Raw genomic sequence first — 70,577 nt, forward strand, 5'->3', positions numbered from 1 at the left:
TTCTTATCATTTTTAAAGAGTATCGGAATCCATTTTCAATTCCATAGAATTTCAAAATAATTCTAAAAACACATGAAATTCAATTATACTAAACACATAGTAACAGTTTCTCAACCAGAAGTGATCAATTGTTTGCATAGAAGCATGCCTGTAGACAGTACACACAAATGTTTAGAGCACTAGAAAATAAAACAGTCCCTTCTTACCTTCAAGTGTTAAAAAAATAGACAATAGCAGAACACATCAAGTGGCATGTACATGTAAGATATTCTATGGAATTCTGCTTTCCTTATTGATGAATATCATTCTTTCCAAACAACTGCAACCACACATTTGGCAACAATAAACGTTGTATTGAGCAAGGTTGGGGAGTAACGAGTCGAGTCGAAACAATGCCACACTCAGAACTTGACTCTACTCTAAACTCGAACTCAATTGAGTTCCATCTTAAGAACTTGAGACCAAACTCATAGAATAACAGACTCAAACTCGACTCAATTATAAGTATAAATATTGAAAAAATTAACTAAAGCTCGATTAGACTCACAAGCTTATCAAACTGAGCATTTTGATACTTGGACTCGGTAATTAACTTGAGTAACTCGAATTCAAGCTCGACTTAATTAGTATCTAGTCGATTTTGAGTACGTCTTGAGTCAATCTCATGTAGCTCACGAGTTGACTCAATTACATCCATTAACTACACTGCTAGATTCCTCAAAAAAAAAAAAACTACACTGCTAGAAAAATAACAAACATTGATAAGTGAGAATGATGATGACTCACCACTCTTGACAATACATCAAAATAACCACCGGCCTGTTATTCTCAAATCAACAAGACATAAAATTCTACCGTTTAAATTCCATCAGCTAGGCAACATTGATTTTAGTCCATAAACTCAAGGTGCAACTGTCATTTAATGAGAAGTTAATGGACTATATGGAAAATGAATTAATCAATCATTCATGCAGATCTTTAAATAGATGAAGGACAAGAATATTGCAATGTTAAATTCACCAGAAAAATGCAGCATAATATATGTTCTTTTAGAAAAACATAAGGTCTCTCCACCTGCCATGCTCAAGTCGCCCATGCAAATAGTATGTTAAATAGTCCAAAACCCTCTACACCCCAGAAAATGACAAGAAGTTCATCACCTACTCAATACTAAATGATTTTAGAAATAAAAAAAATACTATCTCTAACATCTATAAATCCAGTTTAGCATCTTGTGACCACACCAGGAAGCATGCTGGACAGCAGAAATAGGAACTAACAATCTAATTATCTTGATGAAAGCTTTCAATGACCAGGCCTGTAAAGCCGATAAGTAGTCAAGCTTCAAATAGTCAAACCTAGGACACAATATGCATGTTGAAAGCATGATTACCATGCAAATTCTTTTGCATCATTTTATACACTCATAAAAAAGATATGCCGAGCCTTGATCAATGAATTTAAAAGTGAAGCAGCGATTCTCCAGTTATAAAAGCAAACATCATCACACCTATTATGGCTTGTGTACCCATCACTCTAAGTGAGAGTCCTATCCAGATGGAAAGGAGTGATGTTTGATCCTGAAAGCAAACCAATCCAGCATATGGAGACTATAAGCTGACCAGCTACATCAGCAATTTGACAACTCGGAGATGAACTGACCCTCTAATATAGAGGGAGCTAATCTAATCAGGGCTGATGTGAAATAAAACAAAAGGGTTAGTAACCAACTGGAAGGCCATCGGTTGGACAGTGTGATCCCAAGATAAAAAAACTAAACATATTCATGGGTGTATCCTCCAACGCTTTTGTGGATCAAACCTGATCTTGAAAACCAATAGAGTAGATTACAGATAGAACCCAAACGTGATATGGTCAGCCCTGCTCCCTAGCAAGCTCCAAGAAATAAGCAAAACAAAGTGTAATTCCTTTTGCAATAATGTCAAACAACTTCAGGTAGAGAATCAATTGTCTGCTCAAACAGCAAAAAATCCTCTCATTATGCAGCATGTATTCATTTGTGTGATCATCAAGTTAGTATGTCACACCAACGCCATATACAAGAGCCATTTGAAAGGCATTATGATATAAATTACACTAAATGTCACATGCATAAAAATGAGTATCACGGCTATTTCACTCTAACAGGTGTATGTGATTATAAAATATCAAGTCATGAACGTTAATGATCTATGGTGAGGAAATGGAGCCATATACACATCATACCGAATCCATTAAAAGCAGTCTTCGATACAAACAAATGTACATGCTACATAAGAGTAGTAAGTAGTAACTAGCAACTGAATTCCCAAATATGATACATGAAGTTGCATTGAACAATTAAGATGTCTAGTTAGAGCAGTTAATGAATCATTTTGAAGGAAAAGCATACAAGTGATGCTAGATTATCATATATCAACCCAATAAAGATCACACTGCTACAGTCGTCATATAACCTTAAAGGAGCAACAGTGGGGAAGAATGAGATACTAATCAGTTTACTGCAATATATATAAAAAGACAAAGGAAAGGAGGAGACATTTTATATGCACAAAAATTCCTCAAGTTAAAAGAAGTTACAGTGTTGATGATGTAAAGCTTAAAAAAGCAAGTAATACATTAACTCCTCATCTGATTTCTCACTACCATAAGAATCAAAAGCAACAAAAAATCTAATTCAACAAAGAAAAAAATAAAGTCAAAGAAGAAATCGTACGCGCACCGCGATCAAGCCTGAGTGCCAGCCAAAGCTTTCATCTGAATATGATTAGTATCAGCAACAGCACTAGTAGGCAAAGCCTCATAAGACCCGTGTCTCCTAATCCCAACATTTTTAGCTACAACACCATAAATAACCATAACAATAACCACAACAAACATCACATGAATCACAAACATCAGATCTAAAATCGCAACAGCTCGTAATTTCGACTCTTCGATATCACACTTAGTCGAACCCTCAACGCCACTCACAACATCTAGTAGCCTATGACAACCTTCAGGTATAAAAGCTTCCACATAAAGCGAAAGCCCAGTCTGAAGAACCCAAAACCCTAGCAAACAAAACGCACCGCCTAATCCAACATCAGCAATAAAAAACCTAGGTTGAAAAGCCAGAATCAAGCACAAGAACGCAATAAGAAACGAAACACGAGCAAAAATATCGTCGCATTTCGCTTCTAAATCGGAAGTCTGAACGGAAGCGGCGGAGGTGGACACGGTGTATTGCAAGAAGAAGAGCGCGGCAGCGAGCGCGAAGAAGAGATCGGAGGGGAGAGGGAGGAGAGAGGTGGATTCGGAGAGTAAAAGAGCAAGCGAAACTACAAGGAAGAGGAAAAGAAGAGCGGAGGCTTGGAGAGAGGTGAAGCGGTGAACGGGAGTACGGCCTTTTAAGAGAGGATCGGAATCGGTGGAAATTAGGGTTTGGTGAGTGAAGGAGATGAGGAGACAGGTGATGAGGAAGTAGAGGTGGAGGTGTTTTAAGCGGGAGGAGGAGGCGAGAGGGAGCGGATGGTAGGGTTTGGCTGAGTAGGATTGGGGGGATTTCAGATAGTTACGAGTTGCGGAGATAAGATGGTAGAGTCCTAGAGATATTAGTGATGTTGATGAGAACAGATTGTATGCTAGTGATGACATTTTTGTTTTCTCGAGGCGGAGGACAGGCGGTGGCGACGGTGGTGGTGGTTATGAGTTTTGACACATATCATTTGATGCAGAGATGATGATTCAGCTAGTTTGATCCGTCCAGTTCTTTTTTAGTTACTACATGAATACACCCACTCCTCTCCCATTATCACACTTTATTTGCCAAGTGTGAAATTGACCATTTGTCCTTAATATTTAAACTCTTAATCATAATTTTTTTTTGACTTACTTGCTTTAAAAAAATTATGAATTTTATCGTGTTTTGTTAAAATCTTTTAATTTTGACAAAATCGGACTCCATTTTTTAAATTTTTACTATTCAAAACGCTGAACAATAAATCATTAAAAAATGCCGATGTGGACGCCAAAACGGTGTTTATTCCGATGTCTACATAGATGTGTTTTGATGAAAAATTATTCAGTGTTCAAATTGTAGAAAAATAAAAGTTCATGTATTGAATTGTCAAAGTTAAATATGCCTATAAAAATTGCAAAACATGTTAAAATTCATTAATACCAAATATGTTATTGTTAATCCCTGAAAGTTAATTTTATTAAAAACTGCAAGGATTACTATTTAATTTATATATAATATAAGAAGCACGCAAACTTCAACGAAGTTTGCGTGTCTCGTTTCGGAAACCGGAAACTCTCAGAAACTCACAAGAAAACATTTCGGGCCGTTTCCATAAATAAAAATAAATTATATAGTTATAAAAAAAAAACCTAAAAAATTCTCAACTAATAGTTTTTTTTAAATCAATTACCTATAATTTTATGATTTAATTTATCTACAATAAAACTTATCTTCTTATTTTTATTGAATTTAATTATATTTATTTTATTTTATTAATTGGCATAAATGTATAAATAAAATTTAATATATATAATAAAATTATAAATATAGCCCTATTTTTTTTATTATTTACACGTTTTTCCCACGTTTAGTGTCCTTCATTTTAAAAATTTGCCGTTTCTCCGTGTTTGTTTCGTGCCGTTTTCCGTTTCCGTTTTCGTGCTACCTAGTGTGTAGTCTATGTTTTCTTATTTTAATATAATTTTATGGTAGTTGAAAAGAAAGATAATACAAAATTATTAAGATAAATAGTATTGTTTAAATTTGATTATACTACATTACATACAATGGTTGAATTTAAAAATACAATTTAAAATGATGAATCCATATTATATTTTTATTATTTAACTATAAAATATTCAGTATTGTGTTAAAGCATCAAGTCAAATTCACAGCTAATTGTGGAGTGATCGCTGATTCGCTGGCGAATAAACGGGCCGAGCCGAGTCCGAGTTAGACCAAGCCCGAGTTCGAGCTTGAATGGACTTAATTTCTCAAGCCCGAGCTCGAAATCGAACAATATATGAGCTACTCAAGCCCGACACGAGTAACCCAACTCGTTTACACCCCTAGTCATAAGTGCATAACTGTGTCCTAGCTCGAGCTGATGAAAAGTTAACAGCATACGGTGGCAGCAAAGATGGAAATTCCAACAGCATAGATAATCATAGCATGAGCTGAGGTTACTTTTCTCTTCTAAACATATTGTTAGCAATCAACAAGTAATATTGTATAAGAGATTGTAAAACAATAATCTCCCAATTAATTTCTCCATTTAGAGATCAATACAATCAATCATTTTTAAATTTACAGAGGCTTGGTGTTACTCATAAAACAAAACCAAAAGCCAAAAAATAGAAAACGAACAAACAAGAAAACCCGCAACCACCCTAGATACTGTAATCATATTGAATAAATTAAAAACAAAACAAAATAATGATGAGAGATAAAGATCATGAAAGCCGGAAAAAAAAAATTACATTGGAAGATCACCAAACTACATAATGAGGATGAGAACAACGATCACTACCACCAACAAAAAAATTCCTAGTAGCCACCAACACTGCAAAAAATGTCAGCAACAATACCAATGTAAGTTTCAACTGTTACCGGGAAAAAAAGACATCGCAGCATTATTCACAAAAGATAGTTAAGCTTTTAGGTAATGAAGGCCCTTTAAAATTTCTAGTAGGGAAATAGTATTCATGTTACATACACCAAATATGATCAGCTTCTTTCTTGATTTCTCCTAAATTTAAGGTGGGGAAATTATATTCATGCTATACACACCAAAAATGATTGGCTTCTTTACAGATTTCTCCTATCATTTTGTTCCTCTTTGTCCTGTCCAGCTCCTTGTTTTTCCTTAATTCAATATGCTTTGAAATACTTAAACCAAAGACGGTTCTCTCATATAATTAACTAAAGAAGGTTGTGTGTTTAATCATATACGGATCTTTGATGTATTGTTCTTTTCATTATTTGGCAGGTTCATCTTAGAATGTTGTTTCAGTTTTCATTCTTTCGGAAGGAAATATCTCTCGGCTAGACATAGTGCAGGAAAGACGCAGAAGCAATGAAACTGACATGGTACGTAAAATAGTTGACTGGCAATCAAAACTTGGAGCATATCATACTCCTGATAATATTTTCAGGCCGAAAAGTCAGGTTTAGGTCGAATTAATCAGTTAGAAAAGGCTCAGAAAAGTAGGAGAGAAATTAACGAGAGATGAAACAAGGAGATACCACATGCAGCTACTGAACTACTAATTTAAGCATGAAATAAGTATCCCACTTGCCCACAAGACATTAATCCCAAGTGACCAAAGTTATGCAGATGAATTACTCCTAAATGATATGATATCACATATTATAGTAATAATTCTGAGGAAGTTAGGAGGTGATTGAACATGCATGTTATTTCCCCCAAACAAGGTAAGAAGAATCTTCCTTTTTGATTTCTGAAGGAGTTTAGCCTGTAGCTTTCTTCTTCTTTTTTATAAAAAAGAGAATGAGATCATTATAAGCACTAATTAATATTCATTGATGTGAAAGACGGCTTGTCTAGTTATGTGGAGTCATCTAAGTAATCTTGGCTACTTACCCATGTGTTTCTTGATTTCACACTTTTTGAAGCCCTCGCTAGCTGAACTTTTGCTTGGGATGTTGCAGCAGCGGAAGACTCAATGTTAGATTGGATATCATCTGCAGTGCATTCATCACAAATGCATGAGTGATTTGCAAAGGTCCCAAACGTCTATCAGAGTTGAGCTTATGAATGTAAAATAGCACATCTTTTGAAGATTGGATAACTTACCAATAACAACCCCCTGGTCATGAACAAGAACAGCAAGATCCTTAAATATATCATTTACTTGTCCAATTTGCTCTTGGATTTCTCTAATACCCTGTTCCCTTTCATCAATTATAGCCTCATTAAACACAATTTCATTATCAAGAAGCAATACCTCCTGCCTGCATGTTTTGAGTCAAAGAAACCAATCACAAATAAATTATTCCAACCTTCCAACAAAAACAATGATAAAACTGTTGTCATCCCCACAAAGATTCATTAGGGTTAACCGGAAAACAAATTGCACGAAAAAATACATAATTATATTGAGAGCTGCAGAAGATGAAAAATAAAATGATTCAGCAGATCGTGTTAATCAACTAATTTAGGAGTTCAAAGTCAAATGGGCAATAATTGGCAACATCAACAATAAATGCAATATGTAAGTTGACAATAAAACAGATTTCTAGACAAATAATAGCTGATATCAAGTCGAATAAAACGAACACGAACCTTTTCTGTTCCATAAGAAAGGGATGTGAATCATGATCCGTTCTCGGTGCATCATATTCACCTGAGCCAGAACTGCATCCATAAACAACAAAAGCAACATAAGTGTTTAAAATAAACAAAACAATTAAATGCTAAAAAACTAAAATAAACGAGAAAAGAAAAATTACGCGACAGCAGCAGCGGGAGAAGGCGAGTAAGTGGTTTCGCGCTCAGAGGCAAGCTGTTGAACTTTCTGAAATTCTTGTAATGTAGTTTGAAAATCCCTAGCTAGCTTAGCATCTTCTATTTTCTTATTTGCCTATCGTAATACAGCATAAAATTTGTAAATTCATCACAGTTCACAACATCAACAACAAGATAAATTAACAAATTAAATTAAATCAAATCAAATTTAGGGATTTGTACTTACATTAACATTAGCTTGATGATCAGATTCACTAACAGCTTTAAGCTTAGCAGAAGTATCCTTAACTAACTGCAAAATTCGCTGTCTCGAATTATTCCTGTCAATAATTAGAAAAGATAGACATTTATCAAATCAATTCAGTTTCAAGCTAAATAACTCAATAAAAAAATTAAAACAAAAATGAAAAAACTGTACAGCTTCTGGCGGTGTTCGGGAGTGTCTTTAGCGGTGCCTATACCGTCAACGAGACGACGGAAACCAGCGACAGCCGTGTTGATCTGGAAAATACCGGCGGCAACGGATTGCGATGGGCTTCTAGACATTGCAGAAGAGGAGGGTCGCTTGCCATTTTGTAGGTCCTGGAAACTCATTTTTTAGCCGGCGATCTTGACCTTGATCCACCGGAAAATTAACCCTAACAATGTTTTTAGCGATAAGAGAAAGAAAGTCGGGACGATAGTTAAAGAAGGTGCATTAGTAAGAGTAGTGGAAGACTTAGTTCTTCTGTTGATGGATTAAGGAATTAATTAATCCAAATTCAAGTAATTAATTAATCTAATCTAAAGTGATTAATTATGAACAGCAGTAACGGTTGGAAAGGGAATGGATATAGAAAAATAAAAAGTGGGGACGCGGGAAAGCGAAATTCCTGCAATTATTAATTGTCCTAACAAATTCTTTGCTGAACGGAATATTTCTGTTTCTCATACCTGAATTCTACATATACTTAACAATTTAAGTAATCAAATACTAATATATTAAATATAGTCAACATTTAAATAAATTATTGGCCTAATTACTTTAAAAATCCCCACCTTGTAACATTTTTTCATTTATAACCTCATCTAGGAAAAAATTCATTTGTACCATTTTTTTGATTTTTCGTTTTCATCTCTACCCTAAAATTAAAAATTTTGACAATTAAATTAATTAAAGGATGAAAACATTATAAATAACTAATAATATTAATGTTTAATTAGAATATAAGCTAAATATAAAGGATCATTTTGAATATTTTTCCAAATGAAAAGAGGTCAAATTAGCTATTTAGGGTAGAGACGAAAATGAAAAATCAAAAAAAGGGTACAAATGAACTTTTTCCTACGTCAGGGTATAAACGAAAAAATATTACAAGGTGAGATTTTTTTTAAGTAATCAAGCCTAAATTATTTGTAGATGAGATCAATTACAATAGTTAATAGAAAAAGTTGGTTCAATTATAGTTAATAAATCAACTATTTCAATCGATTCACTTATATTTTAAAGATTTCAATTAATTTAGTAGGTAATTCAATTAATTCAGTTAAAAAGACAAAATAGTTCTGTTTTTATTATATTGGTCAGTGTAATCAAATCCACCATTTGTTCATCCTAATGATCTCCATCAAATCCTCCCTTAATAAATAGGGAAAAACAAAAAAAAAGCAAAGAAACAAACCGGACAATGAGAAAACATGGCATTTGCTGAGTTGTGTCTCCACATCCATTCATCAACCAACTACTACTTACATATCTACTTTTTCATCTTTTTTTTTAATAAATCTTCGAGTCGAGAAATTAGGAGACACACTCGAACATCTAGATGAACACCTTCTCACCGTATGTATCGCTTTACTCGCTGCTAACAATAATATTGAAAACAAAAATAGTCCCATTTATAACGCCAAACATGCTCAAAACAATCAGCCAACTTCGAGTATTTTCCAGGAAATTCTGTAAAATATTTGATGTACACGCACATACTCCAAAACAACTAAAATTCACATTCTTTTTGAGAGGACCCTACATTAAAATAATAATAATATATTAATCATTTGCTAAACTAGAAATCATTACAATCAGTAGGTCTTCTCTTTATAGTAGAGCATAAGCTATAATCAGTGGACACAATTTTCTGACTATATTTTCCTATTTCTCTATTATACATTCTACAATATTAAGGTGTTAAATGATCACAAGGCATTACACAATAACTTCTAAGCCTTACCATTTCCAGATGGGTTCTGCAAATCAACCATGCTAAAGCTTCTTTGCATTAATGATGTCAGACAAAAACATTGTTGCACTTCTCTTTCAGAATCCGGGGACTAGATCTTGCTCGTACTGCATAAGTGGCGGTGTCTTTATTCTGCAGGAAGGGTGAAAACTTCCTCTTGGATGAAGAAATACCACTGACACAGCGACCCTTGCGATTCGCATGCTTATGGAATCTGCAAAGTGGGAACCTGTCAGCAAGTGTTGATGGCTAGAGCAAGAATAATAAGTTTTCTTTTTTACCTTGGAGCTTGTTCTTGATTCTCATTTTTAAAACAGCCTCGTGTAGATTTCAAACCAGAATTGAATGAACGCAAAAGTCTTGCGATTTGATGTGCATAGTTTCCCTTTTTATATTCATCAACAGAACTATAGAATGGTTACTAGTTAGTTTAGAGCGGGAAAGTCATAACTGAGCGGCTGATTCTGTACACCGACTTAATACTTTATAAGGGCGGGAAGGCTAGCATGAAGTTCTACCAAGCATTGAAAGATCCAATTTAGCAGTTGTTCTTGCGGAAGCTCCAGAAGAAGTTCTGCCTGTTTTAATTGTTTGACAAAGAAAAGCACAAAGTATTAGAAACAACCATTATATTCAAAAACTCAAATAAGGTGAGGCTCGTCAGCATCTTTTATCTTCAATCAGCATATATAAAGAAAGCCATTTATAGAAAGCATCCCTTCATTTGAATATACAATTATGATCTCTGAAGCAGAGACAAGGCTTTATTCATATGACCTCAGCATTATAGCACATAGGGGTTCCATGCTACTACAACATTTCAAGTTATTAGTGAAGGGCAATTTTGGGGCTTAGGGTTTAAAAATATAACTTGCTTCGGTGTCTTTCGTTTTTCCATTTCTCAACTTTTATGGTATTTATAATGCATTGCAATAAAGCAGAATCTATTAGTTATTACTATTGCTTTATAGAAAAGAGATGAAACTAAAATAAAATCAATAAAATTTAGTATTATAGTGCAAGCACCAAAATAAATCTAGTGCAAGTACCTTTATTTGGTCTCCATCAAATACTAGAGAGTTTCGATGAACATCTGATGTCATTGAATCTATCATCAGCTTAAAAACCTTTTTACTCAGATTTGTTTTCATGCCGACCATCTTTCCTAAAGCATAGATTCTTGTAATCCCAAGATCTGCAGCCATTCTCCTTACATAAAGCTTCTTCAACAGAATTTCCATGGAGTAGGGCTCCTTTCCGAACTGCCGACGCAGATTCTCTGTAAATTGCGTCAAGCTCCATATATCTTTCTCTGCAGCTTTCTCGGCTTGACCAATAATTTCCATAGGGTTCTCCAGATAATTTATGTAATCCGACGGAAGATGAGGATTCACGTTTAAATCAATCTACCATTGAAATTAAAAACACTGATTTTACTCAAAAATGAAATGCCAGTGTATTGAACTTACAACAAACACTAGGTTATTCAATGGCAGAAGTTGATGGTTTGATGAAATTAACAGATTATTTTGGTAGTTCTCATGCTATTATTGTTTTTGTATTGTAAATATTCCACAAATGACAAACCTGTACGGAGTGATAAGCAACCGGAATTACACGGTGTTCGTCAACCTGAAAACCAAAATGCAAGAATATTAAAATTTAGAGAACTGAAACTGACTACATAAAATAGAATCTCGGGGGCTGTCACTGGCTAGCCTAATTTCTAAGTGCAAAAATGTCCAAAGATTAGGTGTCTTATCTGTCCAATTACTGAACAAAATGGACACTAGAAACGGTCGGGGGATCACTCAGTAAAAACAATACAATTATTAGACCGGAACACTAAAATGCTCTTACTTTGATAATTAATAAAGAGGATCACAAGTATTACCTTTGATAAACTCTCAAAAAGCATTTCAAAATAGAGATCAATTCCTACATTCCCAACATCCCCAGTCTGTTGCTCACCAAATATGGTCCCAAAGCCTCTTATGCCCATGTCTCTCTCTGCAAGTTGGAAGCCTTGTCCAAGTTCTTTGCATTCTTCAAGAGCTTTAAGCCTTTCCTGAAGTTGAGACATAGCAAGCTTTACTTTACAGACCAAGCAGCGCAAAAGCATATACCATCATGAAAAAATAAAAGTAAAATGCTCTCATATGAACAACATACCAATGCCTGATCAGTCAGCAATGATTTATCTGGGTAAAATAAGTGTGCATAAGCTTCCTTATCTGCCCGGCCCACTCTTCCACGTAACTATTGTCACAATATTGATGAGAAAATAAATATTGCAGTAATCACATAACTCAAAAGAAATTTAGTAGGGGATGAAAAAGATCAACTAAATTCCCATATATGATCATGATAAATGGCTAACAAATACATATATATGCATGTGTGTGCATATATAAGAGAGAAACAGGGAGAGGTGTAAAGGAAATCCAAAAAAATCAATAACCTAGGTCTTCCAGCCACAGATCAAACTTCTTATTAAAACAAACTTGAGGAGAGGTGGAAGAAAATAAACGCAGCAAAACTCAAAAGAACACCTCATATTAGCTAAGTGGGAGAGACATATTTGGGATATGAAAAACAAATATCAAAAGAGTTTCAACAAAATAACACACATTTTGTTATTAATGCCTTTTTAACTTTTTAAGATGAGAATTTCCAATATAGTTCTCCCATAATAGATTTACAGAATTATTAACTAAAAAGGATAAAGTAGAAATAGGACAACCTGATACAACTGTGCCAGGCCAAATAGCTGAACATCCTGAATTATGATGGTGTTTGCGTTTTGGATGTCAAGTCCACTTTCCACTATGTTTGTGCATATGAGAATCTTAATTTCACCTTGTGCAAATTTATCCATGGTGTCTTCAAGCTGCTTTGAGTATTGCTACAATTACAAAAACACAGAAAAATGTCAGAGACCAAAAGGTGAAGATCAATGAGAAGTATCTAAACTGCATATGGCTGAAAACAACACGAAGCTGAAGAGTGGGCATAGAACACGCGATAAGTTCATAAACAGCATTAGGAGCATATAAAACTGTAAAGCTACCGAGGCATGATGTTTATAATGAGGATTGCTTGTTCATGATGTTAATATCTTATATGAATTTCGAAGAGAAAATCAAAAGAAAATCTACATGGCTGAAAATAAATCATATGTGCAATGCAAAACCAAGGAGAAAACTTACACGAAGACTTGGTTTCATATTCGCAAAATTTCCAGTTGCTTCCCATTTCAAAATGTTAAAATGAGAATTGTGTGTCTTAGGGCCTAGTTTAATACATCGACATGTAAACAGAAGCCCAATACAACCAAAGAATTGAAGTGAAAAGATACCTTTCCATGTGCAATAGCTATGTCAACCTTTGGAAATGACTCTTGCAGAAAACTCATGACTTCTTCAAGCCCTGTGAAGCCGAAAAGACAAAAGGGAAAATTTATATCAGAAAACTGAGATACAAACCAGCTTTAGATGTAAAATGGAGGAAAAAGAACAAAAAAATATTAAGTGCTTGGTTTCAGTTTGAAAACAATCTCGTCTTTTACTTCTAACTTTAATAAACACATCTTTCTCTAGTTTGACTGGATAACAACATATCAGGTAACTCTAATTTACGAATATTCAAAAAATACATCTATTTTACAGCCTGAAAAAGAAATTATTCTGTACCAAAAGGAATATGGAAAAACATAATCAAAAGTATTGAAACGAAAAACATATACATTTCAAGATGGGAATTCCTGAAGTCCTGATATATCCATATAATGTTATTGATACTGCTAATGCTTGAATGTCGCAAATGAAAACAATAAATGGTACCTTTTATACGAGGCAAAACAAAAAATACTTGGCCACCACGATCGAGCTCATATTTGATTGCTGATAATACCTTTTCTTTGCTGTATGCTGAAAGAGCGGTTTTTATAGGAACTCTTTCAGGAGGTGGAGTTGAAATTAAACTGAAAAGGGGAAGTTTATTTTCACTTTACAAACTGCAGATCTGGTAAATCATCAGTTGCAAAGCTAAGTAAATCAGCATTTTAAATAGTTATGGATCCCCTGCAGTTTACCTCGCATCACGAAATCCAGTCAATGCTAAATAAAGCGTCCGTGGTATAGGTGTTGCAGAAAGAGTAAGGACGTCAACTGAAGTCTTGAAAGAAGCTATCTTCTCCTTCTGTTTAACTCCAAATCTCTGTAAAGGAAAGACACATAGCACAATCAAGTCAAAGCATATGGCGGACATGAATTCAACTTTCGAAATGTCTTATAATAATGAAAAGAGATTGTAAAGGGCTTCTAACTAATTTTTTTTTTTTCAGTCTCCTTCAGCCCTTTAATTATAAGAAACTGACAGGTCCTTGAGTGTTATTGCTTGCCAAAGGATACATGGTCAAATCTTATGTATTTACACTCTAGTAGGGGGGCAATATTTAAATGCACAAGCCTCATGCACTTCTTCGATCATATAGCATGTATTGAATTTCCTGTTGCATACATGAAGATATCCATATGCACCCAGTAACATATTTCTATCTTTGCTTTAAAAAAATTAATGATAGAAAGAAAGAAGAAATAAATTCATCATTTCAGAGCAAAAATAAGTTTTTATTTTCATGCACCCCTGAAGCAAATGATTTTAAGTGAAGTAAATGCAGAATTGAGGTGAATGGTTAGTAGAAAACAGCAATACAGAAATTGGTAGCTAACCTGTTCTTCATCAACCACAAGAAGACCTAGATTATTATACACAACACGACTTCCAAGGAGCGAGTGAGTCCCTACAACAATGTTCAAATCACCATTCTTTATCATGTTGAAATACATCTCTTTTTCTGCTTTGGTCTGCATATAGTAATGGGTATCAAAATTTAAAATTGCAGTACCTAAAATATTCTATCATAATTTTTCATGATAAAACATATAATGTCATTAAGTCGCAGGACTGGTGTCAAATTCTTTATCAAACTAATAAATACAATGTGAAAATATGTATATTGTTTGAATTCCCATCTTCCAGCCAACTGTTTGCTTCCAAAATATGAGTACAAAATTGACACAATGAATAACTCCAAATCAGCACCCTGGTAGGCCTAAGAGAAAGAAAAGATCCATTACCTGAAATCGGCTTAGAAGTCCAACCTTGATATGAGGATAATTGGAAAACCTCTCTGAAACAACTTCAAAATGTTGTTTGGCTAAAACAATTGTCGGTGCTAAAACCATAGCCTGCTTTCCTGTTGAGACCACACAAAAGATGGCGCGTAAAGCAACTTCTGTTTTACCAAATCCAACATCTCCACATATTAACCGATCCATAGGAGTTCCTCTCTCAGTCAAATCCCTTTCAACATCACTGAAAGCCTGGAATGAAAGTCTAATTCATGAGAGGAAGTAAAAACTAAAAGCTAAAAAGAAGCATCAGTCTGAACTCCGTATTATTTGATAAAATTAGAACAAAAATAAACAGATTATATGAATTTTGTCAGAGCTATGGCTAAAAAACAACACTCCAAATAACCATAAACATCTAGATATTTTTAAGGAACCAAATTTAAAACCCATTTTACATTGTAATAAGCAAAGTAGAGTAAGAGACCCAAAAGTTTATTGATAACTAACCTGTATCTGATCAGGGGTGGCTTTATATGGAAATTGAGAAGTAAATTCAGCAATGGCATGGCTTTTCGGGTAGGGAGGTCTTCTTTGTCGCAGCCTATGTAAATACAGTTCCATTAAGTCAACAACCATTTTCTGAATTGCAATTTTCCCTTTCGTCTTTCTCTTCTCCCATGTACTAGTATCATTCAATTTACTCAGAGCTCGAGGCCTTTTATTTTCGTTTGGCCTAGAACAACAATGACAGATGATAAACCACATATGCAAAATATATCACAATAACTTTGTACAATAGCTATAGCATTACAAAAAGACATGCAATAATGAATTTTAGCAATTCCTTAGGTTGTTCAATCAATTAAATCAAAATCCAACCTTGCCATTTTACTAAAGCCCTCCGCCCTCGTTTTTCTAGTCCATTAGAGATCTAAGAAGAAATGTACCCTCTTGTTTGGAATATCTACAAATGCAAGCATTCAACCGAAATGTATCCATTCATCATGTTTGAAAGCACATAGTTGACAGAATTCAATTCTTCCAACTTTAAAGAAACAATGCAAATCAACAAAATCCCAAGGGCCAGAGTCAAAACTACTATGATATTCCAAATTCATTAAAAGTAAAACAACAAAAAAAATTAAGATAGGAAAAAACTTACAAGCTATAACGATATAACATCCTTGAAGCCTGTTTAAGGGGAAGCTTAGCCATACCATCAGCATACTCAATAAAAACATACTCAATAGGCTCACTAGAATTCTTTGAAACATCAAATTTAATCCCAACAAATCTCCCAACTCCAACTTTCTTATGAACAACATAATCCCCAGAAATTAGCAAATAAGGATCAACCTTATAACTAAAACCCCCTTTACTATTCTCCCTCTCCCCTTTCAACTTCTGTAAGCCTCTCTGCTGCTGCTCCTTCACCAATTTTATGTACTTTTCAGCCTCCTTGGAGTCCAGTAGAGGTCTGGAGGTGGCTTCTCTTCGGCTATACTCGCGGTGAATTCTTTCGTTGAGGATGGAAATGGAGTCTTGGTGATGATCATTGGCAATGTTGCCCTTCTGGGGTTTGAAATGAGCAGGGAGAGTTGTTCTTGCGGTGGTGGGGGTAGGAATGGAAATGGAAGCTGCTGTTGCGGAAATTGAGAATGGGCGGCGCCGACGAGTGTGTTTGTGGTAATTGAAGAGAAAAGGATGTTTGAGATTGAAGAAATTAGAGAGTTTGGAGGTGGAAGTGTGGCGGTTGAGTTTGAAGACAAGAGGGGTAGATATGTCCACAGTTGCCATTATCAAGTATGAGGTAGAAGAGATGTTTTTTTCAGTTCAATTGGTGCGGCATTTTGATACAATGAGACGGTGGAAGCTGCGGTGGTGACGGTGGTGGTGGTGGTGGTGGAGGTGAAATGGGATGATAAGGTGGAGGTTTAAGAGGGGCTTAAGAGATTGGGGTTTGAGACTGAGATATAATAAAGCGTGTGGATGAATGAAGACATACGTTGCAGAGGTTAATAGTCAATGTTACTCTTCATTTTCTGTTTATTTACATTTAGGTTCCTAAATTTTGCACTATTTTCCTAAAATTAGCCCAATCTTTTTAGTTAACTAAAATGAGAAAATTAGGATAAATACTCTATTTTTAAAAATAATTTGATTTCCTACCTCAACAAGGAAAATATAGAGAAAATACCTCATCATTTTAATGTTTTTATTTTTTTACTCTAACACCTATTTATATTATAATTATACCTATCTTTTATTATTATTTTACTCTAACCATATTGTTTCCCCTCTTAAGTAACAACTGTCACTTATTTTCTTTTTTTCTCTCTCCTTTTCTCTTTCTTCTTCATTCCTTTTCTTCTCATTCTCTGTTCTTTTTTTTTCCGCCATTTTTTTCCTTCATTTTCTTCTTTTTCTTCTTCTTCTTCTTCTTCTTCTTCTTTATACCTTCTTCGTTTTTGTTCTACTTCTTCATCGTTAATTCATCATTCCGCCGTCGCTCCGCCATCATTCTGCCGCTGCTCAGCCGTTTTTCGTATTTAATTTTAGCGTTTTTCCTCGACTCGTGATGATTAATACGATTGTTTAACTTTCAGATCTAAATAAATTATTCTTGAATTTTCTCAATTTTAGATCTAAAAATCTGCATTAAAAATGTTTTTATACACAAAAATGATTTTCTGAAAAAAAAAACTGCTTCTGATTATCATATGAGTATCATCACTGCATTATCATGCAAGTATCATAACACTGCAGAAAAAATCAATTTTTTTTATTGAAAGACGTTGTCTGATTATCATGTTGTTATCACTATATTATAATAACATTATATGATTATGATAAGGTTATGATAATACAATGTACGATAATGATAAATAGATGATAATGAATTATAATGAGATTATGATAACTGAATGATAACGTACGTGAAAATATAATTATAAAAAGATTCATGATACCAGTATGATAACAAGATGATAATAAAATAATAAAGTTATGATAATAGTATGATAATATGATACATATATGTAAACAATTTACAGAAAAATTATGATAATGAGATGTAAAGATAATAGTATGATAATATGATATCTGTATGAAAAAATAATTATAAAATTATGATAACGAGATGATAATGTGAAATAATAGTATGATAATATGATACATGTATGAAAAAAATAATTACAAAAAAATATGATAACAAGATGATAAGGTGCAGATAATAGTATGATAATATGACCTTATTATATTTCATTATCATACTATTTTCTCCACATTATCATCTCGTTATCATAGTTTTTATGTAACTTTTTTTCATATAGGTATCATATTATCATACTGTTATCATAACTTTATTATCATGTCATTGTCATAACATTATTATTTAGGTACAACAATACATTATCATCTCGGTATCATATGATTATATTATGATAACGAGACGATAATACAGTGATAACAACATGATAATCAATTTTTTTGTAGAAAATCTTTCTTTATGCAGTGTTATGATAATAACATGATAATACAGTGATACTCATATGATAATCAGATACTGTTTTTTTTTTGTATATAAAAAAATCATTTTTTTCTGCAGTGTTATGATAATCATATGATAATCAGATGCTGTTTTTTGTGCAGAAAATAGTTTTTTATCATAATAACATTTTTTCATGCAGATTTTTAGATCTAAAATTGAAAACAAATTCAAGAGTAATTTATTTATATCTGAATGTTAAAAAACCGCAATAATCACCATGAATTAAAGAAAAAATAAAATATGAATGAACAATGTAGCGACGGTGGAGTAATGAAGAAACAACGGCGAAACGATGAAGAAACGGCGGCGAAGCGATGAAAAAACGACGGCGAAGCGATGAAGGAACGGTGAAGAAAGAATAATGGAGAAGAAATAAAAAAGAAGAAAAAATTGACGAAGAAAGAGAGAGAGAGAGAGAGAGAGAGAGAGAGAGTGTAATACCCCAAAATATTAAATTATTTAATTGGACCACGTGTCCAGTGTTAAGTCGCCAGAGTGGCGATATCAGAAAGATTTCCGAGAGATTAGGATAAATATTAAATTTTAGCAGGACGGACTTGAAAGGATTATTGCGAAAGATTTTATATTATATTTCAGTCCTAAAGTTGGAATTGGAATTAGAAAAGAAAAATGTCAAGAAAGTCGCCAAATAAAGTACAGGGACTAAAATGGTAATTTAACCATATAAGATCCGAAGGGATATTATTTCGCCAAAGCCCGCGAAATATTTTATAGTATATGTGGTAAAAGTTTCGGATCAATCGGAAACCTTTTAAAATTTGGACGCGGATGCGTTTGGGCTAAATTGCAACTTTTGAGAAGTTTAAGGGCTAAAATGTAAATTAGCCAATTAAGCCTCGAAAATAGAAATTAAAAGATTTTGACGGAAAATAATAATATTGAGTTAGTATTATTTATATGAATATAAATAATACGTAAGCAATCGAGTTAAAAGAATAATTTAACCATTTGGTTAAATTAGAAAGTTTAAAAGAGAAATGGTTTAAGTTAAAGAAATAAAGGATTGAAATGGCAAATTAGCCAAATATGTATATATATTGATCATTCTCATGAATGATCCAGAAGATGAGAAAGAAAAGAAGGGAGAGTAACAGAGGGAGAACGAGAGAAAATGACGATCGTTACGATCCGTCGCCGCTTCGCCGTTTCTCGTCCGTTTCCGACGTTTAATAGCTCGAATTGATCGTATTCCAGAGGCGAATCACGGTAAGCTTGTCGTTTTACCGTTTAAACGGATATATTTTAAGTTATATCGATTCAAAGTTTTAGGCCACGGAACGATTATATCGTTTTAATCGATATTAGAATTGGATTATAGGGTTTTGAGCTTAGATTAAGCGTTTTGGATGTGTTTGGAGCGTTTTTACGCTAGTAGCACGTCGGAATGGCCGCGGACGAATCCTACGCGGGCGCGTAACTATGTTACGCGGGCGCGTAACTATGTTACGCGGGCGCGTAACTATGTTACGCGGGCGCGTAACAAACTTGCGCGGGCGCGCAAGTACTTTGCGCGGGCGCGCAAGTACTTTGCGCGGGCGCGCAACAAGACTACGCGGGCGCATAGTTTATGTGAAGCACCTATACGGTATTTTCACCCCGCTATGACCCCATTTTCCGACTATAAGAGTGTCGGACATTGAAAAGGAAACATAAGCCCCAAAAACGAGAAATTTGAATATCGAACACGACGTATTCGATTAGGGTTCCGAGATATAAGAAACCTATGATTAGAAATCGATGGATAAGAGATATAATAAGTATCTCGACTAAGTATTAGAACACGATCAAAGTTAAAAGACATATATAGAATAGGATTTTGTTAACAGGAGTTTATAACTTAGGGTTTTGATACTAAGTCAACGTTTATGGATTAAACGTATAGGTAACTCGATTAAGTAACTGACGTACCGACAAACTATCAAGCCAGTTAGCGGGAATGGATACGTGATTGGACAACGCATGGAGCTTACGCATGCGGGATTATAATAATGCAGTTTTGGATAGCGGTCACTGTGAGTGGCAATTTACTTTCGCGTATTATTAGTATAAAAGTTATTTTCATATATATACGTATATTGTTTTCACGCATCGCATTATATACAATTGATTGGATGTTATATGTTTATTTAATTTCTATATGTGAGAACTAGTATGCGATCCGAGGAAACTAGCTACCTATTGGGTGTCAATAGGCTGTGTGATCACCAGTATCGAGTCAGTCTAGTATGTTTGCATTGAGAAATGACTTGACACAGCTGGGAGCTGTTGATGAATATGAAATTTACGATTGGGTTATGATTTAGATACGCAGAGTGAACTCGGCTACGGTGTAGCCTGGAAGTCCCCGTATCTAGTGGCTGGGCCACCAGCGAGTTGGACTCGCAATTGATATTTATGATTGGGTTGAACGATATATGATTATTCGAGAGATGTGTCGCATGCTAGGATATTAGTTTCGTACGGATCAAATACCTGTTTATATGTTTTTTTATTATTGTTTTCTTGAGATGCGATGTTATATTTTTATATTAATACCGTTAGTAACTTGCAAGCTCACTCAGTATTTCCCAAAATACTGACCCCCTCACAGTGTTTATTTCAGGTGATCGGAGTCGGATCAGACAGACCATCTCCTTTGTGTCGGCAGCCCTTTTGGCTTACACAAAGTACGAGTTTTATAGAGCTGCAGTAGTCAGTAGGTGTCAGTATTAGATTTACGATTCAATTTCAAACGGTATTTGAAAAGTAAACTCTGATATAATTTTATAAATGAATTGTTTAGAAAGATAGCGTTTATCCGGTTAAATTTGATACCAATTACCGTGAATGGAATTGGTGATATTTGTGATCGGAAACAGGGCGGTGCTGGATATGAGATATCGCTCGGTAAGACCCTGGTTTCTAAGAATTGTTTCGCGAATGTTTTCAGAAAAGGAATACGATATTTTAATAATTGAATTATATTATTTAAAGAAGATTTCTGATAAAGTATTATATATAATAAAACATTTTAATCGCGAAAAATTTATATTGATTTTAGGCTTACTACGGGTTCCGGAGCTACCACTCCCGTTCCCTAGCGCCGGTCGCGGCTTAATAATTTGAGTCGTGACAATTGTGGTATCAGAGCAGTTGGTCCAGTTACCTCTGCTAATATGTGTTGTGTTAGTTAACTGACCTAGGAACTACTGCAGCTATAGAGTTGAGTTCTGTCTGATCCAAGTAGTTTTCATTGTTGTTTTGCGATAAGTATAATTGATTGGTTTGTGAAGTGCTTGTTTGTTTGTTGCTACACACGTACATGAGATACACGCGCGTATTTCGTTTTCGATAAGATATGCATACGTGATATGCATATCTAGATGGAACCTCGAGGAGATGAAATTCTACGATGAGGCAGTTCATGTTTTGGTACATTTAGGCTAGATACTGTCGAGAGGATCGATTGAAACGCCAGGAGGCGGATAACGAAGAAGTATAAAGCTACAGAGGTGAGAGAACTTGCCGGATACAGAGTTTAAAGGTCTAGAGAGCTTACAAAACTCAAATTTTATAACTTTCTAAAGTTATTTTGTTTAAACCATTTTGAAAGCATAATTGTGCCTAGACCCGTGATAGTCATTGATAAATGCCACGACATTGATAGAAGTGCATCACTACATACATTGCTAATGAAAAGAACAATAAATGAATACATGCATTAATAGTACATGCATCATATGCATTATGCTCAGACGAAAAGGTGAGATGTGGCAACTCTTTGGGGATGAGAGACGTCATCACCCTAGTGCACAATTTTGCTAAGATTTAAATAAAATTTCGATTTACATTTCGAAACGAAATGTTTTATTCGAAAGAGTTTTCAAGGAGTTTTGTTTTTAAGTAAGTATACCTAGACCAGAACTCTGTGACGGAAGTAAAATGCTCGCGAGCAAGCTGCGATCAAGGCCACGAGAAGATCGAATATGTATAATTGCGAGAACATAGGAGTTATGCTTTTAGGATATGAACTTAGTTTCGAGTTAACGAGCTAGAATATAGCTAAAAATCGCAGATGTATTGGAAAGTGACACATACCAGATTAGTGGTAAGCTAGAAAGTAAGTATCTCTTTGACAGGACGTCAAAGATATTAAACTACGATATAAGGAAAGAAGTATATAAGAAGAATGAAGTTTATATACGAGAAGCGAATGGTAAGATGTATGTGAGTAGCAAACTGTAACTAATTGAACGATGAACTGGGATGTTCCTATCTTTAAACGAAGTGATTAGAGCATCATGCTACCACACCATAGAAGTAAGAAAGAGGATAGTCGAGCATAGAAATAGACTCACAGTTTACACCTTGAAGATAGAAGATTACCCTTATGAAAGGATAATGTGAATATTGCGTAATATTAGAAAGTCGTCAGGTTTAATAAGATCGTGACAACTCTTTATTGAACCGTTGGATCAAGTTGTCACTGGAACACGATGTCCCTAAGACGGTGACCTAAGTGTTAACTATTACGATCGGCTAACCGAGAACGTGAAGTAGATTTCAGAAGAATATCGATAATGGATATATGTCGATAAAGTGACGAGCCAAGTAGACGAGTGACAAGAATATGAAGTACGGAGCATGGAATTGGATCAATTAATTATAGCTAACATCAAGTCCGCATAGAATGTAGTGATTTGAGAAGCATGATAAGAAAGATCAAGAGGTAAACGACAAGAATTGCAATAAGTGAATTAGGAGTTGGACTTCCACCACAAAGTTACGATTATAAAGTGGATGAAAAGATTAGGACAAATATAAGTGTGAATGATGTGCGCGAAACACGGGATCTTAAGTTTTAAGTTCAACTAATAAGGAGTAGAGTGCATGGTGCGATTGATATGAAAGATTAATAGTAATCCCTGAATGGTTAGGATGCAATATATAGCATCGAACGTATTTGACACATAGATGAATCTTCGTGCATCGAGGTAAGTGAAAGGACGTGAAGAAGAGACTCAATAACAAACTTGAGCTACATATATTGGATCAGTCGAAATATGACATGAGAGATGAAAGTAAGATACCTATGAGAAGGTATAAGAACTCGAACAAACAAGTTAGTTACGAAAATCGATATAGAGAAAAATTTGCTTGCGTACGTTGCAAGAAACTTGATAAGAGTGATCGAGGAAAGGAAAAGAGAAAGTCACACGGAAAATTAACGAGAGGATCCACTAGATTGGACTCTATGTAGTCACGGACACATAACAATGAAAAGAAATAAAGATGACTCGAACATAGGATCGGCTTCAATGACAGTCAAGGTGTCAGTAAAAGTACGATAAGACGCAAGTAATCAAGAACGTACCATGTCGAGGAATTCAGACGAAATAGGCTACGATCACCACTCATGCTCGAGGTTGTGAATGTTAAAAGAAGAAGTACATGATGTACAAGATGCAATGAAGAAGAATGCAAGAAATGTAACAAAAGATGATCGAGACACATGATAAGAGCGTGAATACGGAACACAAGAAAGGTACCATATGGCTATAGCATTACGACTATTAATCCTATTGGTTGATTAGGAACAAGAAGTCAAGGAAGAGACATGAAGGAATATACCTACGTTATGGGTAGAAGAGTGAAGTAACGAGTGAAAATAACAAGACTATAGATAATAAGGAATAAACCTCACACTACGCTATGGAAAAGAGAAATAGTTTGGAAATTAAGAGTCAAACTAAGATACGATATTAGAAAAGAAGAATGGAATAGAATAGTGAATCGTAAAGATGAATGCTAAAAGCATCCTTAAGAGTCGTAAGACGATCAGCGTTAAGAAGACGACGAAAGAAAGAAGAACTTAGGTAAAATGAAATGAAAAAGTAAATAAGAAGTTAAGGATAAATATAACCTAAGGGCTAATACTAAGGTCAACATTTAAGTTTCAAAAGATGGACTACCATGAGGCGGATAATGACATACTCACTAAAAGAAGGAAGGATCAACTAATTAAAAGATTAGTGAGAGATATACGCGATAAGTGACGAAGGTAACAGTGACGACACCGTTAAAGGCAATATATGACGACAAAAGTTGAAAGAATCAAGGATCCTCACTGAAATGAGTAAACAAGGTACATCGAATAAATCGGGAGTAAAACTCCAATGCGGCAACAATTGTTGTCCCTCTAGTACGAAGTGTGATATAAAGAAACATAAGGTGAGACTAACAATAACAATGATCGTAAAGGGGAGTAAAGGATAGGATAACAAAGACAGTTATCCAAGATTATAAAGGATGAAAGATGAAACAGATTAATGTGAAGTAAGAGGAGATAGGAAGCTTCAAAGAATAGTACGTCATGCTTAAGAAAAGGAAATAGACCAATGGATATACAAACGAATATAGAGGTATACGAGATATTAAGACGCAAGAAGAAGGTTAAGTAAGCCCTACAAGAAAAGTGAAGACCTCATAAGGATACGTCCTGAGGACTTACCTCATGGATAACCATGATAAGTGACGTTAGCGAAAGAATCTTCCTACGAGAAATGAAGTAATGAGACAAAAGAGGATAACAGATAGTGGAATAAGCTTTTAGCACGACAACAAATAATAATCAGATGACAGCAACAGAGACTACGTAAGTAGTGAAGCACGAGTTGTTTGAGTGTCCACATCACTCAACAAGGAACGATGATAGGATTAAATATGTTGGACAAAAAGAAAAGGATCGAGAACGAAAATGCATGTGGGTACGACTAACATCGTTATAGAAAGAAGACTTGGAGATCAAGATCAAGTCGTAACCACGATCAAACAAAGCAAAAGAATCTAAGAGTACGAACTAATGGATCATCTACATCATTCGATTACGAATGAGTAATCTTAAGAGTGGAGATTATCGTTACTAGTAATCAGACATTACTAGAACAAACTAGTATTGAGTATCAGTATTAAACTGAAAATTCAATTACAAAGATAAAAGCTCATAGTATTGAATGTCAAACAAAGGACAAACACAACGATTGTGTTGTAAAATTAAGAGAAGCAATCAAAGGTAAGAAGTTATAGTACATAAGAAAATGGCTAAAAACACTATGAAAGACGGAGACGATATGAAAGGTCGTCAATGACGATTAACATTAATCTACAAAGAGTACAGAAATGGAGTAGTGAATGAAGTTCAAAAGATTAAGGGTTTAAGTTAAGTCAAGGAGTTATATGAAAATTCGAGGACGAATTTTTATAAGGGGGGAAGAATGTAATACCCCAAAATATTAAATTATTTAATTGGACCACGTGTCCAGTGTTAAGTCGCCAGAGTGGCGATATCAGAAAGATTTCCGAGAGATTAGGATAAATATTAAATTTTAGCAGGACGGACTTGAAAGGATTATTGCGAAAGATTTTATATTATATTTCAGTCCTAAAGTTGGAATTGGAATTAGAAAAGAAAAATGTCAAGAAAGTCGCCAAATAAAGTACAGGGACTAAAATGGTAATTTAACCATATAAGATCCGAAGGGATATTATTTCGCCAAAGCCCGCGAAATATTTTATAGTATATGTGGTAAAAGTTTCGGATCAATCGGAGACCTTTTAAAATTTGGACGCGGATGCGTTTGGGCTAAATTGCAACTTTTGAGAAGTTTAAGGGCTAAAATGTAAATTAGCCAATTAAGCCTCGAAAATAGAAATTAAAAGATTTTGACGGAAAATAATAATATTGAGTTAGTATTATTTATATGAATATAAATAATACGTAAGCAATCGAGTTAAAAGAATAATTTAACCATTTGGTTAAATTAGAAAGTTTAAAAGAGAAATGGTTTAAGTTAAAGAAATAAAGGATTGAAATGGCAAATTAGCCAAATATGTATATATATTGATCATTCTCATGAATGATCCAGAAGATGAGAAAGAAAAGAAGGGAGAGTAACAGAGGGAGAACGAGAGAAAATGACGATCGTTACGATCCGTCGCCGCTTCGCCGTTTCTCGTCCGTTTCCGACGTTTAATAGCTCGAATTGATCGTATTCCAGAGGCGAATCACGGTAAGCTTGTCGTTTTACCGTTTAAACGGATATATTTTAAGTTATATCGATTTAAAGTTTTAGGCCACGGAACGATTATATCGTTTTAATCGATATTAGAATTGGATTATAGGGTTTTGAGCTTAGATTAAGCGTTTTGGATGTGTTTGGAGCGTTTTTACGCTAGTAGCACGTCGGAATGGCCGCGGACGAATCCTACGCGGGCGCGTAACTATGTTACGCGGGCGCGTAACTATGTTACGCGGGCGCGTAACTATGTTACGCGGGCGCGTAACAAACTTGCGCGGGCGCGCAAGTACTTTGCGCGGGCGCGCAAGTACTTTGCGCGGGCGCGCAAGTACTTTGCGCGGGCGCGCAACAAGACTACGCGGGCGCATAGTTTATGTGAAGCACCTATACGGTATTTTCACCCCGCTATGACCCCATTTTCCGACTATAAGAGTGTCGGACATTGAAAAGGAAACATAAGCCCCAAAAACGAGAAATTTGAATATCGAACACGACGTATTCGATTAGGGTTCCGAGATATAAGAAACCTATGATTAGAAATCGATGGATAAGAGATATAATAAGTATCTCGACTAAGTATTAGAACACGATCAAAGTTAAAAGACATATATAGAATAGGATTGTGTTAACAGGAGTTTATAACTTAGGGTTTTGATACTAAGTCAACGTTTATGGATTAAACGTATAGGTAACTCGATTAAGTAACTGACGTACCGACAAACTATCAAGCCAGTTAGCGGGAATGGATACGTGATTGGACAACGCATGGAGCTTACGCATGCGGGATTATAATAATGCAGTTTTGGATAGCGGTCACTGTGAGTGGCAATTTACTTTCGCGTATTATTAGTATAAAAGTTATTTTCATATATATACGTATATTGTTTTCACGCATCGCATTATATACAATTGATTGGATGTTATATGTTTATTTAATTTCTATATGTGAGAACTAGTATGCGATCCGAGGAAACTAGCTACCTATTGGGTGTCAATAGGCTGTGTGATCACCAGTATCGAGTCAGTCTAGTATGTTTGCATTGAGAAATGACTTGACACAGCTGGGAGCTGTTGATGAATATGAAATTTACGATTGGGTTATGATTTAGATACGCAGAGTGAACTCGGCTACGGTGTAGCCTGGAAGTCCCCGTATCTAGTGGCTGGGCCACCAGCGAGTTGGACTCGCAATTGATATTTATGATTGGGTTGAACGATATATGATTATTCGAGAGATGTGTCGCATGCTAGGATATTAGTTTCGTACGGATCAAATACCTGTTTATATGTTTTTTTATTATTGTTTTCTTGAAATGCGATGTTATATTTTTATATTAATACCGTTAGTAACTTGCAAGCTCACTCAGTATTTCCCAAAATACTGACCCCCTCACAGTGTTTATTTCAGGTGATCGGAGTCGGATCAGACAGACCATCTCCTTTGTGTCGGCAGCCCTTTTGGCTTACACAAAGTACGAGTTTTATAGAGCTGCAGTAGTCAGTAGGTGTCAGTATTAGATTTACGATTCAATTTCAAACGGTATTTGAAAAGTAAACTCTGATATAATTTTATAAATGAATTGTTTAGAAAGATAGCGTTTATCCGGTTAAATTTGATACCAATTACCGTGAATGGAATTGGTGATATTTGTGATCGGAAACAGGGCGGTGCTGGATATGAGATATCGCTCGGTAAGACCCTGGTTTCTAAGAATTGTTTCGCGAATGTTTTCAGAAAAGGAATACGATATTTTAATAATTGAATTATATTATTTAAAGAAGATTTCTGATAAAGTATTATATATAATAAAACATTTTAATCGCGAAAAATTTATATTGATTTTAGGCTTACTACGGGTTCCGGAGCTACCACTCCCGTTCCCTAGCGCCGGTCGCGGCTTAATAATTTGAGTCGTGACAGAGAGAGAGAGAGAGAGAGAGAGAGAGAGAGAGAGAGAAATATTAAAAATATGACAGTTGTCATATGATAAGTAAAAATATATACTTAGAGTAAAAAGTTAGTAAAAAATAGGTATAATTATAATATAAACATGCTTTAGAGTAAAAAAATAAAAGCATTAGAATGATGAGGTATTTTCTTTATCTTCTCCTTATTGAGGTAGGAAATCAAATTATTTTAAAAACTAGAGTATTATCCTAATCTTCTCAACTAAAATTTGATTGAACTCAAACTCAACATCTCACCCAATCACTACTTAAATTGCTCCATTACCTAGTAAAATTATGAGGTGAAAGGTTTCAACTAATATAACATATATTATGCATTATCTTTTTTATTTTCTTACGAAGCGTTTGGCAGTTTCGTATAAAAGATCACTCACTACCCGTGAAAGTAGAATCCTATTAAGAAGAATGGAAGCTCAATGAAACATGTGATTTTTTTTACCTAAACCATAAAGATTATAAATCAATTGAATTGTGTGAGTTACATCATCAAAAATAGTTATTTTAATGTTATAAATTTCTATCAAAATAGATAAATACGGGTCAAAATTATTTTTAAATTGATACAAGCACCCCTTTTGAATAACTGAAAGATATTTAGAATGTTTATATTATTTCCATGAAAATAACATTGTATCTATTACATTAAATTATATTTAAAATTTTGTCAGATACTATAAATTATAATACATTGCATTAAGATAAAAGGAACATAATAAAATAATGCTTTTATTGATAATGAAAATTAACTAGAGATACACTCTTGGTTGACAACAAATGTGTATTTCTTTTCTAAAACAATGGGAAAATTAACAAATGAAGAGAAGGCAAAAGCTCCATTAACAAAATCAAATATCTCTGCTTTCAGTTGATTATATTTGCTACAAACCCAAAGACAATAATGGACAAAGCCAGCACTATTTTCCAGCAAGGGAACAACAAAAATCCTGAAGAATTGTCAACTGAATTCCTGGTATTAGGAGAATCTGAAACAATTTATTATAAGATTATACATTCAAATGGTTAATGTAAAATGAAAAAAAAACATCAAATTTATCCCTCTATTTGGATCAGTATTTCAACAAAATCATTTTTAACAATTCAACCCCTGACTTCTCCGACTTGTATCATTTCAACCCCCGGCTCACGAGTTGAAATGATACAACGCTAAACATGTAAATATTTAGTTAAGAAAAAAGCAAGAACTGAGAGGATTACTGACCAGTAATGCAAGCAATAGGATTAACATGGAGTCCACATCTGCCGGGCAATTGTTGAGCTTCGGTAGCATTAATACCAGCTTGCTCAGCTTGATCACTGCCTTGATTGCTAATCATACTACACAAGCATTTTGGCTGATTTTTGATCACATTTTCTAGAGGATCACAGCAACTCTTAGGCACATCTTTTGTTCCTTTTAAATAGTTTAAGCAAGGAACAAGTTGGTTTATGCATGAACTGTCTTGGCCATTTCCCTTTTGCACCAAAATGCTCAAAACTATAACTATTGCAAAAATCCCACAACTTTTTGCCATATCTTTGTTTTCTTTTATGTTCAAGATGCAGTTTTAGTGTTTGAAAAGTTTATATGGATTGGCTTGTGAATGTGTAGATATATAGTGACAGTGAAAAGCAGAGATGTTTGGTAATCCAACTTGTAACTTGTTGGTTGACCAATATGTTTCTAGGATAGTTATGGCTGTTGCCGTTGGATTGGTGAAGCTACTTTTAAAAGAAATTTGGAGCCTGTATAATGACCCAATAATCGAACCAAACCGAACCAACAAATGCCCATTTTTTAGTTTTTTTTTTTTTTTTGCTTTGATTAAATTTTAAGAGTAATTTATTTTTATTTCACTTTTAGTACAAACCCAACCAAAAAATAAAATTGAACTGAAAAAACAACCTATTAACATTCTTATAAAATTGATTTGGTCCAATACGATCTAAGATCAGATTAAGAACTTGAAAAAAGATATACCCTTTCAATAACAGACGACAATCGTGAAGTTTGATTGCAAACAATCATCATAGTTCTAAATCAAGAAAGTCTACTCCAATTCCTAATGCCTCTATACAAAATGTCAGCACTCAGCATGTACATTTCTTAATTTTGTTTGTCTACAGAAACAAGCTGAGAAATGGTATGTACTATTTACAAGACTATAATTCCCCTACCCACATCATGAATAAAATTGAAGTGGGGAAAGAATTGAGAACACTTGACCTACCTACCAATTATTTGCAGTTGCTACCATTAATTCGACTTGGAATCTTTCGAATCAAAACCTTCAATCCTTATAATTGGTTTCCTTTCATAATTTCCATGACGATGAACCTTTGCTCCTGAACGATGATCAATCTCTCCAACGGTATTTCCGAGTACAGAATTTTTTTCTAGGTTTTGATGAACAAACGTTACATCACAGACTAAGGGATTTTTTGTACGCAGTGGCGGTGAAAAGCTGAGTAAACCAAAGTGGCTGGTGTTAACATCCAATTGATATTCCAGATCATCCTGAACAATGCGGGAGGTGAAAATGAAAATATAAATACACATAATAAAAGGGAAGAGGGGTTAAATACAACTTCAGAAGAATTGAAGCAAAATCTACCTTTCCCAATAATGAAGGTAGAATGTTACAAATGTCGCCTTTAAAAGGACACAAGTTCCTGCAAGTAAATGAAGATTTAGATAAGTTAGTGAACAAAGCTCAATCATGAGACATACACAGACCCTATACTAAGCACATAAAGACGCTAGTTTAGACTTGATATGAGCATGAATGAATAATAACTGTTGAGGATTTTAAATAGAAAACATTCACCTTCTAGGCCGACAGCAAGATCTGTTGCACACGTCAACTAAATGAGGTTCAAGAGAAACAACTTCCAGTTCCCTAAGTTCTGGTAATGAAGCAGTCTCCTCCTGCTCATTGCATTTATAATCCGAGGAGCCACTAAAAACACTTACTGTAGAGAATTTCTCTTTCTGAGCGATTCCCGAGTTAGCTTTCATCCCAATTGACTGCTGAAATCATAAGGGGCAAGAGTTGTGCATGATTTAAGAAGCAGCAAGAATTAAGAGTTTAGTATCAAGAATGCCATGACGAGGGACTGAAAATACTCAAAATGTGCAACATAACAACAAAACCGACATGAGAAAAACAAGAGTTGAATTGCAGAATTAGCTTTCATTGCAATTAACTGCTAAAATATAGGGGTAACAAATGTGATCTTGTAAAGTAAGAACCAAGATTTGTGTATCAAGAATGCCAGTAAAAGGACATGATAAAGAAACTTCAAAATCTTAGCATTGGTACAACAAATCTGAAAATAAATTGAGCATCAAACAATAAATGACAGCACATCAAAGGATATAATTAACAATTTGTGCAAAAATTAAATTTAATTCTAATGTAAATGGCCAAATATATTAAACTGGTTCTTCGTCTTCCTCTTATGATAAGAGAGTGCCAAATAAATTTCTGCGGCATAAAAAATTGCCAGTTAGCCATTACATTATTACTCCATATGATAATCAAATTGAACTCTATTTAATTCACTTTCAAATTTAACGACATTTTGAAAGAAATAAAATAAAATCAAAAGTAACATCTACGTAATTCAATACCTAATTTCACATTCTTTAATTAAGTAGAGACAACCTATAATGAGATAATAAAAAGTAATTGAAGAAGAAATAATACAACGGAAAACAAAACATAAGCGATAATTTGATGAACGAATATGAATTTGTCTAATTAAAAAGCAGCCATTAATGAATTACAGATATGAATGAGGAATTTATTACTTTGGAAGACCACTGAGATGGAGTCGAGAGACGACCGACGCTTTTGCCTTTTTATGTTCACTTTCGTCGCCGTTTTGCTTCCGCCCACAAGCTTTGCGCGGTTTTTTTAGTTTTAACAACTCTCTCTCTGCTTTAAATTTATTTCTTGTCCAATATATCCCTCTGTTTTCTTCACTACACTGGGTAAGCTTACCCGCGAGGCCCGGCCCTTTTATCTTTATCATTTTGAGTTAATTAGGAGAATACCTAAAAAAAAGAAAAATATTAGTATTTTTTAACTATAATTTTCCAACTTTCGAGCATGTTTCATCTTTATGTTTTTACTCTCCTCTTTTATTTTTATACTCTGCCGCTTGGGATTTATACTTCTTCTTCTTCTTCTTCTTTTTCTTCTTATTGTTTCAGTTCATCCAAACAATACAGCTAATAATTCAATAAATAAATCAAATTTTTCAATTCATATCAATTAAATAGATTGATTTTCTAATTCTAACATCACTTTTTTATGAGTTTCAACTTTAATTTTCGATCCGCTAGAATTTTTAATTCGTAATGAAATCGCTTTAAATTTCACATCGAATTCAAATCCAACGATCATAAATTTATCCAAAAACAAAAAAACTGTAAATTATTAATGTACTTGGTCACATTAAAAATCTATTAAAAACGGTTTTAAACAGTTTCAAATGCAGTTTCACATGCAGTTTCAAACTGTTTCAAAAAAATTCTAAAGCACAGTTTTATTATCATTTAAAAAAAGTTTATACAATGGTTTCAAAACAGTGTACAAGCGTTTCAAACAGTTTCAAAAAATAGCTTCAAACAGTTTACAAAGGTCTCAAACAGTTTACCAGCGTTTCAAACAGTTTAAAAAAAAACAGTTTCAAACAGTTTACAAAAATTTCAAACAGTTTACAAGTGTTTCAAACAGTTTCATAAAATAAAATTTGCAACTTTGATCTAAATACAGTTTAAAACAGTTTAAAAATGTTTAAACAGTTTATAAAGGTTTCAAACAGTTAAAAATAGAACATTTTCTTATAGCTTACAAAAATTTCAAAAACAGTTTACAAAAGTTTTAAACAGTTTTCAAAGGTTTCAACCAGATTCAAATGGATTTTTAAAACAGTTTCAAACATTGCATAAAAAAATTAAATTAGTTAGTCTAAAACAGTTTACAAAGTTTTCAACAGTTTATAAAGGTTTCAAACAAACTACTTAAAACGATTTCTTAAAAACAGGTTCAAACAGTTTACAATAGTTTCAAACGTATGAACAAAAAATTAATACATAAAAAATAGAAAGAGGAAGAAAAAGATCCAGAATAAGAGGATATGACGGTGACGATGGCGTAATATTCCGTTGCTTCAAATTCTCTGAAACGAACACGATTGATTTTTTCATCTTTGATTTCTTATTTGTTTCAGATCTCTGATTGTTTGTGTTATAAATCGAATATATTAAATAAATTATAGGAAATTTAAATAGAATTTGCTAAGAAATTTAATGGAAGAAAATGAAAAGAAAAAGTTGCAGAAGAGAAGAAGAAAAAGACGAAGATGAAGGAGAAGGAGGAGGAAGAGGAAAGAGAAAAGAAAGAGAGAGAGAAAGAAAAGAAAAATGAGGTGTGCATGTGTGTATAGAAAGAAGAGTAAAAATACAAATAAATTAAATTTAGTTGGGGGTACAACTAAAAATAATAGAAAAATGAGGTAAAAAAATAAACTTTTAAAATTGAGGTATTCATTACAAATAAATTAGAAAAGGGAGTGTTTTGTGCAATTTTCTTTTCTAGTTAGCCCATTAAGGCCCAAACTAACTGAATATTTATTATTTCATAAAAAGTTTATAGATGTAAAATTATATTTTTAAATTTCTTTATTAGCTAGTATAATCATTTAAATAAATAATTTTTTTTATAAAATACATTATACATTCTATAAAAAAAAATTATATAAGTTGAAGAAAATAATATTACTATCTAGTGAAATTAACACATTTTTTATTTTTTTTTGAAATAGACTTATTTGAAAAACAAAATCCAATAAAACTTAAAACGTAAAATTTATATCGGAACGGAGTCTTAAAAGTATTTTAATAAGTTTATTTTTTTATTACAACGAATAAAAAGATTCCAAATTTAAATAATTCATTAATCAAAAAGATAAGGTGGACAATCGTCTATTTAAGTGTCGGTAATCGATTATCTATCTATCTATCTATCTATCTATCTATTTATCTATCTATCTATAACTATCTTATATGTGGGAATGGGGGGGGAGACAGGCAAAATTACGATAATAGGCTTCATTAAGGGTATAAATTAAGGGTATAATTTATAATTAAAAAAATAATATAAAAGGATTAGTATTTAGTTAAACTTGAAACACGAAAAAAAAGGAAAAAAAATTAACTGCAGTAAAATTGGTTAAAAAGATAAGCAAAATCAGCAAAACAAAATGCTTAAACATATAATACGGAAATTAAAAGGGAATATTAAGCTAATAGAACTCTTTTTCTGAAAGAAAACAGTTAATAGGACACTAATTTTTTCACAACTAATAATTGTTAATTATAAATAAAAATATGTGAATTTAAAAGGATTCTTGAGCTAACATATAGGACTGTTTTCATAAAAAGAAAAATTAATAGAGCACTCATATACATTTCTTTTTCTCTTCAATCATATTTCTGCACTAAGTGTTTAAATTTGAAGACTTTGTTAGATGGGAGTCTATTTGAAAGGCTTGATTAAATAGGACGGTAAGTGTTTTATCTTAACATAATTTTTTTTTTAAAGAAATAAGGATTAACATGTCCTCAAATTTTAAAAGGCTTAATCACTCAAAATCCCCCCATCTTTATCCCCTTTTATAAATATACACTGACGTAGAAATTTCTCCAATTATACCCTAATTTGTCTTTTTATATTTCAATTGTACCCTAAAGTATTAAATTGACCTCTTTTCACCTATAAAAAAGTTTAAAATATCTTTTATTTTTTATATTATTAATAATATTAGGGTCTAATTTAAATAGAGCCTAAAAATGGAGAATTATTTTAATTTTTTTTTCAAATATATAAATGTCGCTCACATGCGTAGCACGTGGCCGAAGGCTAACAACAATTTTCTCAAGATACAACAAAAAAAATCATCTTATTTAATATTTAATCTAATAATATCTATAATTATTTATTAAATATTAAATTTATATAACGGGTCACGTATATATTGCTCACGTGCGTAGCACGTGGCCGAACGCTAACAACAATTTTCTCAAGATACAACAAAAAAAATCATTTTATTTAATATTTAATTTAATGATATCTATAATTATTTATTAAATATTAAATTTTTATAACGGATCACGTATATATCGCTCACGTGCGTAGCACGTGGCGAAAAACTAGTACTATATATAAAAGCACGGATGGGGGGGGACATGCAAATTTACTAAATAATCCTTTTCAGTTTATTACTAAATAAAGGTTTTATAGTCATTAACTAATTAGTTATTTAATTAATCACTATTGTAATTAAAGTCCTAATTAGATTAGGTAGCTAAATTATCTCCAATTTAATTTTTAATATGTAAAAAATAGCTAAATTATCTCCAAATTAGTAGGAATACCTATCTTTTAGTTTGATTTAACTACAAAATTAAAATACTGTATTTGGTCAATATATTATTATTTAAATTTCTATATTATTATTTTTAAAGATATTATTAATAAAATTAAGTTAATTATTTAATTATGGTTATTATAAAACCAAAAAAAATAATTTAATAACCAAATATATTATAGTTACTTTTACAAAAATTCTTAACTAATTTACTATTAATTTTAAATAAAAAATTGATATAATTATAATAAATTTACTAATATGTACATTAACGAGTTACGTTACGAGCCACGTGCATAGCACAATGGATTAGAAGTGGAAACTGAAATTGATAGAATAGAACTACCAAAACTGTAATATTGTTGCAACTTTTATCAAAAAAAATTACTGTCTAGGTGAAATATTTAACAGGAGAATGATTTGGCGGGAATATTAACGACTTTTACTATTATCTCTTTCTCACGGCTTATAGGAGACGCGCCAAATAAGCTGCACTTTGCCACCTCATCTTTTTACCCGCCAAATATATCGCACACAGGATCATTACAATCCTTCTTCTTTTTCTTCCCCTTCCTTCTCCTTAAAGATTCACCATTTTTTTTATCTAATTCCCAGCTGATCATCATAAATTCCAATCTTCTCGTGAGTACATATTATTATTTATCCTTTATTTTCAAAATTTCTGCAATTGGGTCACAGAATTATATATGGTTTCTTGATTATGATACAGTGTAAATTTTGTTTGATCTTCTAATTTCCAATTTTTGTTTGGCTTTCTGAATTTTTTTAATTACTCTGATCGCTCATATCTTGACCGGAATTGGCGAAAATAGAATTCAAACTCGAGATTTTACAGTATTATTTATGGACTGATGAGCTATTTTTCTGATACATTCAAAATTAGTTTAAACAATTCTATTCACTAAACAGTTTTATATTCCAATCTTACAGATTAAGCTAATTGAATGGACAAAAATTCATCACAAGCCACTCCTGATATCAGGGTTATGAAGGTATGTATGCATTAATAATGTTGCACGGAAACTTATTCAGTCTTAGTTTCGGGGTACAAACTCCGAAACTTTATATTTATAATCTGTTTCAGTTCTATTAGTATAATTTCCGATTTTTTTTAATTGTTATTGAGATTACATTGAATTGAACAGAGAAAAATTGACGAAACAGAATCCATAGAAGATGCATTCCGTTTGTTACAATCTCCTTCTGGGTCGAATGTAACGACACCAACTCCGATGAAAAGAGCCCGGAATACAAGAACATGGCTTCAAACGGTTATTTCTCCACTTCCTTCAGATCCATCATCAGAATTGCAGGATCTGCTAGTGATTCGCGACACGAGTATAGTTAACGAGGTGATAAGAAGAGCCAATATCGTACTGTCAGCTTTATTTCCGACAAGTAGACTAGCTGAACAGCGAGTTCTTACAACTCTGCAAGATCTCAATTTGATGGAAAGTCTCTGGTCAGAGCAGAGACGGAGTGAAGCTATCAAGTTATACTACAAAGTTCTGGAATCAATTTGTCAATCAGAAACTGAAAAATCGAAACCTAGCGATTTAAGTGGATTGCTTGGTAATGAAAGGTTCCATAGATGTCTGCTTAGTTGTTCTGCAGAATTAGTATCTGCAGCGGATACCGGAAACGGTATGCTGCTTTCTATGTTGTTTGAAAGAACAGGAATAACAGCTTTTGATCTATGTAAAGTGATTCAGAGTTTGATAATCTATGAGCCATCGCTTCCTAGAGAATTGAGACGTCATCTTAATTCTCTGGAAGAACAGCTGCTAGAGATGAGAGTGTGGGAGAAAGGTTCATCATTGTATAGTTCTTTGATTGTTGCAAAACCAGATCTTTCCGAGGAGATACGTCGACTTCAGCTTCTAGGCGAACCAATTCCATCGCTTGAAGCTATTTCTTGGCGTAATCCTGTATATTCAGGAGGCTTGGTTTACTCCACTGTATTGCAGAAGCAAAGTGTTTCTCCAGGTAAACTTGTCGAGTCCTACATTTTAATTTTTTTTTTCGTTTCTAGAAAAAATTAGAAACTCTGGAAGTTCATGTTTATAACCAATCCTTGTAAAATAATATCATCTTGCTGTTTCCAGTTTCAACGTTTTCCGTTTCAGTAATTCTGTTCACGTGATAATCTTATCTTGTTTTACTATTTTGAAGCTCAGGATAGAGTATCTATGTCTTCAAGCAGCGCTTGTGCTGAACAGGATGATATGGAGATTGACCAGAATTCCAGTAATTATCCGCCAACACCAACATCAGTGTCGTCTTTAAAAAAGGCATTTACAAGGCAAGTGTTTTCGAAATTTCGGAGCATAATCGGTGTATTCAATTAGATTAATCTATCTGATGTAAATTTTGAATATGCAACTATCTGCAGCCCAGCACAATCAAAGGCGCCTGCTGAGTGTGCATGCTCAAACACATCGATCACTGTTCTTTTCCGAAAGGTACAGCATCCGAATTCACATGTACCCTAATTTACGACGGAAACACTGAAACAGGTTTGTTTTCATTTTACAGATGGAAAAGTTAGCTGCTATCAGAATACAAAATATAGCTGAAAGGCTAAACCTATCTCAACAGTTGAGGAACAAAGTATATATTCTTTTCCAACGAATCCTCAATCGAAGAACCGAACTTTTCTTTAATCGACAGACTTATCAAATACTTATCTGCTGCTTTTATGTTCTTGCAAAGGTTAGTATTAATCTTACTAGATTCATACTTATGTTCTGCTAATTTATTTTTCAATACTTATCTGTTTTTGAATTACAGATGTCCGGAATAAATCTGAGTTTGAAACAAATTCTTGACACCTATATGAAGCAATTGCAATTTAGATATCAAGTTTTATGTTCTGTATCAGGCAACCAAGAGGTAAATGTCAATTTTAGTTTCTATAAACAGCCTTTTTTTTCTTCAGGAATTCTAATCCTTTTATGCTGAAACAGAAAAACAGGGGCCAATTTCCTGAGCTTGTTACATTGTACAACAAAATTTTTCTTCCAAGTGCCAAATCTTTCTTGGATGAGATTCATAATGCAGAACCACAAACTGAAGATTCTGACATCAAGAATACTGGTATGCTTTCTGGTATGTTCGATGTTGCTGGATACGAAAACGGAAAAAATGTCGAAATATAGGACTCGTCAAGTTTCTGTGAACGTAGATTATGTTCTTGCCATTTCAATAGATTTTTTTTTTCCTGAATTAAGCTTTTGTTTTTCTTTTCTGCTTAGATGATCGAACTCCAACTTCAAATGAAATGTCTTCATTTCGAAACCTTCCTGACATGTCTCCAAGAAAAATATCTCCAACACATAATGTCTATGTCTCGCCAGTTCGATTGTCGAAGGTAAGCAACATCTCTACCTAGTTAATATCATAAAGTCTTACAATTTGCTAATTCGTGTCTTTATAGAATCTGTGTTTTTTTTTTCAACAGGATGACTTTAGTTCAAATATGAGTAGAAGCTATTATGCAATTGTTGGAAAGAGTATTTACCCTTACGAAACTCCTTCAACACAACTTGTAACCATCAATCAGCGGTTAAAAAGGTATGAATGCTTAGTAGTCAGTTTGAATTTCATTACAGCCTAGGTAGCATGGAAACGGACATTGGACATGGTCACCAAAAGACGGTGTCATTTCAAAGTGTCCTATGTTAAAAATGAAGTTTCATGTTTGAAATATCAAGTTTCCGACACGTTTCTGAAACGAGAAATGTTGGTTGAATGAAGTGTCCGTGCTACGTGAATTACAGCAGTTGACTGTTTCTTTTTTGTTTCTCAGGAATAAGAAGGTTAGGTGCAGACTCAACTTTGATAATGCAGATGTGGCTATGATTAGTGACGATGTTGTGGTCAAGAGTCTATTTACCCAATAATTGAAGTTTCTTTTTTTGGTTAACTCTAAATCTGACCAGAAAAAAGGAAGAATAAAAGCCGCTCTTCTGTTGCCTTGTGTACATTTGCTGTTAGCAGATGTCTAATCTTCAAATAAGCTTGATTTAGATTCTAACAAATGTAATTTCTTCAGCAATAAACTCTAATTATACACTCCCTTCTTCCGTCTAAATCTATATCTATACTATATATAAAAGCACGGATGGGGGGCAGACAAATTTACGTAATAATCCTTTTTAATTTATTACTAATTGGTTATTTAATGAAAGGTTTTATGGTCATTTAAAGTAGTAGTATAGTAATTTAATTTATTAAATAATTAGAGTAGTCAAATTGCTTTAGATAAGAAATTAAGAAATTTGATTTTAACTAGGAAAGTAAAAAATTGACTAAAACTTACTCTATAAATACGGGACTAGGAAAGTAAAAGATCCACTAAAACTTACTATATAAATACGGAATCACTCTAAAATGTAGCTTAATAATATTAGTCTATTAGAGTATTACAACTTCCTAAAAGCATCTCCAATGGTACTCTCTATTTTAAAGAGTATATTTTATAAAATAGAGAGCATCTTACATATAAAGAGTATATTTTTTAATTTTATTTCCAATAGACTCTCTAAATATAACGTTTTATTCAATAAGTATTAATTTATTTAATTATTATATTTATTTTTTTTATTATAATTTTTATTTCTATAATTTTTTATATTAAAATAAAATCAAAACATATATTTTTAAAAATAAAAAGATAGTCTATATATTTTGAATTTGAAATTTTATTGAAAAGATAAGAAATAGAGAGTGAATTTGACTCTCCACATGTGGAGAGCCAAACTCACTCTCTTCTTTAAATTTAAATTATGAAGAGTACATTGGACTTCAAATTTTGCATGAAACTCTCTAAATTAAAGAGTTTGATATATTTAGAGAGTGCATTGGATATGCTCTAAGTGTTTGAATTGACGCCAACTTGCAGTGTTATAGTAATATGGACATAGGAAAACAAAAGATTTGGATATATTTTATTTTGTAACATCAAACTCTCAATGCTACTTTATTTGAAAGAAGACTAAATTAATTTACAAATTTATATTTTCAAATATAATAATTACTTTCTTTATTAATTACAGAGTTGCACTATCAATTTATTTAAAATAAATTATTAATTAATTTAGTAAATAAGTTGCTATTACTACTATAATAATGTATTTATAAAAAGTACTCCATAATTTGTATCAAAAATAAAAAATAATGATTGTTTCTTGATCCCTTACAACTATATAATTTATTAAACATATATATTAAATTAAAAATATATTAATTTAATTAGTTTTTAAAATATATCAGTTGAAGTATTGTTTTTATTTCTATCAAAAATTCTAACAAATTTAATATAGTGATAAAAAAATATAGTATAAATTGATGAGTCACGTTACGAGCCACGTGCGTAGCACGTAATTCGAAACTAGTATATTTAATAACACAAATATTGAAAAATTAAATTTATCTATTTTTTTAATTAATTATTAACTTTGCCTCTTTTAGTATCTTTTGTTTTTTCATTAAACAATAAATTATAATTAATAAGGTATAGATAATAATTATTATTCAAGTAATAATTAAGTGCCTATAATATTTGGATAAAAATGTTTGAAATAGAATCTATTAATTTAAGAAGAACAGAATAACATTTGGATTTGAATATTTTAACTACACCCGGATAGCTAGTCCTGTGCCGGTAAGAAATGGCGGAGCCTCCCATTAATGTTGAGCAAAAAATGGTGCGAAAGGCAGAAGAATTCGTGGGGAAAGAGGCTTCACCTGCAGGAAAGATTAGAAAAGTGGAAGAAGAGGCCTCCGCATCCGCATCCGCCGTTGATAATCAAATTTTCTTACATGTCTTGGTGTCACTGTCAGATAGTGTGTATCGACACCATTGGTACAGTGCCGATCTCAACGAAACATCTTCTTTGTCCTCTATACCGGTAAAGATTTTGCGTGAGATATATGCCTCCCGAGGAGGGCACTTCCGTGAGGGTGGGTTCATCCATATACTATATCGGAGGGATCTTTGATATGGAGGAGAGAGATATATTTAGTTTGAAGCGGAAATCTGGCTATAAATCAGAGGTTTATCTCCTTCATACTGAGTCTCCTCTTAGTGAGTGGAGAAGAGTCTCTTCCATGATTGCCGGACGAACCTGTCATGGTGCGGTGTCAGTTAATGGAAAAGTTTATGTTTTTGGAGGTCATTATTCTAAAACTGAACCCTTACACTTGGGATCCCTTACCGAATCCTCCAAATGGAATCAACTTCATGTGTAAGTTCAGCTGGTAGTCCATGTTTCTTTGGACAACAACTTCATAATTGTACAAAATCGTTACGGCTTTTGTGCTTTCAACCCCCAGTCTCTCTCCTGGCTACTCAGCGAGGATCTTGATGTTTGCACCCCTGCTGTGTTCATGGATATTTTTACAAGATGCGTCATGATGTGCCTAATTGTTTTTATGATGAGAAAGCATTGTTTTGGGCGATTCAGTTGGACAATATGGGAAGTCCTTCCAAAAGGTCTCTGGTGGACTTTGAGACTAAGTTACCCGCTTCTGATTCCTTTTTACTTGCTTTGAGGAATGGGAATTTATGTTTGGTCCGGCATGGCACTTTAAGCACCAGGCATATGTGGCATCTAGGTCCCAGTTTTGAGCTGCAACTGCTCAAAGTGCTCCCCAATGGCACCGGTGGTTCACTGCGCGCTGAAGAAGTTTTTTTTGACACTATTACCATTGAAAATTGCATAGATCTCCTCGATGTTCTCTAGGAGTTTATTGATGCTTAATGTATTAGACTGCAAGAAGAGAAACAGACTTCTCATTTTGAGGAATTCTACTGCTTGGTGGGCACTTTTTTTATGCTTCAAAGTTTGAGTACCGCCAGACTTCTCATTTTATTGTTTTACAAGAAATCTCAAGCCTTTTTTATTAATTTATTACTCTTGATAAAAAAAAAAAGATATATGATGCTTGTTTTTTCTACCTGCTTTTTGGCAGTTTCATAGTACTTATCCATCTGCTAATGAAACAAATATTGGATTGTGTCACCAACCACTCCCACTTCTTTTCATTACTTTAATTGAACTTGAGGAACATCATTTTCAGTTCCTCAGCTTCTGCTTATCTTTTAGTTTTAGCCACAAAAATTATTAGTTTTTCTGCTTCCTATTACTGCCCACTACATAAAACCATCAAAAGGTCCTGCAAATTCTTTTTATAAGATATCATTTTAAGAAAAATAATTCAACAAACGTTCATTTTACCCTCTTAATTTGGCATAAAATATCAATTAAGAACAAGTTCATGGATTTGAACAAAAACACCCACTGATCGGTTAATTTGGCTCAAATAATTGGAGCGGTAGAAGCTAAGGCAACAATAAACTACCGGAACATTTGGAGTTTAAAAGGGATAAAACGAGACAAAACACCTGTTTTAAGGGTGTTTTTGTTCAAAGTCACCAACTTTGCCTTTTTGATCTTTTGTTCCAAGTTGAAAAGCATAATTTAAAAGCAACAACAAAATCAAAACTGAATCATTTTTCCTTTTATCCTTCTTTTTTCCTTTTAATAACAACATTATTCAAGTGAAAAACCTAAATAATTCATAATATGATTGAACATTGCAGAATGTTATCTACAGATGGGAAAATAGATCAAGGACTTTGTTTAGCAGAACATATCTATCAAAACAGCATACTGTTGTTACCTTTCATGAACACTTCTGTAATCCCCGTGCTTTAAACACGACCACGCGCCTAAGGTCAATGAGACAATGAAGTCTCTCGAAACAACTAGACATAGTAGATCATGCCCACTTCAATAAGGCTGATGTGAGGAATGTTAAGTGCCACAGAAGGGCCTCTGCAGTTCTTTCGAAGAAATGAATATCCCATATCGATAGCAAGCTTCTTCAAATACGAGGAATTTCTCCGAGCCTTGACATATGAGTGTCCCATTATATAGGCAACACCCGCATCCTTAGCCTGAACTAAATCTAGCAACTCGTCTTTAACTGCAGGATCCATCCCAGGACTTGGTGGTAACTGAAACCTCACTTGGCGCCTTCTGATCTGCGGATTATCATCTTCATAAGCAGATCGAAGACTCTGTAGGGTTATAGATTTGCTGCTTTGGATAGAGTCGATGCTAATATTGTCTTGCTCGGTTACTATTAAACTCATGCTTGATTGTACAGATCTCGTACTCATAACGGCCATTCGACCATCAAGTGATGGGGTCTCAGAGCTAGAAAACTGTGGTTCCACTGCTTCCATCTGGATGAACTCAGCTATGCTCTGTATAAGCAAATTTTCAAAATCTCCATCATCTCGCTGGATATCCTTGTATCCATACCTCACAATGCACCTATACATGCGATATGGTCTTGGGCATACACGGCCAATGAGAAAGCGTTCTTCAGGAGAAACATATGGAACAGGGACTGATTTTACACAAACGAACACTAGAACCTTGTGAAATGCAGGAAGGTTAGTTACGAAATGGGAGAAGATTGCAGGCACTCCTGTGGCCAATTCGGAGTATATAAGGCCTATACCAGGCACACGGACAATGCCAAGGCTGGGGCCCAAACCTAGTAACCATTTCAAGGAAACTTTGTTGTGCAGATCAAAGTTGTATTTTTTCCGAGTCCCATAATGCCAAATGAACATGATGAGCATAAATATGGCCGAGAGGACGAGTGGTGCCCACCCACCCTGGGGTACTTTCATTAAAGCAGCCGAAAGGTAGAGACCCTCAATGAACCAGAAAAATAGTAGGAAGGATGCAGCCAGAAATATACTTTTCTGCCAAACGAAGATTATGACAAGCGACATGAGAAATGTTGTGACGAACATAACTGTCATGCATGCAAGTCCTGAGAAAAGAAAACACTGTCACATTCAAGTAACTTACTCATGTAAATACTAGAAGTAGGGAAAACTGTAAAAAGGTAAGTGAATGTAAACAATTTAGATGTTTGCATCCCACTCTGTATTCCTTCTAAAACGACAAGTCGAAACTTTTTTTTTTTTTTTTTTTGAGGAATCGACAAGTCGAAACTTAATAAGCTGCTGTTTTCAAAAACTTATACAGCAACTTGATTATCTGTGCAATATCACATAAAGTTGAGACTTGAGAGGCAGCAAACGGAGAGATGACAAAGACCGTTATTCGCTGATAAAAACCTTATACACCTCTTATAAGCTTGAAAGAGCTACACATGCTAAATGATTGCACAACCAATGAAAGCAAATGTCTTATAATCTCAGCATGCGCGCGCGCACACACATATTAGAGGAGAGAATTACCGTAAGCATTTCCAATCAGAGTTGTGTCTTGAAATCCCAAAGTAATGGATAGGGTCAGGATCATGAGGATCCAGTTTATTTCAGGGATGTAGATTTGTCCATATATGTGTTTCGAGGTGTGAACAACTTTAACTCTTGGAAAACAACCAAGGGCATGGCACTGCTTAACAATGGAGAAAGTAGCAGTAATAACAGCCTGACTCCCAACAATAGCTGCAAGGGTTGCAATAACAAAGACTGGCCAGAATACAGGATCTGCAATATGCAAAAAGGACATCCCAGATGAACATAGATGAAGAATGCTGGAAGCAAAACTAATTGAAGATCATATTACATACCGGGTATTGAGTCATAGAAACTGTTTCGAATAGAGAGAGGGTTTTTAGATAGAAATGCAGCTTGACCCATATATTGTACCACCAGACAAGGGTATATAACAAATGCAAATGCTAGCTGCACAGTTAAGAAAACAATTCGTAAATATCGCTTTAAAAAAGAGTTGAAGTAATACACTTTACAGCAAAGAAGACAGGTCAAGCTGTATTCTTACCCTGATAGACAAGGCAGTAAAATGGCCAAGGTCAGCAAACATAGCTTCAGTTCCTGGTGAGATAAAGAAAGCTCTTAAAAGTCGGTGTACTAGAATTGGAAGCATATAACACTGAATCGACAATTTCAAGTAACTTAAAAAGTTCTTCATAAGACTAAATACTATTTTAACGAACCAATGTAAGATATGTCCATATAATCATATGCTACAAATCAACCCACATAGTAAGATTCCATCAATTTAAATGTATTTAATGCAGCCATGCATATCAGTGCAGTATCATGCAAGCTTACTACATCGCTTGTATCCAACATACCAGTTATGGAAAGAAGGATCCCTCCAAGAGAAATCCAACCATCTTTACCAGTCTGACTGAAGAACTTGATAATATAAGAGGGAGAAATTGCACGGACAACCCTCGGATTCCAGTGTATAATGTTGTACAATCCAATGGAAAATATAGAGAACAGCCAGATAATTACAATAGGTGCAAACAGAAAAGCTACCCTGTGAGTACCAACATGCTGAAGAGCGAAAAGGCCCACCAAAATGACGCAGGCAAGCAAGACGAGTTCACCTAACAATCGTAACAAGGATAGTTAAGAAAGAACAACAGATATGGTGCCTATCAGAATGTGCAAGGATATAAATATGCACCATATAAAGCAAAAAAATTTATAAGAAAGTGGTTCAAACTGACAAACAGTTACCCTTTGTTAACTTAGCCGCAGTAACTTCTAGCCCCGATACTGATGATAAAACTGCAAGAGAATGATTTCTATAAGATAACAAAGTTATCCATTAACAAGCTTTAGTGAACTGGGGAAGAGAACCGCTGCTCTTGCCATGCCCAGATTAGAAATTAAAAAGATAAGTCTGCAAGGTCTACTGAAAAATGACATATCAGCATAAGGTGAAATATAATCTACGACAATAAGGACTGCAGAAGAATAAAGCATGTCATAGGCCAGCACAGCCTTCAAAATAATCACTGATGCTATTACAGGATGATTCATTCTTGTACGACAAACATGGAAATAATCTACAGCCTTATGTACACTGGTAAGATGTAAGCTTTATGGGCTACATTAACTATATTTGCACAAATTCAGCTGCCCGTATTCATACATAAAGAATTCATGACCGCGTAAATGATCCTGGAGAACGATGGATGTGATAAATTTTCCTATAGTCCACCCATGGTTGAAAAAGTGAATTTTTTTGACATATAGAGACAGACACAACATATCCATGAAGATTGTGTACTAAAACATCACTACCAAGCCCATAGCACCCATTTACCTGATATTGCTGGGGTAAGCACGCCATCTCCTATAACCATGCAAGCACCAAATAGTACCACAACAAGCAGGGCAGTTCTCAGCCTCTTATGCTTTTCCAAAAATCTCTTCAGTACAGAAGAGCTGGTACTCAGTGATGATGGACCATATTTGTAGGTTGAGAGCTCCTCATCAGCTGCTTGTTGATTGGGAAGTAAACTAAGCTTTGCATGCCTGCAAAGCAGAGAATAGAGAGCAAATGTGCCACCTGACATGAAACATTAACCAAAGATATCAGGAAATAATATTTAAAATTGTTTCCCATGGAAGAAAATACGACTTAAATAAGTTGTCTTACCTTCACCGTTATCATCTGCGCTCAATAAAATAAAAACGTACTTAATCAAAGGCAACAGTGTCAGGGTCCAAAAAATCAAAGAAAATGCACCAAATATTACTTCCTCATCCTCATGCTTCCGCAGCTTGCCCGTAAATGTGCTTGAAAAAACATAGAGTGGTGAAGTACTTAGATCTCCATATACAACGCCAAAGCTTTGATATGCTAATATTAGATTCCTGGACAGATTGACCCATGAAAGCTGCATTGGCAGACAATGGTTAGAGCTTAAAAAAAACATTAACTGAACTAAAGGTAATGCTTATGCATTTATTAAAACTTATTGCAGATCACAAGAACTGGCGTACTCGGGAAATATAAATATGTGTAACAAAGCAAATTACAATCACGTGTACTGTGGTTAAGGCCAGCAATATAACAGGTTTTCCCTACAATACATGTTCCAAAAAGTACCAAGGGAACAAGGAAAATCATAAGCAGAAAAAGAGATGAAATGAATAACATCAGCATCGCTAAGCCCTAATGCTCTGCAGCTTTCGGTTATTCATTGATCAAACTGATTACATGGAACCTTCTCTTCCCAGAAAGGTTTTTTCAGTTTTTCTAGTTAATACATAGATGTGGGCATCTGATTGTTTATAATATAAGCAAGTCATTGACTGTGGAGGTGATCTCATTATTAGATTCTAGGTCTCGAATAAAATAATTAAAGAGAGCTGTTGTTGCTAAAACCGATGCTACTGAGAATTCGGCCTTTATTGAAGCATATAACCAGCAAAAATTAAACTCTTGGTTTGGCACTCTGATTCATACTTATTATCAAGGACTCAACTTGTCAAAAATCCTGTCTGTGATTTATACAGCACCAAGAACCCAGATTGAAGCCTATATTTAAATTCTGATATAGTAGAAAGAAAGCCAAAATCCAACAACCTTAATATTCTAGAAACAGAAAAAGTCATCACTTTTCCAGTTTTCCTTCATTAAATGGAGACACTTACAGCCTCTACAACACATAAACTAATTAAACTAACCACACAAACAACAATTAAAACAGTATGCCAAAGCTCACTTACAAAAGCTGACATGTAAAATTATAGGACTAATCAATAAAAACCCATCTCAAAATAGATTAAACATAGTCAAAAGCTTCAAAATTCAACAACAGGACAAACATAAGATCTCAAAATTCTCAATCAGTAAATTCACTGAATGAAGCAAGAAAACCAACGAATTCCCATATCCAATCTACTAATAACCATTTAAAAAACATAACTTTCATTTACATTAGCAAAAACCCAATTGTGTTCAATAGATAATAAGCATCAAAACAAGCAAAAAAACACAAATCAACAAAATGAAAGTATGATGAATTGAAATGATATTAATTGAAAAAATAAAAAGAAAAACCTGAGAAGGATTAGAAGGAAGTCCAGATTCAGGCTCCATTACCGTGGCATGGAAGGCCAACTCCAAAGCCTAATACACCGCTCTCTCTCTCTCTGTCTCTGTGTTAATGTGGGTTTTGTCTGGTTAAGGGAGCTTACTATAATCACAATCAATTATTTGTAGTTTCTAATTTATTAATTTCGTACATGGGTTATTTTAACAAAACATTTCAATTTTTTAATCCAGTTTTGAATATATATATATACTAGTACGAAACCCTCGCGTTGCTTCGGGATAACTATTTCTAAATTTAAAGTATAACAACTAAAAAAGATAATACACAATTTACAAATATCTAATAATAAATGCGTAATAAAAGATTAAGTAATAATCCATAATTAACAATTAAATATAAAATTGGTATTATCTTACACAGCCTATGGAATAAAATATAAATAAAAGCTTAAAATTATTAACTACTAATTAGTACTTTCTCCTGAAAAACAATCAATCTCAACATGTCAAATCCAGGTCAATTGGGAAGATAATATTAAGACATCTGTTGCTTATCAGATTAAGAATCAAAAGAGTTCAGTTCAGGCAAAGCTTCGACAAAATCACTTAAGCGAATCCAGGTTGCATGCCTTGGCAGACTTTTAAGGGCATATTTGTTTCTGAAACATGGAAAGAACATGAAACAAACATCATAAGTAATGCCGCATCAAAATATTATTAACGATCTGGCTCAAATAAAATTTGTATTTTCCTCAAGAACCTTTTCAGTTTGTGCCTATTATTCATAAATTAAAGAACTCCATAAAGTAAACCCAAATTCGTAAGTGTACATTAATTTAAGCATACGACGCTAGGAAGAACTCCCAAGAGACCAACTTAATTTGTTGGAGAGCTTCATGCGATAGATACTTATACATCATATAACGTATGAGTTTTGCAGATATTCATAAAAATTGTAAAGCCGGAAATTGAATGGGGAACCTTTTATATTCAAAACCAATTCCAAAATTAGCTACCTCGGATATATTTATTAGTACACATGCTCAAGAAAATAGATAGCAGCAACAGGTTTATAGATTGCTAGTCAATGAGTTTATGCAGAAAAAATGATCAATTCAGAAACACAAAAGGCAACATAATCAGAAAACAAAAAATCGAGGTACCTTCTTTCATGAGTCTTTCCCTTCAAATATCATATCGAGGCGCAAGCCAACATAAAACTCATAATTAACAGCCTGGTGATATTTGTTAAAACTGATAATGAATTTGCTTATTCAGAATCATTATCCTTCCACATTGACATCATATAAAAGCTGAAAATTAACAATGACAAAGTCTCCATGCCTATTGATGGTAAAAATCCTAAGGGACTAAAAATTCAACAGATGCATAGTAGCACACAAATAAGTTGTCGAATGAGAAAATGAATTACCTATCAGGTTAGTCAAATCCAAATCTAGCCTCAAAATAAAAGGACACGGCAACCAACCATGCATCACTATGAACTGCAACCAATAATCCTTTTTTTGCATTCCATCTCTAGCAAAATAATACCCAAAGAAGGCTATGGATGTTCCGGAGGCACCTCTTCAGCAGCCAGATTGATCCTACTATTCATTGAAAAATCCATATAGGCAAAGGTAATCCTTCTCTGCAATCAAGAAATTGACAGAAAAATAAATTTAAAAGCAATTGAACATGAATTTTAGCACAAGAACTGAAAGGATTGAAAGCCTATGTTCTATCTAAGTTAAGATTGAATATGTGCGAGTGACATTGGACAAATGCCAGGACGTGCCTTAAATTAAATGTAATTGATGAGGGGAGCAAAAAGAGTAAACTAATAAAGAAGCTGCAAATATTTTTAGAAATAAACTTTTGATTTTTTTTTCATATGCGTGGCTAGCATCATTGTTTTAAAAAGAGCTCATCCACATCATCAAGTTGATGCATTCCAAGATCATTACACTGAGATTAGTCGCATAGAGCAATGCAAATGTCCATACACATCAAAAATATAACTTTCTTCTTGTTGTTTTTGGAAAAATTAATCAATTATTCACATTACAAAAAAAATTGCCTGCCAACGATGCTAGCCACGCATACCTCGCACAAGCATTAAATATTAAATATACACAATACAACCAAATACAACCAAACATGAAGAGGGAAAAACCAAAAATATAATCTCTGACTAACAGGCCACAAAACACATGAAATATAATGATTAAGGCAAGAACTCAAAGACAAACTTTTAGACATATGGCATGAGGAGCTTAACAGATTGCACAACTTACCAATTTTTGTTGACATCGCACCGGCAGCCTGCGAAAGATTCAAAGTAACCAATGATACTGTCAATTTACATTATCAAAAAAAAGCTCTTAAAATTCCGATGAAGGACAACGCAATTAACAATATGGTAAAGATTTTGGGTGTCGGGCAAGACCATTCTTATAATCCATATAAAGCAAACAAAAATGTTTTCTATAACCTTGAGCCCATTCAAATTTTTCCATCAATGCCAATGCACAGTATATCCACACATCTGCTCCATAACTGCTCATTCGATTTTCATATAACCAACGCTAAAATGCATCAAAATTCTTTTATTGAACCATAAATGAACCATATATTCATTGCATTACATCAATAATGAAGAAACTCACTTGATTGCCTCAGTTTATCATCTAGCACAATCATTAGATTCTGAAAAAATAGCAATTTTTCAGTTTATCATCTCTCGTAATCGTCCACTATATAAAAATGCTGCGCAAATCAAATACAATTTGACTTCAATACCAAAAAAAAAAAAACTAAACAAATTGAGCTCAAAATTGTATATAAATAGCCAAATCAGTTTATAATTACCTCTTTCCCAGTAGAAGTGTGCCATTTATTCATAAAATACATCTCGATTAAGCATTTTGTACAGGCATTTGCATGTTATTGGATCAATTGCCTACAAACATTATAAATTAATTTATGTGCACTTTCCACAATAAAAAAAAGGTATTCTTCAAAAAAATACAAAGGAGGAAGCTAATATGACCTGCTAAACAGTAGAAGATCAGCTTTCTCAATAGTAGTGGCGTCGTAAATCATAGTTTACTGTATTCCAGCCTGAAAGATTAAAAGATAATTAAAATAGAGTCTGAGATATTGAGAGCAGTACTTCTATCATCACTAATTCATGAAAAACAAAAAAGTAAAAGACAAACTAAAAGACATACATGATTAGGTATTAAAGAGAGAGGTAGGGAGATAAAAAAGAGAGGTCGACAGCAAACACGTCGAGGAAAATAGAAGAGGATCAAACTGAGACGTGATCGGTAAAGACATGTTCGACGCCTGCCGCTGATGTTTGAGTCAGAACTAAAGTTAGAGCAACCACTGTGATCGCTTTCAACATCCATCTGTGTTGTCTTCTTCCTTGACGGATCTGTGATTTGATGAAGCATAAATATCTTCTTCAAAGTCGACGGAGAATGAATTGCAAGAAGAGGCGTAGGTAGAGAGGCAGCGATAAAGAGAAGACCACCGCTAAACCTAATTTCATTAGAAAAATAAAATTGAAGGAAAGGGTACGGAGGCAGTTATGCTAAATATCAAGGGACAGAGTTGGAAATTTAACCCAAAAACACTGTTCAATGTACAGTGTTTTTGGGTTCTCTTTTATAAGATAGTATATAGATATATATATTACGTATTAGCCCCTCCCCAACGCGACTGAGACGCGTGTTGATCATTGTTGTCTCACGTGCGCTTCTTCAGTGCATGTATCTATCTCCCGAGAAATTCTTATGTAGACTCGGTCTACCACGTTATCCGTAGACTAACCTATCATATTATGACACGTTATTAAAATGATGGCAATCTTATAAATTCATTTTTTACTTATTTACACCTTTGAATAGTAATATTACAAGATTGCCATCATTTTAATGACGTGTCATAATGTGATAGGTTTGGTCTACGGATGACGTGGTAGACCGAGTCTACCTAAGAATTTCTCCTATCTCCCACGGAAATCACCCGATTTACTACCACTGCTGTGAAAATTAGCAGCCATTAATAAATATATTAAATTTTAACAAAAAGTCTTAAAAATAAGATCGTAATCGTTTGTTTCGACCGTCCTTAATAATTTACTTTTATTGTTATCGGAAGCCATTTTTTTATGAGTAATGCTGCATAACTCTTTTTTTTAACCTAATTTTTTTCGATCTATCTGACGTGGTAACAAATTAGTGGATTCATTAAAAATTGGTTTTTTGAGATATACACTTTTGGAGGGTAATTAGATGAAATAAATCCTGCCACTTAAGGAGGAATAATAAAAATGGTACAAAATGGTGTGTTAAATAGCATTTTCTTTTTTTATATTATTTCAATTTTATCATATAATAATAAATAGTCAATTCATTTTTTTATCATAAATTAATTTTTTGACGAAATAAATATTAAATCCAATTTATCACGAATACTCGAAGATATATGAAAGACATTTTTACAATAAAGATGAAATCGTGTAAGAAATATGATAGTTTTATTTTTAAAAAATTACACTTTATTATTTGTTAGTATTTATTTTTCGAAATATTTGTTTTATTTTTTATTTATTAAAGGTTTGTTGTCCATTTATTAAGAAAGGAATCTTAAGTGCTAAAGATATCATTGACGTAGTTATTAAAATCAGATATCAATGTGCGAATGCTATATATTTGATTAAGATTTGTACTTTATTAGAAGGTCTAATATCTTAAAAAAACCCGACCTTTTAGCCCCTTTTCAATCATACCCTGACGTTGAAAATTTGTCAATTTTACCCTATTTTGTATTTTTGTGTTTCAATTGTACCCTGAAAAATTAAATTAACGTCTTTTTCGTTTGGAAATTTGTTTAAAACATTCTCCATGTCTAGCATATATTAATTGTACGTTTTTAAAATTTATTTAAATTTAGTTAAATTAATTAAGAATTTAAGTTAGTGTTAATATGATTATGGGTTTTAGTTAGTTTTTAAAAATAAAGGACTTATTTGTACTTTTTTGAATAAAAAAGAATTTAATTTCATGTTTAAACTTAGTTAATTGAATGATTTCATCATTTAAGTTAAAAAATTAACAAAAATTAAAAAAATTGGGGTACAATTGAAAACAGAAAATTCAAAAGTGGGTAAAATTGACAAATTTTCAACGTCGGGGTGGAATTGAAAAAAAAAATTAAAGGTGAGGGTTTTTTGAGTGATTAGGCCTTATTAGAAAAATAGTTTGATAATATACACAACTTTCTGTCTTTTATTTTAAAATCCTAAAATGACAAGTAATTAGATATATATATATATATATATATATATATATATATATATATATATATATATATATATATATATATATGACTAAATGAACAAGTGAAAAAATGGAGTATATTTTTTGTAAATGTTTGTTTCTCGGATTAAATTTAAAAGAAATTCTAAACTTATAATAAACATAACTTTTAATTAATAAATTTAATGAAAAAATAATATTAGTATTAAAGATAAACAAAAAAAGATTAAAGTGGCAAATAATGAAGGTATATCCTCATTCCTAGTGGCTTGAAGAATTAAATGGGAGAAAGTGAGGTTAGAATGTTGCAATTTGGAGTGGAATTTAGGAATTAGTATGATTTTCTTGTCTTCCACCAAGCTCTTGACAAGACCTTAAGGCTTAGACTACCACATGCGCTTCAAATACTATGAGCATGTGCTAAGTAAGATGCATCATATCTTCCATTCAATATATTCTTAAATCTTTATCCATTATATATAATATTTTAAGCGTTTATCACAATTGAAATAAAATCTTCAAATGATGAGTTTTCAATTAATACTTCCAATTCATAAACCTTTGCCACTTTAATAAAATTAAAATTACAAAAAGTGATCTATTTTTAATTTCTAAAAATTATGGAACTGTTTTTAGTTATTAAACTCAATTATTATTTAAAATTTTGGATATTATTTACATATTTACTAATGGTTGAGGGTTAAAGAAAACCTTATGCCTTCTTGTTAAACAATTTGAAGATTTTTTCTAACTTTCTGCTTTTAAATCCCCACATAATTAGAATGAAACTTTATTTCAATTATTCAATCATTTTGAAATGGCTTATCCCCTTAAAATCCCCCCACCTTTTACCCCCAATTTGTTTGCACTCTCACGTTGTAAAACCACCAAATATACCCAAATTACGACCTTTCACTTTCAATTGCACCCTCAAGCATTAAATTGACCTCTTTTCACTTGACAAAAGTTGAAATCAATACTTTAAATTTTAGCATATGTTTTAAAATAGGACTTAATATTTTATTTAAAACAAAAATAAAACCTAATTTTTCAAGTGAAAAGAGATCAATTTAATGTTTTAGGGTGCAATTGAAAGTGAAAGTCGTAATTTGGGTATATTTATTGGTTTTACAATGTGAGGGTGCAAACAAATTGGGGGTGAAAGGTGAGGGGTTTTAAAGGGATAAGCCTTTTGAAATAAATAAATAAATAATAATAAAATTATCATGAGATTAATTTACCAACACTCAATTTAAATATAACAATTCAACAATTTTGTTAGAGCCTTTTACTCCAAGTGAGCAAATTTCATTATTATCTATTGGGCAAAAAGTACAAAAAAACTCTCGTAATTTTCACAAAAGAACAAATCAGTCCTTTTATTTTTTAGGATATAATTAAGCCCTTTTTATTTTCAAATAAAACAAATAACCCCTTTCATCCAACATCATTAGAAACACTCGTTAATAGCTAACATGTCTCTCATAATCATATAGAAAAAAACTTCAAAAATAATTTTAATATTTAAAATATTTACCAAAAATTCGAGGGGGTAAGTGTCCCAAAAGTAAACTAAAAGGATTTATTTATTCGATTTTAAAATAATAAGGGTTTAATTGTTCAATTTTAAAAATACGGGAGTTTAATTGTGCCCAGATAAAATAAAAAAGCTGAACATTTTTTTTTACATGTCCACAATTTCATTATTATCTTCAAGAAACTTGTGATTTATGAAAAGACAAATATGTCAATAGTTTGTTGCATTCCTGTCATATTAATCTCTTGATTACGGATTAGATCTATATATTCAATTCCAATAACTGTCAATTTACAGTTACACAACTCTATTTTTGCTTCTCTATATCTCTATGTAAAATAATATATTTCCCACGCTTTCGACGCGGGAAGCTGATGGCGGCTTCAAAGAGAGGCGCGTTTTCCTCAGATGCATTGAATGCGAGTGAACTTGACTTCACCTGCATCCGCTTATATGTAATGACAAATCAGCTTATTGTATGACCAATTAGCCATTAGTTGTTTACTAGTAGTAGTAGTTGTACTAACCTTCTCTTTTTAAGTACGGTATTCCTTTACAAATTAAAATTAAAAGGACATAATTTTAATGTCGTTTGATTTTTTTATTATATATAATTTAAAAGTCGAACAATTTATTTAACTAGTTTTCTACACCAATTTAATTGAATTGATAAATAGAACACCTTCTTTTTTAAATAAAATAGTTAAAAAAGAATAAACATTTAAAAAATTATTTAAAATTTAAAATATATATACTTTGTTGGTTTATTTTAATTTATTCTAGTTATTTGGTTTTTAAAATTGAATCAAAAATTTAAAATAACAAATTAAATTAAATAGTTAAATTATTATTTTATAGAATTAAAGTTTTTTTTGTTCTTTATGTTAATTCTGCAATAATATTTATAGAATTAAAGTTTTTTTTGTTCTTTATGTTAATTCTGCAATAATAATAAGGCTAAACCCATCTAAAAGCCCTTGTACTATATCATTTTTGTTCAAAAAGTCCTTGTACTATTTTTTTGTTCTTCAGGTCCCTGTACTTGACAAAATTCCGATTTTTAGGTCCTTTTGAGGGACTGGAGGAACAAAAATATTGTAAGTAGAGGGACTGGAAAAAACTAAAAAAGGACCTGAAAATCTAAAATTATGTAAGTAGAGGGACCTGAAGAATAAAAAAATAGTACAGGGGCTTTTTGAACAAAAATGATATAGTACAAGGGCCTCTAGATGGGTTTAGCCTAATAATAACTTGAGCATATGTATGCATCAGACTAATACAAAAGTCAAACCTTGATTTGACACTATAACATTGTAACGACCTTTGAGAATTTTAAACTGTGTTTTTTGTACGGCTTCTTATGCTATGATCAGCTCTTACTTTTATTTTATTTATCATTTTGTTTAATTATTTATCTTTAAAAATTCTATAATAGCACCGTTGAATCTATTGAAGTTTTTTGTTTGGACAATAAAATTATAGATTTAGAAAAATACAACAATATCGATGTACTTTATATGTACATTTTAGTTTTAGTGGTATGAATCAAAGACAATGTAAAAACCATATTGAAAATGAGATATATCATTAATGACAATTCAGAAGTTGTTCTTTGGACAATTGAAAATATGTCTAATTCTACAAAAAAAGTTAAATCTTTTCAATTTTTTAAAAAATTATTAATCTATTCAAATTTAATCAATTCGTTGAAATTCTATTTAATTTTCCAAAATCGTTACAATATATACTGAAATTGATTTATATAAATCATATGATATCCCAATAGACTACTCTTTCTTTCCAATTGTTGAATATTAAATGTGATGGAAATCCCACATTGGAAAGATATGAGTAGAATGTGGAATATATAAGTGGGATGGACTACTTAACCCATTATCTTAAGGTTTTGGGTTTAATATGGTGTACGGTCCACGGTTATATAGTTCACATTATGGGTCTCATGAATGTATTCTCTCATACATTGCGCTCAATTTGGACCAACAATTGGTATCAGAGCCCGGTTCGGCTGGGTGGAACTTGGTGACTCCGGGTATGCTATCCCGAAAGGGTTGGAGTCTACTTCCGAGGTAAGTTGAACGATCCAATGTGAAAAGGTATCATACTTAAGGGGGAATTTGTTGAATATTAAGTGTGATGGAAATCCCACATTGGAAATATATGAATAGAATGTGGAATATATAAATGGGATGGACTACTTAACCCATTACCTTAGGGTTTTGGGTTTAATGTGGTGTCCGGTCCACGGTTATATAGTTCACATTCTGGACCTCGTGAATGTATTCTCTTATACATTACGCTCAATTTGGACCAACACCAATTATTTTTAAAATGATACGTCACATAAACACAATTGAATTAATTTTAAAAAAAATAATAGATTTTCAGGAATTTATTAAACTGAGACAAATTTACAACTTCTAAAAAATTTGGTAGATTTTAAAAAAAATTGAAAAAGTTTGATTCTTTTACACCATTAGACCTAAAAAATAATCAATGACCGACGATTAGATAAATGACCATTATCACTCCGTTCATACTCAACTTTCGTTCTTATAATCGGATATAATTCAATGAATTTATAATTGAAAAAATATCAAATTTAGCCATTAAAAGAACAAGAATGAAAATGAATCAAATAATTAATGACAATTTACTCTACGCAATAACTTAAAACCAAAACCATAAGAAACAGGCCTCATATCCCAAAATAAACCAATTTCATCCCCAGGATTAACAACCCTAAAACGAACAACATCCATCAACCCAACAATATAACTCTCATTACTTCCAATTTTCACATACGAACTTTGGAAACTTTTGGGCACCGTTTCATCTGTATAATCAATCAAAACGACAAGACACTTATTCCCTTGAACAACATGATTAGCCGATTCAACATTCCAAAACCTGAAAACATGTTCAAACATTTCTTCATGCGACAAAACAAATTCCCCATTCGTAACTTCGTTTCTCGAAATTGTTCTTCGTATTTGCCACGGATTGTTCGGATCAGTGATTCGCGTCGGAGTAGGAGTAGTGACTAACAAGTTATTTATTTCGATTATTGTTCGAGTCACCTTGTGTGGTTCATTCCGAGCTTCCATTGCTTCTTCTTCTGCCTTGCTTGGCAAGAAATTGTAGTAGAACCTTTTTCTTGACATCATTCTTATTCTAATTTCTTTTGAAATTTGAGGTAAATATTTCTGTTTAATATATACTATTAAAATTTTTGATTATCAGGAAATAAAAGATACTATGTTAATTTGTTACTTCTTTTTCCATATATGATTATAATCGAGTGCAAGCTGGAAAGTTTCCTTGTGTAGTTTCAATTATTCTTGGATCTGTAAAAGTGTTATATTTTATGTTTATTGTTGGACATTAATGATATTTTAAAATTTGAATTTATGTTTTTTGATTTCTTTCTAGGATAGTAGAAATTTAGATGGTAAAAAATACGGAAAAGATATGTATGTTATTTTATTCATTTTATATGTTAAATATATTCTGTATACTTTCTTTTCTTAAACTTCTCTCAGAAAAATACTTTTAAACTTAAACATTTACGGCCTTTATTTATTTCGATCATTTTTTTTAAAAAAAAATTGATTAAATTTAAAAACAAAATATTTATTGCAATTATGTCCATTTTTCAATATCTTACCAAAATTGCAATGTCGATAGATAAGATTGCAATGGGAAATAATAATTAGTGTTTGAGCCATGTATAAATCAAGATTTTCATGAAGCTACATGCAAGATTTGAATGTTATTTTTCGATACTAATTATGAGATATATATCATATTTATGTGTGATTATCGATGGCCATGCATGAAATAGAAATAAAATGATTGCTCTTTCTGTCTTATAAATCTCTTCTAAAAATATGGAAAGTGTATAAACTATGTTATTTTACATTACATTTGCTGGATATTCAATATAATATTTGTATATCAATGTTAAAATTAAATAAAAGCAAATAATTAATTTCTTTCATTATGACATGAATTTTTTTTAATTATACAAGAAAAACAAAATGTAGCAATAATTCTGATATCTCCCTCCCACTCTCCAAAATTTCAACATTGCCTAATTGTATCTTTAACTTCTTCTTTTCTTCTAAAATTGTCTCATTTTCCCTTTTCAAACAATTTTTTTAGAAATAATTACTATAAACTACTGATTTTAAGTATAACTACTCATTCATATCACACTTTTTAAAATAATTTTTTTCCGAGTTATTTAATTGTCTCTCTCCTCAGTTAAATGTTGATGTCATTATTAAACGACTAAACTAATAAAAATAAAATAAATACTATCCATTCAATTCATTTTAGCTTAATTAGTAGTATTAAATTTTAAAATGGTCATACTATGTAACAATAATAATTTTTTACTAATATAACAAAATAAGTTCTGATTTATTGGATTTTGATTATTTTTCAAATGAACTAAGTCTAACATAACCGAACAGATCTACATAATAAGGTCCAATTTTAGAGAGAGGCCACATAGATACTATATGATGTTACTGGGCTTGTAATATCATGGATTTGGTTCAACTTCCCTCCAATGAGTTTAAATTTAGGAAACCCAAAAAAAAAGGGGTTTTTTACACAAATCCCCTAAAAATGCTATGGTGTTTCACTTTTCCCTCACCATTTTGATTTTGGCAAAAATCTCTCAAAAAAAAATAAAAAGTTTACAAAAATCCCTCATAACCCAAAATAAAAAAAAATGAGACAATATTGTCCTTGGTATTTGTCAACATTTCATTGGTTTACGTTTCAGTCAATCAAATGATGACACGTGTCAAATCTAGATTTGGTTAGACAATCTAACCAACCGCCACCGACCACCGGCCAAATTCCGGTCCGACCGGCCGGACCACCGCGGTCAACGCCGGTCAACGGCCGGACCACCGCGGTCAACGCCGGTCAACGGCCGGACCACCGCGGTCAACGACGGTCAACGGCCGGACCACCGCGGTCAACAGCGGTCAACCCGCGGTCAACGGCGGTCAACCCGCGGTGAGATTTTAAAAGAATTAAATAAAATATAAATTTGCTATTAGTAGGAATAGAACCCATGACCTCTCACACTTTGTCCATGTGTCTAACCATCAAGGCAAGACATGTTTGTTGTCTTTAATTACTCTTTAATATATATACATATACTATTTAATAATGTATAAGGAAGCATTTAAACTAAATATAAACATATTAAAATGGTTGATTATAAATTATATATTATTATAAAATACTAATAAAATATTATGCTTGTTAAAATTTAAATTAATTTATTCTAATTAAATTAATACTAGTGTAAATTAAATATTAACTTAAAATAAATTAAGTTAAAATAAATTTATAAATTAATGTATTAGAAACACAATTAACTTAATGTCAACTCGATATAAACTCAAAATAAATTATATAAGTTAATTTAGTTGATATAAAGTTAGTTTTTAAAATTATAATAAATTACTAAAAAAATTGCTTTAAATTGACATGTAACCTTCATCAAGTTTACATTGAGTTGACATTAGGTTTATATCGAGTTGACATTAGGTTTACGTTGAGTTGATATTAAGTTACATTTCAAAATTAAAATAATTTACTATTTCGGATTGGCATTAAATTTATACTGAGTTGACATTAGGTTTGCATGCATTGACATGAGATTTACACTGAGTTGACATTAGGATTACATTGAATTGGCATTAGGTTTACATTGAGTTGACATTGAGCTGTCATTAAATTGATATTAAGTCGACGTTGAGTTGATATTAAGTTAATGTTTAAAATTATAATAATTTACTAAAACATTTACTTTGAATTGACATGTAGTTTACATCAATTTTACATTGAGTTTATATTAGATTTACATTCACTTGACATTGAGTCGACGTTGAGTTGATATTAAATTTAATTTATATTAAGTTTAAATTGAGTTGATATTAGGTTTATATTGAGTTGACATTGAGTCATCATTGAGTCGACATTAGCTTTACATTGAGTTGACATTGAGTCGACATTAGTTTGACATTGAGTCGACGTTCAGTTCTTAAGTTTGCATTCAGTTGATATTAATTTACATTTCAAAATTAAAATAATTTACTAAAAAATTACTTTGGATTGAAATTAGGTTTACATTGAGTTGACATTGAGTCGGCATTAGATTTACATTGAGTTGACATAGAGTCGCCATTAGGCTTACATTGAGTTGACGTTGAGTTATTAAGTTTACATTGAGTTGATATTAATTTACATTTGAAAATTAAAATAATTTACTAAAACATTACTTCGAAATGACATTAGGTTTACATTGAGTTGATATTGAGTTGACATTGAGTCGATATTAGGTTTACATTGAGTTGACATTGAGTTATTAAGTTTACATTGAGTTGATATTAATTTACATTTTAAAATTAAAATAATTTACTAAAAAATTATACATTAGGTTTACATTGAGTTGATATTAGGATTACATTGAGTTGACATTGAGTCGACATTGAGTTGATATTAAATTTACATTGAGCTGATATTAAGTTAATTTTTAAAAGTATACTTACTAAAATACATTAAATTTACATTGAGTTGACATTAGGTTTACATTGAGTTGATATTGGGTCGTCATTGAGTTGACATTAAGTCCATATTGAGTTGACATTAAATTTACACAAATTACTGTAATAAAAACTTAAATAATTTACTTTCAATCTACTATAGTTTATTTTTGAAAGTATAAATTATAGAAAAATAATTTTATATAATAATATAAAATAATTTCATTTTAAATTTATAATTATTTATCAAAACATTTACTTTGAATTAACATTCAGTGAACATTAAATTTATATTGAATTTATATTGAGTTCACATTAAGTTTACTTTGAGTTTATATTGAGTTCACATTGAGTTAATATTAAGTTTATATTCAGTTCACTTATATTAAAATTACTTTCGGTTTATTTTATTTTAATAAAACCTTAAATAATTTACTTTCAAATTACTATTAGTTTATTTGTTATATTATAAATTACTTTTAATAGTATACATAATGAAGTTGACATTAAGTTATCATTGAATTGACATTAAGTCGTCATTGAGTTTATATTGAGTTCTTATTGAGTTTACGCACACCACGGGGGTCCCACTACCACATATCCGACTACGACCACTAAACCATTATATTTTTCAATTTTAAAAAGTGAAATATTTTTACTAGTTTTACTTATATATTAATAAATTGTATAAAATATAAACATATGTATATTTTATTTTTTTATTGTATAAATATTTAATAAATAAATAAATTTAATTAGACTAATTTAATATTAAACTTATAATAAATTTAATTTAAGTTGATATTTAATTTACATTATAAATTAATTTCATTCTAATAAGTTAATTTAAATTTATAATCAGTTATACATATATATTATAGAGTAAATGTTGACAACAATTAGCCTTTGCCTTAATGGCAAAGCACAACCTCTCTCTTATAAGAGGTCAAGGGTTCAAATCCCCTCAATCCCAAAATGGTGTTTTATTTAATTTTTAATTATCTAACTAAAATTGGTCCAACCATTAAAAATGGTTAGACCACAAACCATTAATGGTGGTGGTCCGGCCGTTGACCGGCGTTGACCGCGGTGGTCCGGCCGTTGACCGGCCAATAATGGTCTGACCGGTGGTGGTTCGGTTTGAATTGGCCCGGTTTATGTAAAATGAGGAGAAATTATTAGGTGTAATGGAAACACAATAGGTAAAATACACCATAGGGATAAAATAGTAATCACAACTATTAAAAGGTAGAGATGAAAAGAATCTTTTAAAATTGAGAGATTTTTGCAAAAAAAAAAAAGTTGGGTGATTTATACAAACTTTTGAGTTTTTGGGTGATTTGGTGTAATTTTCTCTTAAAAAAGGCCTAAAAATATATAAAATTTGTGAAAATACATTTTTCTATAGGAAAATCCACTCAACAACAACAAAATTTCATTCAATACTTAAAATTTCTCGTTTTGTCCATTTTATATTAAATATTTAACGAATAAGTATTTGTAATATATTTTTAAAGTATCATATATGTATTGATGAATATTTTATAGGCAAAAATAAAAACGTAAAAAGTGAAAGATCTTTCACTTTTTAAGTAAAGATGAAATATTTAAATTTAAAACGTACTTCTAAAATTTAAGAATTCTTTTGAATAGTTTTATGGTGAACACTTAAATTTATAACTTTTGAGAACAAATTGCAACTTGTAAATTTTTGGATAGTTTATATAAACACTAATCCTTGTCTTTGACAAAATGGAAGACAAAGTCATATAATAATAACATCTCCATTATTAGATAAACATATTTATAAATCATCCCAACATTTTGTTTAGTGAATAATTATATACTTACAGACAACTCAAATTTAAAACTTTGTTTTCTCACTCTCACCACCACCACCATCACAAACCATCAAAACATAAAACATTAAATATTGATAATTATCCAAAACAAGTTTAATTAATATAGTAATCTTGATTAGAAGAAATGACCCGATGAACCCAAACCAAAACCAAAACCACTTTGATTAACCTCACTGTCTGATACTGGCGGCATCCTACTAAACATAGGACTATGAACATACTCACCCGAGTCAAACCCGAAATCGAACCCATTCGTCATCGTAGATTGGTCGTCAAATCCATATAAACCTTGACTCATTTCGTAACTCGAATTATCGTACTGAGTCATCATGTTCATGCTAGACAAATCAGAAGGAAATGGAGGAAGCTCATCGTTAGTAATAACGGGCCGTTCTCGTTCTCGTTCTTGTTCTTGGCATTGCTGAATAGAACTCGAACAATCCCAAGAAAATCCCTCGGAGAAGTTAAATTCTTGAAGCTGGTTAAACACGGGCTGAGCTGGTTCGGTCTGGAAATGAGACTGATCAGGAACAAGAAACATGGTACGCTGCTGTTCTTGCTGCTGTAATGACATTATCTGTAGCTGCTGATCGTCGGGGGAGATAATGGAAGTAACAGAAGAACCGGCGGGAGTATCGGAGTAAACGAAGTTGGTTCGAGCTCGAGAGCCACGCATGGAGCGAGCAGCTCTGTCGTAAGCTAAAGCAGCTTCCTCGGCTGTATCGAATGTGCCTAACCAATGTCTTTCTTTAGTTGAAGGGTCTCTTATTTCTGCTGCGTATCTTCCCCATGGCCTTCTTCGAACTCCCAGGAATCTTCCGCCATTGTTGTTGCTTGTGTCTTGTTGGCTTTGCCTCTTCTTGCTCTTTGAAGGAGATGGATTCATAGTGACAGAATTTGATTGATTAATTTTTGTGTTTGATATGTTTTCTTGTGCTGTGTGTTTGTGTTTGTGTTCGTGTTAGGTGGTTATTTATAGGATTGGCGCCTTGCTCTAATGTTCAAAATTCCTAATGTGTCCCCTCAATTCTTGAATATTCAAAAAGTTAACACTACTTAAATAATTTTTATTTTTTAGTCCTATGCTAAAAGTGTCTATTGCATCTTCATTTATCTACCTATCATAAACTTAAGTTTGAATTTTTATTTACTGTGTAGTAGTTGTTTGAATGTATCAATATTCTAAGTTTTATTTTAAACCTCTAATTAAATATTGTTAGCATAAATATCAAGTCTATATTTTTGACTTTATATTTGAAATGATTTTTGATTTAATTGAATAAATTAAATTGAGCTTAATTTGTGTTATTAGATACTATTTTATGAAATAAGTGTTCAAAATTCTCATTTAAAAATAAATTGGATTATCAAACACTACTATATATAACAATTTCAAAACTTTAATATACAATTCTTTCGAGAGTTAATTAATTGCTTTATATATATATATATATATATATATAACTTCCTCTAAATTATTAGATTATATAAAACTAAAATTTTCATATTACAATTGGGTGCTCCATACCTCATCCCCAGTGGCAGAACCAGAACTCCAACTCAGGAGGGTCAAATTTTTTACATTCGGCTATTTACAAAAATCAAACGGCTGTAAATACGATACAAATTTATAAATCCGCGGTTGTAAACCGCCCCTCACATATGTAGGGGTCCCTACTTAAAAACCCAAAAATCTATTATTTTTTAAATTTTTTCCGGCAAGGAGCCGACCCTCCCTAGTTCCGCTCCTGCTCACCCCTCTCTGCTAACTGCTGTAGCCTTGGTGCAATTTTTACAATATGGCTAAAAAGGATATGAGCATCTCTTTGTTTCAAGTCCTTTTTCCCAAATCTTTGATCAGTTGTTTTTTTTCTCAGAAGAATAAACTTCTACAGTTATTTGCAATCGTTGATTTTAGATGCGTTTAAAGAAAAATTAAGTCTCTAAATTTATTCAGTTTGGAATGTGGCAATGTTGATAACGGTGTGGTTGATTTGCAAGCATATAAATTTAATTGTTTTTTAAGGTCACCAACCTAGTATTTATAGAGTGATTCATAAAAAAATTGTCCTAAAAAGGTTTGTGATTCTTTAAAGTTTCATCACTGTAATAACTACTAGTATATGTTATCTGACTATCTTGTCTCACCTTTAAATTAGGAAAAAAATCCCTTAATTAGTTAGGGGTTGTTTCAGTTTATTGGCAACTCCTCTTCCGGGGGTGGGTTAAAGTGAATACTAACGGTTTTGCATTGGAAAATTCATGGTCCTGCTGGAGGTGGTGTTATCTTTGATGTTTAGATTTGCCTTATTTCGATTTATATTATGCTTGTATTTTGGGTTGTTTAGCATTTTAGATTAAAGTTGAAAGATCATATATTAGTTTTATTATATGACTTTTCAATTGTAATTTACTCTTCATCAATGAATTCTATTTTTGGTAAAAAAAATAATTGCTTTTCTATTAATATGGGTGATTTTTGCTATTTTAAAGGATAATTTTTCTATGTTTCATACTTATTTGATACGAACAATTACTAAAATTTGAATAAAATTTTTCTACAACCTAGGTTGTTGGAAACTCCTACAACTATTGACATGACATCTTTTGAGAGGCCATCTTTAATGCATTTAATATATTTGCAAAATTTTAATTTGAGTTCCTATATTTTATTGAAAGTTATATTTTAATTATTTAGACTATTTTATTTTTTCATTTTTCCAACTATATTTCTTATTAACATTTTATCATGAATGAAAAATTAAATTAAGAAAACTTAATTTATATATTAATAATAATATAGAATATTATAATTTCGTTTAATAATTTAAAAGTTACTATTATACCCATTACCTAAAATTATTTAACTATAACTTACTATAATTTTATAAAATAAAAACGAATGAAATATATACTTATATAAAATAATGTATTATTTAAAAAAAATTAATAAAAAATATTAGTAGCTTAACTTATAAAAAAAATTATTTGGTTAACTAATTTAATAATTTTTATCAATTTAATTTCAACAATTATTTTATTATCTACAACATTACCGTCTAAAATAACTACTAATATATAGAGAATGATTATAAATTGAAAATAAACGATCATACTGCTTACCAGGTTGCAATTTTAAAAGCTGCAAGTTGTGTGGGTGTGTGTAATGTGAAATATAGGAACTAAAGTTGAAATTTTGCAAATATTAGATGTATTAAAGATAGACATTAAAAAAATGCCATGTCAATGGTTGTAAGAGTTTACTACAACCAAGGTTGTAGGAAAATTTTATTCCTAAAATTTTACCAAATAAATTATACTCCCTCCGTCCCGTTTAAGAAGGGACAAATGAGTTTTGCACAAACATTAATAAAATAAGACAATATTTTATTGGCTTAATTATCAAAAAATGCCAAACCTATACGTTTTGTGTCAATTATAGCCAAACCTTTAAAAATCACCAGATTTAGCCAAACCTTATATGTTCTGTTTCTTTTTTAGCCATTTTTGAATCGAACCGGTTTTTTTGACAACGTGTCGTCCATGTCACCGCCAACTAAGCAATTGGCTGGCATGTCAGCTGAAATATTTAAATAAGGTTTGGCTATAACTGACACAAAATGCATAAGTTTGGTATTTTTTGATGAATAAAACTGATTTTAAAATTAAATAATTAAATGATTAATTATATTATAATAAAATTTATATATATTTAAAAAATAATATTTTTATTTAACGCTAATTAAAATTAATTTATTTTTACTAAAATTAAATAATTATAATATTTTTTTTACATATTTGAGGGATATATAATTAATTTAAATTCTAATAAAAACAAAAAATGTCATATTCATCTTAAAATTTATTTTTTTAAATTCCAGTCGTCGATTCTTTGACACCGCCGTTTGAGACCCAATTGTTCGTCTTCCGACGAACAATCTGAGAGTAATATACACAACAAACATACGACAGTGTTCATAAGTTAACTATACACATATAAATATAAAAATAATGAACAAAAGGTCAACACACCCCCTGAACTTGTGACACGGGGTCATCTAGCCCAATTTATATTTTTTTGAGCAACTAACCCCAAAACTCTTCATTTTTGGGTCAAATAACCCAATAATTTATATTTTTATTTTAAAAAACAGATTTAGGATAATTATATCGCAACAATTAGGGAAGTATTTAATTATTTTTTTGCATCTCTCACTTTCGATTTGTATTTTAAGCGTTTTAAAAATACAATTATGGGTTACTTGACCCGAAAATAAAGAGTTTTGGGGTTAGTTGCTCAAAAAAGTATAAATTTGATTAGATTATCCCGTGACACAAGTTTAGGGGGTGCGTTGACCCTTTGTTCTAAAAATATTTACTGAATAGACTGTTTATTTAAAGGACGAGTTTAATTATTTTTTCATTTTTTTCTTTAAAAAGTGAAGCTCATTGTGGTGTAATCAATATATATCATGATGTTTATAAGCATAAACGCATATGTCATTTTGCTCGGCATAGCCAAAAAATTACCTTAATTTTATACATAACTATTTTATTTATTACCTAAATCCAGTCATAACAAGATCTCAACAACATTAAAAATACTAAATCAAGTTCAAGATCATCATAAACATTAAATCCTTTCACCAAATTTAATTCAATATCAATTTCTAAGTAATACGTTAATTTATTTTTTTAATTACATATTCATTAAAATTTATTATAATATAAATTTATTAGATTTAATTAGGTTTAATAAAAAATTAAAATTAATTTTAATTAGTATTAAATAGAAACTATTAATTATTTTTAAATATATATAAATTTCATAAATGATATAATTAATTTACTAATTATTAAATTTAAAAATTGGCTTGAATTTAAAATTAGGTTTATTCACCCAAAAAATACCAAATCTATATTTTTGTGTCAATTATAGCCAAACCTTATTTAAATATTTTAGCTGTCATGCCAGCCAATTGCATAGTTGGCAGTGACGTGGACGACACGGTGTCAAAAAAACCGGTTCGATTCAAAAATGGCTAAAAAAAGAAACAGAACATGTAAGGTTTGGCTAAATCTGGTGATTTTTAAAGGTTTGGCTATAATTGACACAAAACATATAGGTTTGGCATTTTTTGGTGATTAAGCCTATTTTATTTTGTCATGTCTACCCTTATTAATTAGTATAGTTTCTCCTAATAATAGTATAAATGTATTGTAAATTGAGTCGCATTTAATACATATTGGAATAACTAAAGAGATAAAAGTGGAAGTTCAATATAAATTGGCACAGAAAACACGATATAGCCTTTTTAGATGGGACAAAAAAAAATGGGATATGTCCCTTTTTAAACGGGACGGAGGGAGTATGTATTATTGTCTATCACTTTCTTTTTTTTGAAGTGCTATTATATCACTTATTAGCCATCACATATCAACTATCAATAATAATTATTAGCAACAGTTAGGCTTAGGCCAAACAAATTCTAAGAGTAGTTTCTCACACAAAATAAAATACTACGGCATTTAAAAAGATAAAAGAAATACATATGATAATTTAGTTACAAATAATGGAAAGATTAAGAAAATTAAAAGTCGGTTGACATGATTAAAGATCTCAAAAACTCATCATTAGCATGTTCATTTAGATACCTTGTTAATAATTATTCTGTAATCAAATGCTACTTTTTAATTTTGCATTAAGAAATAGTGTGCAATATGTCCATTTATGGGGTAATTTCATACAGTCCAAAAGCTGGTACATGTGATTGTCTATTTATCAATAAAATCATGCATGAATTGAGAACTAATCATGGGCACTACACTCAATCTAACCAAATATATACTAAGAAAAAAATTCAATCATAAGCTCAAACTTCATACACCAATTAAAATCATTGCAAATCTAAAAGCATGCTGTAAAAGGGTAGATAAAAAAATATTGGGGCACATCATATTAAAATCATTACCTTGAAATAAATATATACATCTTTGTGAAATCATTTACAACTTGTTGATATTATTCATGTCACATTCCAAATGATTTCATCATATAATCAAAAATTTAATTTCACATATTCACTTTATTATTCAAAAACATGACCTATAATATTTGAATTAGAAATTAATGCAACGACCGTTTAATAGTTTTATTTGAAACGATACGATCAATTCCTTTCGACTTACTTATCCATTTGCTAGTCTTATCAAAACAATTTAACCCTTTTATGATAACTCCATTAATGATTATTATCGTTATGAATCATGCAGTCAATAATTAAAGATATTTTCAAAACTTAAATTAGATTGTCTAATCTCCTAAAGTATATTAAACCTCACAATTGAATAATGAAGGGGGCTATCATGAGTATAACATCTCCTTAGATACAATCTCACATGGCCTACACAATCAATTGCATAAGATATATGCCTGATTCATGTATATTCCCCTCCTACTCTTCTCACAATACCTA

The 70,577-nt window shown here is 32.2% G+C and overlaps 8 protein-coding genes and 1 long non-coding RNA gene across 20 annotated transcripts; 1 reads left to right on the plus strand and 8 right to left on the minus strand.

Annotated features, from left to right (window-relative positions):
- Positions 1 to 2,513: 2,513 nt before the first annotated feature.
- Positions 2,514 to 3,804, minus strand: LOC126683050 (uncharacterized). Its single transcript, XM_050378867.2, has one exon. The coding sequence runs from the start codon at positions 3,634 to 3,636 to the stop codon at positions 2,728 to 2,730; it is 909 nt and encodes a 302-aa protein (XP_050234824.1). The 5' UTR covers positions 3,637 to 3,804; the 3' UTR covers positions 2,514 to 2,727.
- A 1,425-nt stretch (positions 3,805 to 5,229) lies between these two features.
- Positions 5,230 to 8,312, minus strand: LOC126683471 (syntaxin-22-like). The gene is made up of 7 exons (XM_050379380.2): positions 7,909 to 8,312; positions 7,717 to 7,810; positions 7,475 to 7,605; positions 7,308 to 7,379; positions 6,819 to 6,976; positions 6,606 to 6,706; positions 5,230 to 5,564 (listed from the first exon to the last, which is right to left on the minus strand). The coding sequence occupies exons 1-7, from the start codon at positions 8,082 to 8,084 to the stop codon at positions 5,499 to 5,501; spliced, it is 798 nt and encodes a 265-aa protein (XP_050235337.1). The 5' UTR covers positions 8,085 to 8,312; the 3' UTR covers positions 5,230 to 5,498.
- Positions 8,313 to 9,016: 704 nt separating this feature from the next.
- LOC126681169 (ATP-dependent DNA helicase At3g02060, chloroplastic) lies at positions 9,017 to 16,810 on the minus strand. Of its 2 annotated transcripts, XM_050376602.2 has the most exons (15): positions 16,010 to 16,810; positions 15,355 to 15,580; positions 14,851 to 15,096; positions 14,443 to 14,577; positions 13,803 to 13,927; positions 13,552 to 13,691; positions 13,068 to 13,138; positions 12,453 to 12,614; positions 11,882 to 11,968; positions 11,604 to 11,777; positions 11,297 to 11,341; positions 10,759 to 11,115; positions 9,991 to 10,287; positions 9,701 to 9,923; positions 9,017 to 9,495 (listed from the first exon to the last, which is right to left on the minus strand). In XM_050376602.2, the coding sequence occupies exons 1-13, from the start codon at positions 16,642 to 16,644 to the stop codon at positions 10,186 to 10,188; spliced, it is 2,505 nt and encodes an 834-aa protein (XP_050232559.1). In that variant the 5' UTR covers positions 16,645 to 16,810; the 3' UTR covers positions 9,017 to 9,495; positions 9,701 to 9,923; positions 9,991 to 10,185. The 2 variants fall into 2 exon arrangements, with proteins under 2 accessions (XP_050232559.1, XP_050232558.1); XM_050376601.2 differs by lacking the exon at positions 9,017 to 9,495 and having other exon boundaries at positions 9,497 to 9,923.
- Positions 16,811 to 29,153: 12,343 nt separating this feature from the next.
- On the minus strand, positions 29,154 to 30,032 carry LOC126682427 (non-specific lipid transfer protein GPI-anchored 30). Its single transcript, XM_050378114.2, has 2 exons — positions 29,663 to 30,032; positions 29,154 to 29,426 (listed from the first exon to the last, which is right to left on the minus strand). The coding sequence occupies exons 1-2, from the start codon at positions 29,973 to 29,975 to the stop codon at positions 29,305 to 29,307; spliced, it is 435 nt and encodes a 144-aa protein (XP_050234071.1). The 5' UTR covers positions 29,976 to 30,032; the 3' UTR covers positions 29,154 to 29,304.
- Positions 30,033 to 30,405: 373 nt separating this feature from the next.
- LOC126682443 (uncharacterized) lies at positions 30,406 to 32,387 on the minus strand. Of its 3 annotated transcripts, none has more exons than XM_050378144.2 (4): positions 32,255 to 32,387; positions 31,269 to 31,468; positions 31,056 to 31,113; positions 30,406 to 30,958 (listed from the first exon to the last, which is right to left on the minus strand). In XM_050378144.2, exons 2-4 carry the CDS (start codon positions 31,457 to 31,459, stop codon positions 30,698 to 30,700), a joined length of 510 nt encoding a protein of 169 aa, XP_050234101.1. In that variant the 5' UTR covers positions 31,460 to 31,468; positions 32,255 to 32,387; the 3' UTR covers positions 30,406 to 30,697. The 3 variants fall into 3 exon arrangements, with proteins under 3 accessions (XP_050234101.1, XP_050234099.1, XP_050234100.1); XM_050378142.2 differs by having other exon boundaries at positions 31,269 to 31,471; XM_050378143.2 differs by lacking the exon at positions 32,255 to 32,387 and having other exon boundaries at positions 31,269 to 32,247.
- A 3,969-nt stretch (positions 32,388 to 36,356) lies between these two features.
- On the plus strand, positions 36,357 to 39,959 carry LOC126680452 (retinoblastoma-related protein-like). 4 transcript variants are annotated; one of them, XM_050375569.2, is made up of 11 exons: positions 36,357 to 36,526; positions 36,832 to 36,893; positions 37,047 to 37,887; positions 38,074 to 38,203; positions 38,294 to 38,363; positions 38,437 to 38,613; positions 38,692 to 38,793; positions 38,868 to 39,009; positions 39,156 to 39,271; positions 39,362 to 39,474; positions 39,710 to 39,959. In XM_050375569.2, the coding sequence occupies exons 2-11, from the start codon at positions 36,846 to 36,848 to the stop codon at positions 39,801 to 39,803; spliced, it is 1,833 nt and encodes a 610-aa protein (XP_050231526.1). In that variant the 5' UTR covers positions 36,357 to 36,526; positions 36,832 to 36,845; the 3' UTR covers positions 39,804 to 39,959. The 4 variants fall into 4 exon arrangements, with proteins under 4 accessions (XP_050231526.1, XP_050231527.1, XP_050231530.1 ...); XM_050375570.2 differs by having other exon boundaries at positions 36,357 to 36,522; XM_050375573.2 differs by having other exon boundaries at positions 36,357 to 36,522; positions 37,066 to 37,887.
- A 3,507-nt stretch (positions 39,960 to 43,466) lies between these two features.
- Positions 43,467 to 48,976, minus strand: LOC126681041 (potassium transporter 4). The gene is made up of 9 exons (XM_050376408.2): positions 48,789 to 48,976; positions 47,379 to 47,619; positions 47,043 to 47,288; positions 46,451 to 46,501; positions 46,057 to 46,317; positions 45,741 to 45,793; positions 45,529 to 45,643; positions 45,191 to 45,445; positions 43,467 to 44,757 (listed from the first exon to the last, which is right to left on the minus strand). The coding sequence occupies exons 1-9, from the start codon at positions 48,825 to 48,827 to the stop codon at positions 43,673 to 43,675; spliced, it is 2,346 nt and encodes a 781-aa protein (XP_050232365.1). The 5' UTR covers positions 48,828 to 48,976; the 3' UTR covers positions 43,467 to 43,672.
- Positions 48,977 to 49,147: 171 nt separating this feature from the next.
- Positions 49,148 to 52,426, minus strand: LOC126680532 (uncharacterized). Of its 6 annotated transcripts, none has more exons than XR_007641213.2 (6): positions 52,016 to 52,426; positions 51,835 to 51,905; positions 51,654 to 51,744; positions 51,452 to 51,551; positions 51,080 to 51,341; positions 49,148 to 50,433 (listed from the first exon to the last, which is right to left on the minus strand). It is a non-coding gene; the product is annotated as an uncharacterized LOC126680532 (long non-coding RNA). The 6 variants fall into 6 exon arrangements; XR_007641215.2 differs by having other exon boundaries at positions 51,080 to 51,370; XR_007641214.2 differs by having other exon boundaries at positions 51,080 to 51,136; positions 51,277 to 51,551; positions 52,016 to 52,425.
- Positions 52,427 to 64,040: 11,614 nt separating this feature from the next.
- LOC126683004 (ethylene-responsive transcription factor LEP) lies at positions 64,041 to 65,027 on the minus strand. The gene has a single exon (XM_050378813.1). The coding sequence runs from the start codon at positions 64,985 to 64,987 to the stop codon at positions 64,217 to 64,219; it is 771 nt and encodes a 256-aa protein (XP_050234770.1). The 5' UTR covers positions 64,988 to 65,027; the 3' UTR covers positions 64,041 to 64,216.
- Between the last annotated feature and the right edge of the window lie 5,550 nt (positions 65,028 to 70,577).

The sequence above is a fragment of the Mercurialis annua genome, linkage group LG5 (genome assembly GCF_937616625.2).
Source record: "Mercurialis annua linkage group LG5, ddMerAnnu1.2, whole genome shotgun sequence".
Lineage (NCBI taxonomy): Eukaryota > Viridiplantae > Streptophyta > Magnoliopsida > Malpighiales > Euphorbiaceae > Mercurialis > Mercurialis annua.

Bases quoted from the DNA above. Each gene is read 5' to 3' on its own strand.
- LOC126683004 (XM_050378813.1), bottom strand. From the start codon at position 64,987: ATGAATCCATCTCCTTCAAAGAGCAAGAAGAGGCAAAGCCAACAAGAC.
- LOC126683471 (XM_050379380.2), bottom strand. From the start codon at position 8,084: ATGAGTTTCCAGGACCTACAAAATGGCAAGCGACCCTCCTCTTCTGCA. The intron at 7,811-7,908 runs GTACAGTTTTTT...AATTATTGACAG, and splicing joins CCCGAACACCGCCAGAAGCT to GAATAATTCGAGACAGCGAA. The intron at 7,606-7,716 runs GTAAGTACAAAT...GTATTACGATAG, and splicing joins ATCATCAAGCTAATGTTAAT to GCAAATAAGAAAATAGAAGA.
- LOC126681169 (XM_050376602.2), bottom strand. From the start codon at position 16,644: ATGGCAACTGTGGACATATCTACCCCTCTTGTCTTCAAACTCAACCGC. The intron at 13,692-13,802 runs GTAAACTGCAGG...TCCCCTTTTCAG, and splicing joins ACTGGATTTCGTGATGCGAG to TTTAATTTCAACTCCACCTC. The intron at 11,116-11,296 runs GTTTGTCATTTG...TTTCAATGGTAG, and splicing joins TTGCTTATCACTCCGTACAG to ATTGATTTAAACGTGAATCC.
- LOC126680452 (XM_050375569.2), top strand. From the start codon at position 36,846: ATGGACAAAAATTCATCACAAGCCACTCCTGATATCAGGGTTATGAAG. The intron at 36,894-37,046 runs GTATGTATGCAT...TGAATTGAACAG, and splicing joins CTGATATCAGGGTTATGAAG to AGAAAAATTGACGAAACAGA. The intron at 38,794-38,867 runs GTAAATGTCAAT...ATGCTGAAACAG, and splicing joins CTGTATCAGGCAACCAAGAG to AAAAACAGGGGCCAATTTCC.
- LOC126683050 (XM_050378867.2), bottom strand. From the start codon at position 3,636: ATGTCATCACTAGCATACAATCTGTTCTCATCAACATCACTAATATCT.
- LOC126682427 (XM_050378114.2), bottom strand. From the start codon at position 29,975: ATGGCAAAAAGTTGTGGGATTTTTGCAATAGTTATAGTTTTGAGCATT. The intron at 29,427-29,662 runs GTCAGTAATCCT...AAATTGTTTCAG, and splicing joins TCCTATTGCTTGCATTACTG to ATTCTCCTAATACCAGGAAT.
- LOC126681041 (XM_050376408.2), bottom strand. From the start codon at position 48,827: ATGGAGCCTGAATCTGGACTTCCTTCTAATCCTTCTCAG. The intron at 47,620-48,788 runs GTTTTTCTTTTT...CTGCCAATGCAG, and splicing joins TTCCTTCTAATCCTTCTCAG to CTTTCATGGGTCAATCTGTC. The intron at 45,794-46,056 runs GTATGTTGGATA...TTATCTCACCAG, and splicing joins GATCCTTCTTTCCATAACTG to GAACTGAAGCTATGTTTGCT.
- LOC126682443 (XM_050378144.2), bottom strand. From the start codon at position 31,459: ATGAAAGCTAACTCGGGAATCGCTCAGAAAGAGAAATTCTCTACAGTA. The intron at 31,114-31,268 runs GTGAATGTTTTC...ATTTACTTGCAG, and splicing joins TCTTGCTGTCGGCCTAGAAG to GAACTTGTGTCCTTTTAAAG. The intron at 30,959-31,055 runs GTAGATTTTGCT...CGCATTGTTCAG, and splicing joins TACCTTCATTATTGGGAAAG to GATGATCTGGAATATCAATT.